At 42.1% G+C, this 72,089-nt stretch overlaps 1 protein-coding gene across 1 annotated transcript; it reads left to right on the top strand.

The window, feature by feature from the left end:
- The first annotated feature begins 27,081 nt into the window (after positions 1–27,081).
- TRHR (thyrotropin releasing hormone receptor) lies at positions 27,082–57,464 on the top strand. The gene is made up of 4 exons (XM_060242939.1): positions 27,082–27,286; positions 28,009–28,844; positions 56,025–56,411; positions 57,201–57,464. The coding sequence occupies exons 2-4, from the start codon at positions 28,068–28,070 to the stop codon at positions 57,207–57,209; spliced, it is 1,173 nt and encodes a 390-aa protein (XP_060098922.1). The 5' UTR covers positions 27,082–27,286; positions 28,009–28,067; the 3' UTR covers positions 57,210–57,464.
- The last annotated feature ends 14,625 nt before the right edge of the window (positions 57,465–72,089 follow it).

Genomic DNA, 72,089 nt, shown 5'->3' with positions numbered 1-72,089 from the left:
GCTTCCAGGATCTGACAAGATCAGGCTATACCATTAGGATTGCCAATCCCCAGTTGCGGGCAGGGGATCCCCCGGTTTGGAAGTCCTCCCCCTGCTTCAGGGTCATCAGAAAGTGTGTGGTGGAGAGAAATGTCTGCTGGGCACTCCATTATTCCCTATGGAGACCAATTCTCATAGGGGATAATGGAGAATTGATTCACGGTTAACTGGGGCTCTGGGGGGATTTTTTCTAGGTAGAATCACCACATTTGCAACATAGCATCCAGTGCCTTTCCTCAAAATACCCTCCAAGTTTCAAAAGGATTAGACCAGTAGGTCCAATTTTATGTGCCCCCAAAGAAGGTGCCCCTATCCTTCATTATTTCTAATTGAGCGAAAGCATTTAAAAGGTGTGGGGTCCCTATAAATGTGATGGCCAGAACTCCCTTTGGAGTTCAGTGATGCTTGTCACTACCTTGCTCCTGGCTCCACCCCAAAGTCTCCTGGCTCCACCCCAAAAGTCCCCAGATATTTCTTGAATTAGACTTGGCAACCCTATATATCATACCAGCTTCCCTCCAACATCCTAACTTGAAGACTATAGTTGGTATTGTAGAACATCTGATGCAGAGTTCATGTTACAGCCATATTAACTACAACTCCGCATGCAGGTGTATTGGTAATTACCCCCATATAGACAATAAATAATAATAATAATAATAATAATAATAATAATAATAATAATAATAATAATAATAATAATAATAATAATAATAAATTTTATTTGTATCCCGCCCTCCCCGCCTAGGCAGGCTCAGGGCGGCTAACAACATTTCGTACATATACAATAATAAATAAAACATTATATTTAACAGTAAAAACTTTAAACATTATTTAAAAACCAGTTAATGTATTTAAAAATTGATACTTTGAATTGATCTGGCAGTAATGGTGGCATTCTGACGCTAGTTCCTGCCAGTTTAAACAAATTCCATGATGACATAGGTCCTTAAACCAGGACCGTGTTGGCGGGTCCTTAGTTGACAACAATTCAGCAGTCAATGTATGCTCGTTTAAAGAGGGCAGTCTTGCAGGCCCTGTGGAACTGGTCAAGGTTCTGCAGGGCCCGCACCTCCTCAGGGAGCTGATTCCATAGGGCAGGGGCCGCAGCAGATGGCAGATACTTCCAGGGTGAAGAACCCAGTGGTGGGGCTGGGGTTTCCAGATCCCTACAATTGCCTAAAAATTAAAATGCATTGATCCCCCCCCAAGAACACAATACCCTAAGGTAACAATTTACTATCATTCTTTCACAGTTTTTCATTTAAGTGCTGCAATTATGCAGTGAGATAGAGACAAAAACGTTCTAAAATATTTTCACTCCCAGCGGTTGTTCTTCCTATGGCTTTGAGAATGGCGCTTCCAGCTGAGTTTAGGATGTAACGAACTAATCACCATTTGCTTGGGATGAGAAGGAGCCAGAAGTCTTTAGGATCTGCACATCTCTTGCCTACCAACAGGGATTCTAAACAGTGCAATCCAAAGAACCCTGTTGAATGGACCACAGTGCAATTCTCATCACTGTTTCAGAATTGTTAGGCCACAGGCTGTGTGCCTTCCAACTGATCTGTGTCTGATGAACTGTGCTGTCCTAAGCAGTGTTACTCTTGTCAAAAACTGTTGAAGCTAATACTCATTTGAGCATGTATCTCTGCTTAGGGTTACACTGTGATTGTAGAGATGTCTGGCTGTCCTCGACAAGGGCCAGGGCCTATTCAGTCCTGGCTCAGGGCGTGCAGGATCTTAGGCAATTCCACAGGGCTTGTAAGACAGAGATGTTCTGCTAGGCTTTTGGTTGAAGACAGCAACCATTTTCTACTGTGGCTGGCACCCTCCCTCCTTTCCCTCCCCCTAATTTCTGATTTTGTGTTCCCTCTCCCCCACCCAGAAAGTGGCCAGGTAGTCCAGAATCGGGATAGAAAACTTTCAGGGATGCCATCTTGGATATCTTTTAGAGACCCAGTTTGGTGTAGTGGTTAAGTGTGTGGACTCTTATCTGGGAGAACTGGGATTGATTCTCTACTCCCCCACTTGCAGCTGCTGAAATGGCTTTGGGTCAGCCATAGCTCTCACAAGAGTCGTCTGTGAGAACTCTCTCAGCCCCACCTACCTCACAGGGTGTCTGTGGGGGGGGGGAGGTAAAGAAGATTATAAGCTGCTCTGAAACGCTGATTCAGAGAGAAGGGCGGGATATAAATCTACAGTCATCTTAATCTGATCTTCAGTTTTTTATTACGTTTGTTATACTGAATTTTGACATTTCATATTTGTTTCATGGTATCATGCATTTTTTTGGACATTGCCCAGAGCCCAGCACAAGCTGGGACAGGGCAAATAATAATAATAATAATGTCTTACAAAATACATCTCAAATATTGGTGGTTTGAGTTTCACACTTTGCTTTAATTTTAGAAGATCTATAATTACCCATCAACTGTTGAGCAGATTGCCTGATCTTTGTTGTCAAGGAGACATCTGTCCCTATAATAAAGCAACTTTGTTTATGTTTGTTATTGATAATTTTATCCTGGCTTTCCTCCAAGGAGCCCAGAGTCCTTTTGTCCTAACAACAACCCTGGGTGATAGGCAAGGCTCATCATTGGAACTAGGCCACTCAGTTTGTTTCATGTCACAGTTATGGTGTAGACGGCTTTATGGTTTTGGCCAAGAGAGACTGACATGGCTTTTATTCTAGAACTTGATCTATTGTTACTGCTAAGACTATTTCTAGGAGGGCAACCAGCATGGTATTGCCCAATTGTCCGAACTTGGAAGCTAAGCAGGATCAGTACTTCAGTCAGTCAAAAAATTATTGTGTATAGCCATTGGTCATTACAAAACAAGACAGAACCTGGACAACAAAATTTCCAATTAACACCTAAAGTTCCCCAGAATGGCCAACTGCAAGAAGTTACAGCATTTGATATTACTCTTGCTCTTATCTTCTTAGCTGCAAACAAAGAGACTCTGTGGGACACATGAGCATCATTGTCAGATAAGAGAAATATAACCTTTTCAGTTACTGAATTCTGCTGAAGACCTAACGCTTAGTACCATGTTGATATTGCTATTGTTAATTTTAATAATTGTAAATTGTTTTAACTGTGATTTTATAAGTAAACTGATGTATAATGTATTTTATGTTGTAAGCCGCCCTGAGCCTGCCCCGGCGGGGAGGGCGGGATAGAAATAAAAAGTTATTATTATTATTATTAGTTTCTGAACGCGCTTTTAAGGAGGTTAGTACTCCAGACAGAAATTTAATTCTGGGGGCATTGTAGAGTGGACAGGATAGAATATAATGGGGGAGGTCCTCTATCATAGGTGAACCACAAATGCAAAAACATTGTTCTGTTGGGATGTGGGAATATCGACCAGTTAACAGAGTTCTTTGCATAGTCAGAAAAAGGAGCGCTGTGAAGGATGTTCTGATGTTAAATCTGGAGATATTAACCAGGTATGGGGATCTCAGATGATTAGTCTGAATCAGTACTTGGATGGGAGACCACCAAGGAAGGCTCTGCAGAGAAATGCAATGGCAAACCATTTCTGTTTCCCACTTGCCCTGAAAGGCCCTTGCTGGGGTCACCATAAGTTGGTCATGACTTGGCAGCACATGTGTACATGTTCTTAGGCTGGAAGTTATCTATTTGGTACTTTAATTACTGTCTTTTCCTGGGAAGACTTGGCTTGACTCCTGAGTCATGAATGGCAAAGATAATGGCTCTTCAGTGGGTATAAAGCCAGACGGCAGAGGTACAATCTCCCCCTCCAGCCTTTTAAATGAACTAGAGGCTTTATGATTAGGGCACCCTTGAACTGGGTGCATTATCATTCCTCTTCCGGAATAAATATGTTGCATGACTTTGTCTTGTCCCTTAAAAATGTCCTCCATATCTTAACTGTTTGCAGTGTTTGAACTGCCTCCAAAATCTCCCCTTCTTTCTCTGTTTATGGCTTTGAAGGTGTGGAAGCTCCCTCTTTCTATATCTTCTCATTCGTGCTTCCCCTACCCCACTTCCAGGCCAAATGATTCCCCTGCAGAAATTTCCCACCCTCCTAGCCCATCGCAATTGTCTGATGATCAATGGTTTTTTTCTGTACCCCATTCCCAGGGTCGCCATTTTGACATTATCAATTTCATCATCACTATGCCAGGATCTCATCACATCTTGGAAGCTAAGCAGGGTCAGCTCCGGTTAGTACTTGGATGGGAGACCACTGAGGATGCTCATGATTTCCATGCAGAGGCAGGCAATGGGAAACCACCTCTGAACATCTCTTGTCTTGAAAACCCTACAGAGCTGCCATAAGTCAACTGCAACTTGATAGCATTCTCCACCAGCATGCTGTCACAATACTGGACCAGGTGACAATCCATTGTGTCTGCAAGGACTTCTGGGATGCTGTCTTATTCTGGTGGGAGAAGTGTTGGGATGAGTGGCGGTTATCTCATTCTTTTGCTCTCTGTTTAGGCCTGCTGGAACCATGAGGGATAAAATGGAATGTAAGGAAATCAGGCACTACTCTGTCCATCCTAACTACAAATGGAAAGGAGAGTGTTGAGACTGTAAGAGCTATCTTCATTCAGCCATTGCTGAAGGGTCCATAGAAGCCTGCAGGTGACCAAGGACATTTATAGAACAAAATCCCAAACCAGCTAAAGGCTCCTTTTAAGTGGAAAGAACATGTAAGGATGAGCCTTATTTCCCTTTCCAGGTACTGAGAAGTCCTTGCTGTTTGTTTTCTATTTGATATCACCATCAAATAGAGTCTGCTGGTTGCCTTTTATCGTAGTTCCATTGAGAGCATTTTATCTTATTGCCTCTGCGCGTGGTTTGGGAGCTGCACGGAAGCAGAGAGAAGGGTGCTCCAAAGAGTGACGAGAAGAGCACAAAAGATTTGTGGATGTTCTCTCCCCTCATTGGTGGATCTGTATAATATGGCATGTAAAAGGAAGATACAAATGATCCTAAGGGACCATACACATCTGGGCCATTTGCTTTTTGAGATCTTACCGTCAGGTAGACGATATAGAGTGTTGAAGGCTAGGACAAACAGATTTAAGGACAGTTTCTATCCAAGTGCTGTGGTTAGGTTAAATGCAGGGTTATGAAGGATTATCTGTTTTAGATGTATTTAATGGTTTAAATGGTTTTAATGGTTTTATGAATGTTTAATGGTTTTATGAATGTTTATTTAATGGTTTAAATAGTTTTAATGGTTTTATGAATGTTTATCCGTTTTAGATGTATTTAAATGGTTTTAATGGTTTAAATGGTTTAATGGTTTCAGATGTATTTAAATGGTTTATGAATATGTGTGTTTGATGTGTTGGTATGTTTGTGGAAGAGCACCTCATTTCGTTGCTCTCTTTTTGTTGAGAACAATGACAATAAATTCATCTATCTATCTATCTATCTATCTATCTATCTATCTATCTATCTATCTATCTATCTATCTATCTATCTATCTATCTATCTATCTACCATCTTTAGATTGTTGAACCTCACTCAAAAGCTTGTGCCCTTAAGAATGTGCAAAACTTATGGAACTCTTTTACTTCTCTCAAAGTTTCTTGGAGACTGGAATGCCCTTCAACATTTGCTTCAGACTTTGCTTTGGACTAAGTTGGATGACAACCTAGCAGATTAAGAAAACCCTCTTGAGAATGTCCCCAGCCTTTAGGCTTCCTTCAAAATCCCTTGGATGTTTTGCGTCAAAGTCTTACAATTCCCACTTGAATTTGCCTGGAGGCCAAACTCGGTAGCCACATTAGCAAAACACCCTGCCTTGTCTTCCTGACACACATCTCTGGCACATAGACCTCCAGCAAAAGGGCGAGGCACGTGTCTGCTTGGGAAAGGAGTGTGGGTAAAAAATAATCTCCCCTTGGTAATATCGTTAGACAGGAGAACAGCGCTGAGGTGAGAGTTGCTCAGAATTTTGAAAGCTCAGAGAGCTGCAGAGCTGCAGGAAGTTGAGGCCAGGAATTCAAAACTACCTTTTAAGAATGCCAGAGAAAGCCTCTTGCTGTTGGGCTCTGATGAGAGGATCAGCAAGCACAGCGGGGGTGATTTAGCCATTGGAAAAACCTGCTCAATGCACTGAGCTGCTGACCGGCTTTAAAACATTTCCTTGGCTTCCCACTCCTCCCTGTCAAATAGAGGGGTATAAGCCATTCTTAACATCCTGTTGACAGCCTTTCATATCATTAGCTGCACAGAAAACATATCTGAGCACAATCGATAACCAAAGTAGGTTATATATTGTCAGCTTGATGTAGTAGCTAGAATATCAGATTAAGATCCAGAAAACCAAGGTTCCTCAACCTGTCCTAGAGTTGCCAATCCCCAGGTGGGGGCAGGGGATCCCCCGGTTTGGAGGCCCTCCCCCCGCTTCAGGGTCATCAGAAAGTGGGGGAAGGGGAGGGAAATGTCTGCTGGGAACTCTATTATTCCCTATGGAGATTTATTCCCATAGAAAATCATGGAGAATTGATCTGCGGGTAACTGGGGCTCTAGGGGGGGCTGTTTTTTGGGGTAGAGGCACCAAATTTTCAGTATAGCATCTAGTGTCTCTCCCCAAAATAACCACCAAGTTTTAAAAAGATTGGACTAGGGAGTCCAATTCTATGAGCCCCAAAAGAAGGTGCCCCTATCCTTAATTATTTCCTATGGAAGGAAGGCATTTAAAAGGTGTGCCATCCCTTTAAATGTGATGGCCAGAACTCCCTTTGGAGTTCAATTATGCTTGTCACAGCCTTGATCTTGGCTCCACCCCTAATGTCTCCTGGCTCCACCCCCAAAGTCCCCAGATATTTCTTGAATTGGATTTGGCAACCCTAACCTGTCCTGGAAGCTTACTGAGAGGCCTTGGGCCAATAACACAGATCCTCAGCGCAATCCACCTCACAGGGTTGTTGGTAGGATAAAATAGAAGAGAGGAGAATGATGGAAGCCATTTTGGGATGCTATTTGGGAGATGGTAGATTTGCCAGTCTCCAGGTGGTGCCTGGAGATTTGCCATCATTGCAATTGGTCTCCAGATGAAGGGATCTGTTTCCCTGGATAAAATGGCTGCTTTGGAAGGTAGAGTCTATGGCATTATACCCCTCTTAGGTCCCCCCCCTTGCCAAACCTCACCCTCCCCAGGCTCTACCCCCAAAATCTCCAGGTATTCACAACTCTGATCTGGCAATCCTAGGAGAAAGACAGAGTATAAATGAAGTACACCGTGCTTAAATGGTTCTGTACTTGAACTGAGAAAGACATAATGACTTAAATGTTATCAGAACACACCTGAATTAACATCAGCAGTTCTAGCTAGTCCAAATATGGCCTGATTCTATGTATGTTTACTCAGAAGCAAGTTCCATGGAGTTCGATGGGCCTTATATGTTGCATAGGAGCCCATAATACCCTGTCATGGAAATAGCATCACAATAATGATCTCCTAGTTGGAAACATACGTTGCACAAAGTTTTTTTTTTTAAAGAAACCTGTTTGGGTATCGACAAAAAAAATACAGAGTATGAATGCAAAAAATACGCATCATGCAAGTATATGCATATCGAATAGCAGAAATTTGCTGCAGACAGAGAGTTAGGATGGGCTATATAAACATGTGCACTTGTCACATCTGGGATTAGCTGCAAAGAGAAAGTTGTGATTTGGCTACATACATGTGCACTTGGAACTGGTTACAGACAAACAGTGGGGAATGACTGCAGAGAGGGCTACTCATCAGACAGCTGGAACTGACTGCAGCGCTTTTTCAAATAAACAATCAACGATAAACCCAGATTCTGTGGATGTGCAATGTGTGAAACATTCCCTCTGAGCTCTAAATCAGTGACAGCGGTTTCTCTGTGATGCGGAACACCTTCCCCTGAGATATTCGCTGGTGCTTACCCTTTTGTCTTTTCGATAACATTAAAAGTACTGTTCCCACAAGGCTCAGAAGGGCGATTACGATCTGCTTTTTCTCCACTCGGCTAGTTTTAGTTGAGCATCTGTGTGTTTTTTTAAAAATCTGTTTTACATTTTATTTCATTTGCATTTTAATTGATATGTAAGCAACAGCCCTGTAATAGAAAAGTAAAGAATAAATAAATAAATAAATAAATAAATGAGAATGATAATGAGTCAGCAGATCTATGGAAAATGGAGGAGTTAATAAACTTCTTTTAAAAAAAAAGAAATGGAGGAGTTTGTTATCATCTGGCAGAAACAGAGCAGCATTCTAGATATTCAGCATCTACTGATGGTTACACAAAAGCAAAAATGGCATGACTTAGACTGCAAGATGCTGCCCTTCAGCACCAGGATCCGTGACATGGTGACTTGGACTCAGTTGCCTGGTAAAATATCCACTGTTATCTTGCTGGTTCTTATTTCACCACTGCTGTGCTTTAAGAAGGCTGCAGCTGAGCCACGGGCAGCCCACTACGTGTCTCGGACTTTTTGTAAAGAAAGATGAGGGGGAAAGAAAACCTCCAGCCGAGATGACGGTGTGTTCGTTCAGCTTGATGAAGTAGAAACTTCTTGCATCCTGTTTCCGTGAGGTCTTCTGGCTAGAAATATCAATGCTGAAGTCTTTTGTCCGGAGTTGCCCTGAGTTTTGCTATCAACCAACCAGTCATTCAACGTGCAAGAGGGAGTAAAGCTGGTTTGAAAATACAATATGACCCCTGGAGGGGTAAAACTATCTAGTCCAGCATTGCTGCCAACCCAGGGACCACTGCCTCTAATGCCTCATCATTACAGCAACTTGTATTCAGTGGCATGTTGACTTTGAAACTGCAGTTTCCATTATGCTATGAGCATCGCTCCCTTGTAGAACACCTGCTTTGCATTCACAAAGTCCCAGGTTCAAGCTCTGGCTATAAGGGTCAGGTATTAGGTGACATTTAAAAACTCTCTTTGGGACCCTAGAGAGTCATAGTAGACAAGACTGACCTAGATAGACCAGTGATCTCAGGTTGCCAGTCCAGCACTGGAAAGCCCTGGGAGACAGCCGGAGACGGAGTCCTGATGAATGCCTTGACATCGCTTCTGGGTTTGTACCAGAAGTGACATCATGGCATGGGCTCAATGCTTATTCCCCCACCCTTTGCTCTTACTGCTCCTCCAAGCAGCAATGGGAGCCAGGAGAACAGGGGTGAGAGGTTTCTCACCCAAGCCAAAGATCTGGTATACCTACAATAGTCTATCACAGGATAAGGCAAATTGGTGTGTTCTTTCTTAGGGGAAGCACTATGGTTCAGTGGTGAAGCATGCCAAAAGTCCCAAGTTCATTCCCCATCATTTTCAGTTGAGAGGATCAAGTAGTAGGTGATGTAAGAGCAGGGCTTTTTTAAACAACAACAACAAAAAAGCAAGAATGCACAGGAATACAGTTCCAGCTGGCTTGGTGTCAGGGGTGTGGCTTAATATGCAAATGAGGTCCTGCTGGGCTTTTTCTACAAAAAAAGCCCTGTGTGGGAGACCTCCACCGGTCAGCAGCTACCTGTTAGAATAGACAGTACTGATTGTGATAGGCTGAAGGATTGGTTCAGCTTCACATATGTATTCTAGCTGATAATAATGGCACATTCTACTTTATAGAAAATGAGCTCATTCTGACCTATGAAGACCGTTTTAAACACATGGGTTACCAAAATCTGCTTTTTATTGTTGGATTTTCTAACAACATCGCTTACAACAACCATAGAAAACCAGCCTAATATTTAAAATCTCAATAAATGCAGGGAATATAAAATAAGATGTAGGAGGCATACAAAAGGAGAAAAAAAGCACAGGCAAGGCAATGTGCACACAATGGATGTGGCATACACTAGCAGGCCTGGAGATGATAGGAGGCCTTACTATTGGCCACAGAAAACAAAAATTCTGAAGCAAACAAGTCAGTTTTCTAATGTCAATATTTCTGAGCTTCTTGCAGATGAATAAGCAGCTATCAAGATATAAAAGTTGTTAATCTGAACATATCTGCAAAGCAGACCCCTGGCTTGCTTTTTTAAACCTGTTCTTGATTACTGCTTTTGTACATTTACCCGAATAGCAGTTGGACAGCAGCAATTCTCCTCTGAAATAGGCGAAAGGGGTTTAAAGATGATTGGAGACGGAAGAAAAGGATAGATATATTTTTGAAACCATTATATTTACAGAGAGAAATTATGGCTTTTGAGCTTTCAAACTGACAAAGGAAAAAAACAAAACATGGCAGCCCCAGAGACTGCAGACCTGTAAGGCTTGGCATTTGACCATTTGAGCTGGGCAGTGAGAAAAACACATTCCAAAGATTTTGTCTCATGGCTATCAAAGAAGGTAGGCTTGCCTGGTGAATATGTTCAGTACTAAGTTGTGAGCCAACATTGTGAACCAAGCTGAACCTGGCAATCAACCGGTAGGAGGGTTGGGGGTCAGGACATGTTGAGGGGTTGCAGCGTGCACACCACATCACTTCTGGGTGAAATCAGGAGCTGATGGCCATAATTCTAGGAGCAGCTGGAAACTCTATGATGAAACCATAGCATTTCTGGCGATTCCTAGAACTGCTATGGTTACCAAGTCTGTGTTGGAAAATATCTGGAGACTTTGGGGGCGAAGCTGGGAAAGGGCAAGATTTGGGGAGGGAGGGGCCTCAGCATGGTTCAATGCCACTGAGTCTACCCTTCAAAGCAGCCATTTTTCTCCAGGTGAGCTGATCTCTGCCAGCTGGAGATCAGTTGTAAAAGCAGGAGCTCTCCAGGCCCCACCTGCTGCCATCACTCCTAGCTTTTCCCCAGAAATCATGTCATCACACTTGTGATGCCAGTGCTGTTTTCTTTTACTTTCCCCCAAAACCACTTGGAGTGGGGGCAGGCAATAGGAGCATTGGGTGGGGAATCCTCTGCCCCATCTGGGGACTTGGTGTTGGAAGGGTACTGGTTTTGGTGGTCCAGATCCTTCTTTAGTTTAGTTCACTTGGCTTTAATGCAACAGAGCTTCCTGGACCTAACATGCACTTGCAACACTACACACATAGAGCCATGTTTCAGGTTAAAACAAAATAACCCAAGACTCCTAAATCCTAATCCAGCCTTACAAACTCTAGACCAGAGCCATGTTTCAGGTTAAAACAAAATAACCCAAGACTCCTAGATCCTAATCCAGCCTTACAAATTCTAGACCACCTGCTCTTGTAGCAGGAAAAGTCCTGTGTTGTCCAATTAATAGTAAATCATACTCACAAACGAGGTCTGAGGCAAGGTCAGGAAAACAGCTTCTTTATTTAACGTGCATAAGCGCTCTATACACGGGCTCCAGACCTGAGGGTCTGAGCAATGATCACAGTTACCTGCCATCCCTTATAGGGGGCCTCCACCCACGCACTACCTTAAAACACTCATGTTCTCCTTCTTGCGGTAAGGAGCCTTCGTCATATCTTCACCACAATTCAGGTTGTTTTTCAACGCTTTGGGTTTTTCTTAGGACCCTTCTTAGGGCTTCTGTAAATCCTAGTTCCTCTTTCTCTAGAAACATTCCACCCATACCCCCACGATTTCTGGCTCCATCTCCGGCACCTGTTTTGCTTCCCCTTAGGTCCTGTTCTACCGTTTTCAGCTTGTGGTTTTGACAAGGTCAATGACCTGGCATAGTTCCCTTTTTGCAAGCTAACACGCCTTTGTTTCAAGCTGCCATAGAAGATTATTTCTCAAAAGCACTCTTACATATTTCTAACATTGCTATATTGATTAGGTATTGGTATTGTTTTTGGATCGATGCTACATTTCCCCTCTTTCAAACGGAGTTTGATTATTTATCATGACATCCACAAACCATCACACATACTAAAATCAATCTATCAAAACCAAGCATCAAAATCATAGGGGAGTCGTCTCCTGATGCCTGTGGAATCCTGCCATTTCCGGTAAGCCAGGATCCAGAGGGCGTTGCCTGTGGAACCTCACTGTTGCCGGTGAGTGAGGTCCAGAGGTCGGGCTTCAAGCAATCAGGTCTGGGAGCAAGGCTGCACCTAGAAAACCTATCTAGGAAAACCTCAATCAAATTGCATAGCCAAAACAAGATCAGGTTCAATACAAGCCTATCCTATCATCATAACATTTCAACAATTCAAAAAAAACAATTCAACATAACATTTCTTTCTAGGGCTGGGTTTCCTTATCTTAACAATCTCCCAAAGGGCCTTTCATGAATAAAATCACAAAGAACTGAATCTTCTCTCTTACTTAAGCATCACAATAGATGGCCAAGGCACTGAGCAATGTGTCAAGCTAAAACTAGCTTGGGCACATTTTGACTACTTACCCCTAGGGATCGTCTTATTTTCTTCTCTTCTTCTGGGGCAAAACAAGTCTTCTGCATAGAGCTGTTGCTATCAAAGGAAAGTGGCTTCAAAACATTAAAAAAAATCAAAATAATCCAAAAATTACTCAAAAAGGAACAAAAAGAGTCCCCTCTTTGTAGCTTCATACAGAAACTTAGCAAGTTGGACTTTCTTCCGGACTTTCTTCTGGGCCCTCTCCCTTCTGGAGAGGCTCTTGCAGGCTCACACCTCGTTCTGGGACTGGGACAGCTGCTTCTTCCGTGCTTCTACCATTTCCTGGCCATCTCCCTCTGGTGCAATCCGGCTACAGCCTTCAGGCGTGAAACTTTCTTGATGCCAGTCAGTTCCCCTTTGTGGATCCGCTCGATTCTGCTTCGCTGCTGGGCAGCGTTCTCTCTGCCAGCTGCTTGGCCCCTCTGCAGCCACCCAAGAGCTCAAGCGTCGCAGACATCGGGACCTTCAAATGACCCTTGGTTTCCTTATCTGGATCGGCCCTTCTGCTAGGGTTTTCTCTCTTATCTTTCGTAGCAATTGCACAGGAAAAAGCTATTGAACCCACGGCTTCCTCTGTGGCCTTTTACTTCTTGGACCAGTTGTTTGGCTTGATGCCCATAGCCTTGCATCTTACTGGCTGAACATCAATCTTCTAACCTCCTTCAGGCTGGACTCAGCTTCCTGCTGCCTTCGCCTGATATCTGGAGCCGACTGTAACTTCGTGGTTGGTGGACAAAATAAATCTGGTGGGCCTCACACAGGCATCTGGCTTCTGGAGGATCTCTGCTGCCTCACACGTCTTAATGGGTTTGTGCCTGCCGGTAGAGCTTGTTGGCATTGGCTTACTAGGCAGATGGGAGCCTCCCTGTTGGCATCTCACTCGAGGGCAGTTGTTTCTTCACTTCCGCAATCTTGGAGGATTATTTCAGGGGCACTCAGCAAGCACTTTAAAAGTCTCTTCTCCCTTGTGCCCAATGAATACTGTAGCCTGTCATGGGCCAGGAGCTTGGGAGCCCTGGATCTGCTGGACATCACACGGCTGACGGGGATTTCCTCTGAGAAGGTAAGCTGACCAGAGGCAGGGGACTTGCTTCTGGAGAACTTCTCTCGGGGAGAGCCCATAGATCTGGAACTCTTCAGCTCTTAATCAATAAAGGGGGCGAGGGTGAGGTCTAAGTGGCAAAAGAGGAAGAAGCTGGGAGCTTTGCGTTGGGCTTAAAATCAGCTCCCCATAAGGGGCAGCAGAAACACTGCTCTATATCTTGGCATCTAATTCCCAGGGGCTCCTTAACTAGAAGTGCCTTGTCCTGAGACTGAGACGCCTGTCTAGGAACAGTATATCTCACAACCATATACTACTTAAAACTACACATTAATACGCTTAAGTAAAAGGGGAAGCATATCAAAACACAAATGTGACATGATTAATGTTTTTAGGTGCTCTTTCACATGGTCTCACACGGCAGTATTATTGTAATCATAAAACAAAATAAAGCACAGTTTTCCTGGTTAATAGATAGCATCTTTGGGGTCTCCAGGAATCTATCCTGGGGCAAAACACATACATTTTGCAAGTTGCTAGGTAACTTATTCACACTCGCACTTCCCGTTTTCTGAGCGAGGGTTATGCAATACTGCAGAAATATTTCACATCACCACAACCAGCCTTTACACTGCCCTGCTGCTTCTAGTAATGTGAACCATTTACTACTCTGGTCTTAATTTCTTCCTTTACTTGCAGCGCAGGCATCCGCCTGGCTACAGAGGAAGTTTTCTCCAGGGAACACCCGGTACTATTCACCCCAATATCATCTAAATAAGCACATGCATTATCTCCTCGCACAAGAAACTGATCAGCAAACTCTGGGCCACTTTGCCATTTCCATATTAGACCTGTCCGTTTGGAGAGGCCAATCCAGTGGTATACAGGGCGAGTCAGGTTCATGAAAAAACTCAAATCCCACTGTGAATCAATCAATGCCAAAGTGGCACCAAATGTAGAGCATTTAATCTCACTGCTATCCCAATCTCTTTCATTTTCAGATTTATAATAGCATTTCCCATGGTACCCAATCCAGTGTTGTGGGCAGGCAGTGGTGCCAAGAAAGGGGCATGGTGAGCAAGGCTGTGTCTTTTGGACAGCCATTACAATGATAATTATAAGCAGAACCACACCAACAAGGGGAGCCGCTAAAATTTCTTCTTGTCTATATCACAGTCCCTTTTATAATCTACTTCCAGTTCAAACTATCTCGGCCAAGGGCGGCTCATCAAATCCTCAGTGGCGGCCCAAGGCAGGGTGGCAACTCAACCTCTAGGCTACCAGGGGTGGCAGTTCGACCTCTGATCTTCCAAAACAGCAGGGGCGTCCCCCAGATTATAAATTACTGATGGTTAACCAGACAGACAAAACATTGTAGACATATTGGACCCACGATTTCCCCTAAACATTAAACACAAAACATTAAACATTAAACACAAAACTTTTCCCCCCAAATGGTATACTTCTTTACTTATAAACCTACGGGAGGCAGAAGGGTCGAAAACGTCCCTTCCCCTCTTCGAATGCAGCCCGTAGCCTAAGGCAGCGGCTGCATGCGGAGCCGACTAAGGCCCGCCGGCAGAAGGGGCTAAAACCTTCCCTTCTCCGTCGATCAGACACTGTTAGGAGGCCGCTGTGCGGGATCCTGCGAGCGCTGCTCAGCGAGGTGTTCCTACCCGCCCCTCACCGGAGGTGGAAGTGGGCTGTCAGGTGACCCTTTGGGTCACCTACCCGACCATCTCGGAGAGGTTCGTTACTGCAGTCAAACTATTACGTAAAGGAAAGGTGCGTTGAGCACAAGGTTCGAAAAAAGTTGCCACGCCCTTGTGTTCAAGGTTCTATAACGTTGAGGGCAGGGGGCTATAATTGGCAGCACCCTGTACCCAATATCTAGGTTGGGGTTCTATACTCACGCTCCGGAGTCTTCTAACAGAGCTGATTCCCGTTGCCTCCTCGTTGGTCCGAGATTAGGCCATCGGTCAAAGGTCAACTGAAGACAGGGCGGGCAGATGACGGTCAGCCAAAAAAAAGGCTGGGAGCTCCTTACCGTGAATCTGGCCCTCCCCGCCAACAGCAGCACTCGGCCGGGCTAATCATCAGGGGCTAAAGGCCCCCGTGTCCCATCTGGGTCGCCAAATTTATGTAGCAGGAAAAGTCCTGTGTTGTCCAATTAATAGTAAATCATACTCACAAACGAGGTCTGAGGCAAGGTCAGGAAAACAGCTTCTTTATTTAACGTGCATAAGCGCTCTATACACGGGCTCCAGACCTGAGGGTCTGAGCAATGATCACAGTTACCTGCCATCCCTTATAGGGGGCCTCCACCCACGCACTACCTTAAAACACTCATGTTCTCCTTCTTGCGGTAAGGAGCCTTCGTCATATCTTCACCACAATTCAGGTTGTTTTTCAACGCTTTGGGTTTTTCTTAGGACCCTTCTTAGGGCTTCTGTAAATCCTAGTTCCTCTTTCTCTAGAAACATTCCACCCATACCCCCACGATTTCTGGCTCCATCTCCGGCACCTGTTTTGCTTCCCCTTAGGTCCTGTCCTACCGTTTTCAGCTTGTGGTTTTGACAAGGTCAATGACCTGGCATAGTTCCCTTTTTGCAAGCTAACACGCCTTTGTTTCAAGCTGCCATAGAAGATTATTTCTCAAAAGCACTCTTACATATTTCTAACATTGCTATATTGATTAGGTATTGGTATTGTTTTTGGATCGATGCTACACTCTCACTAATTTCAGTGGCAGAGTTATGCTTATATGTAACTCTGTCCCACTGGAATTGAAAGGAGTTCAACATTTAGATGGATCGTGCCTTAGATGAGCACTTGACCCTAATGCATAATTGTCGTTAAAAGCCCTCATTATCTAAACCATAAATTTTGGTATTCATAGAGAATATGACATTTTGATACAGGAAAAAAAGAGATGTTTCTGCCACCATTATCTCCACCCCTCTCGCTGTTCTGTAAGGTAGAAAAGTTCCCCCCTCCCATCAACATATTTTTAAACAACCAAGAAAAGCTGATTGAAGTTTGCTCAGATACACAGTTCTGCTTTCACAAAAAGATATGATTGAACTCTGTCCACAACAATTACAGACAATTGCTAATTGTTTGGAGGTGGAGGCAGATAATTTCTTTATCTATTTAACTGATGCTTTGTGAGGGTGGGGGATGAATACATGGATAGGGCTGCTAATGACATTGTGTGCATTTGCAGAACAAAGGAGAGAATGGATTGTTCAGTGAACCGAAATGGGGATGGGCCCATGCTCTGGTACAGCAGTGCTCTTCTTGTGTTACTTGAAAAAAAAAATTAGCCAAGTTGATGGAAGGTGTATCTATCAATGGCAATTATCAAAGTGTGCAGATTTCACAGTACAGTTCTAAGCATATATACTCCAGAAGTAAGTCACACTGAGTTCAACAGAACTTTATTCCAATAAGTGTTAGAACTGCAGCCTCTTTATCAGAGAGTTGGGACTGATATCATGGTAGGGATGTTGCATCCATATCTGTGGACTTCTATGCCAGAGACAGAAAGAAGATAGAAATTACCATTTGGGTCAAACAAATGTAATGAATGTATTACGCAGACTGCCCTCCGCAGTTAAGATGGGAAATTTAGCTGTGATGTAGAACTGGCAGAAGGGTAGACAGGCAAGATCTTGTATGCCAGAATTTACATGGTGCGTTTCAAGAGGGTTAATGTTATGTATTTGCTGTGTTCACCATTAGTAGGCTTGAGCTTGAAGCATCCTTCCATTACTTTCCAGGATCCTGATGACTACATTCCGATTGGCCGTTCTCTTAAAAGCAGCCAAGTGGAACATGAGGCATTTTGAAGCATAGTAGCAGAATGCAGACCACTGTGTTTGTAGAATTCCCCCCTCCCCCCATTCAACCAGCATTATTATTTTTTGAGTGAAGTTTAATATTTGCTGTTTTATAATTGCAAGAGTCCAGGAGTTTATATGTCACACCTACTGAAAGCTAAATACTTCATTTCCGACTACTTTGTTAACCATCTGATCTGATATGGAAAGTGCAAGAAAGAGACTGACTCGGGCCCAAAACAACAACCCTGAAGAACTAAATGAGGCATAAAGGGGGAAGACCGACCTTGCAAGTCTGTAGGGTTCCAGGTTTTGGATTCTCTCCCAGGGATACTCGGCTCTAAAGTCCACACTCAAGTCCAGCAAATCAGGCAAAGTTTCTTGATTATTAATGAGAAGGCGAGGTGACCTTGAATAACCATAATTAAGCAGGCAAAAAAAGATTAGACATCTTCCAGAGGTCACCAAGCTACAACACAATGAATAAAATTAGTCAAAACTTACTCAAACCTCAAAGGCAGGGGAATATCCTGACCAAAAGATGCATGATAGAAACTCCCCCTTCAACTTGACTTTATCTTCTGTTATCACACTGCCTCTCCCTTTATCATTCCAGCTGTTAATTAAGATGGCTCAGCTATGCAACTTTAGCAACATGAAAACCGGACAGTTCCTTCAATGACTTGCAAGGTTGATCCTCCCCCTTTATGCCTCATTAAGTTCTCCAGGGTTGCTGCTTTGGGCCAAGTTGGTCTCTTCCTTACAGAAGGTATCAGCTTTGACCACAGCAAATGAAAACTTTGCAACAGAAGGAAATACTGTGCCATCCAGCTCAGTCAGGAGGAAGGAGCTGGATTTTAAACTGATGGCTGAATCTCTCAACTTTCTACCCATTATTAGGCAACATGCTTGCATTGTTTTGTTAAACTCTGAACACCCTGCAGGTTTCATAAATTTGTCTGAGCTCTAAACTGTGCAATTCCCCACTGAATCTACTATTTGGAAAGTTTGCTGGGACAATCACAGGCTGTTTTATGGGAGGATGATTGTATCTTCCGGGGTTCTGCATTTATGAAATTCTCCAACTGGAGAGTCAGCAAGAGCTTCTCAATTCTGAAAAGAAAAATTCTAATCAAGCATACTTTTTCTCCTTTAATTATTAGACAAACAAACTAATTTATTTTCTGAGCCACCTGGGTAGCCCCTCTGCCTGAAGAAAAGGTGCTATGCGTCATTTTGCACACCACATAAGCACATGGCTGGCCTGATGCAAGATGGGATTTTACCAATGCAATACCTCCAGTTCAGTTCAATTAACACTTGCAGGAGGGACCATGGCTCAGTGGTAGAGCATTTGCTTAGCATGCTGAAGGTCCCAGGTTCAATCCCTCCCATCTCCAGTTAAAGCATCAGGTTGTAGGTGATGTGAAAGACCTCAGCCTGAGACTCTGGAGAGCCACTGCCAGCTTGAGTAGACAGTGCTGGCATTGATGTACCAGTGACCTGATCAGTATAAGGCAGCTCCCTGCTGCCATGATCACCAGAACCCAAATTTAGGTTCCCCAGTAAATGTAGTAAGAGGTATGGTGACTGGAAAGTTCCAGAAAGGTTAGGCTGTGTCCATTAATAAAGAGGGATGGGGAGGGATGGTTGCTCAGTAGTAGAGCATCTGCTTGGTGAGCAGAAGGTCCCAGGTTCAATCTCCAGCATCTCCAACTTAAAAGGGTCCAGGCAAATAGGTGTGAAAAACCTCAGCTTGAGACCCTGGAGAGCCACTGCCAGTCTGACTTTGATGGACTGAGGGTCTGATTCAGTATAAGGCAGCTTCATATGTTCAAAGAATGAATGAACCACCCATTGTCTCCATTATAATTACACGCATCCTTTAAAAAGACAACCAATGCAGTAAATACCATAATTCATCATAACTGTGGCCATTAATTAAACTACTATTCCTGTCCATAGCGATATTACTCTATAGTGATATTAGGCATGTGCTTGGCTGCTTATGGGGAAAAGAGAAAGACGACTCCTTTGGATTCAGTGGTGCCCGGCTGGGGCCCAGACAGACCTTTTCACTGATCCCCATTAAGTCCTATGCAGAGAACAAAGAAACGGGAGCTGTTATCTCACTGTCTATACAGCTCTTGCAAAAGAATTAATGAGTGAACATCGTTTTTACAAGAAATGAAGATGTTCCATTAATTTGTATTTTGGGATAAGTGAAGATTAATGACATCCAGAGTTTATTGTGTAATTTTACCTGAAATAGAAAATGGTTAGGACCGGAGGGAAGATCAGCATGGTATTGAATTCCTAATGGGCACTCTGAGTAAAGATGAACAGTTGAGAAAGTACCAGGCAACTGATTGTTATCCGATACATGCCAAAGTAAAAAAAAAATGATTTATGTCCTACTACTTTCAAGCTGATATGAAGCAACGAAGTTACTAATCAGCATCGAACTGGTTGACAACAAAAAGCTTGCCTAGAATATATGATATGAAAGGGTCCAATTGCAACAAACACATTTTTATTCTGCATTTCTTGTGCTCTAAAACAAGAACTGATTCACTCATTATCAAGAGCTGTATTTATCCTAGTGGGCAATTCATTGGGGGGGGGGGGCTGTAGTTCAAGTCAAGTTACGTTCTTGTCAATTCATCCATGGCGGATAATCCCAAGCATGGTCCCAGTGGAAAATGGGGTGCCCAGCATTGTGTTTCCTGGTGCTTTTTTGAATCTTCAACGCAACAACTCTTCCGGAATGCAAAGAGACAGTCCTGGCATTCTTCTGTCTCACTGAAGCAGGAGATACTTCAGAAGAACCCAGAAAGAATCACCCTTGTGTTCACCTGGAGCACACATTCAGAAACAGCTATCTCCATCACAGTTGGAGGCTTGTTTTTATAATTATCCCGAGTTAGTGATTTGCTTCAACTGCCATTTTGTCACTTCCCCCTCCATGGCAGCAATTTTGTGGTGGTACCCACTCCTTAATATACCAAAAACGTGTGGACAAGCTCAACAAAATTGGGGGACCCTCATCTACTAGTTCTCAAGTTGATAGGAGGCAGTGAAGAGAATCAAACCTGGGTCCCCAGTCCTGTGCAATCAGTCACTACAAGAAGCCTACAAAGATTCAGTATATTTATATGCACTGTACATGCATATTTATGGGAATTGCAAATAATTACTGAAATTACATGATGACGATAAAAGGATTATTTATTAATTTGTTAAATTTCTATTCTGTCCTTCCTGCAAGTAGGCTCAGGGCAGATTACAACATAAAACTATAACAATAAAAGGTAGCAACCAGAATTGACACTATGGTCAGTCTTGTGCTGTGAATAGTAGCCCATGCAAAACGTGCCCCCGAGGGTCACCTAGTTCACCTAAATCCAAGACTTGTCTGTAACGAATGATTTAATTATCTAAAATTAATTATCACTGCTACTTAATTGCCTGCTTCTCTCTTTCTACAGCAAGGATACAACATTTAAACTGGCTAAATTGTCAGTGAGTTTAGCTTCAGCAAAAGTAATGAGGAAGCAGACGCTTTAATGCTATGAGCCATCTATGAAAATGTTCTTTAATTTTTCTTGTACATCCACAAGAAATCAGAGAGAGAGGGTGCTTTTGAACTCTTCCTCCTACGTGACCTGTTTGCAGAAATATTCTTCTGCACAGAAATCCCCTTTCTCCATCTCGAATTGTGGGGTTTTAAAAAATAGCTGTGAGTGTCAGTGCGTGACTGCTGGACCACTGCACCATCATTAGTGTTGTTTTGCCAAATGCTGTTATCGGTCTTGAGGGTGGCAAGGTCAACCACTAGGGATGTTGCTGCCATACTGGGTCTTTTACATAGGTTGTTATCATAACTCATTGGCAGCTGTATCTGGAGAAGGGAGCGTTGACTCTCAAAAGCTCATACTCCAAAAATCTGATTGGTTTCCAGGTGCTACTGGACTTGTTCTACTGCCGACCAACACAGCTGCCCTCTGAAACTCATGTTGGCAGAGAACATGACAGAAAAAGATTGATGCTTGATGGCTCACATGAACACATGAAGCTGCCTTATACTCACGACTTTTTTTTTTTGTAGCAGGAATTCCCTTGCATATTAGGCCACACACCCCTGATGTAGCCAATCCTCCTGGAGCTTACAGTAGGCCCTGTACTAAGAGCCCTGTAAGCTCTTGGAGGATTGGCTACAGCAGGAGTGTGTGGCCTAATATGCAAAGGAGTTCTTGTTACAAAAATAGCCCTGGAATTTATTCTGAATCAGACCCTTGGTCTGTCAAAGTCAGTATTGTCTACTTAGACTGGCAGCCTCTCTCCATGGTCTCAGGAAGAGGTCTTTCACATCACCTGCTGTCTAATCCTTCCCAAGAGAGTGAACCTTCTGCATGCCAAGCAGATGCTCAGCCAACCCATTGGCAAGTGCTGAAACCTTTGAAAAGAACTTACGAGAAATCAATCTGCTGACATTAGGGAGCAAAGTGTGCACTTTAACCATAGTAATTCATATCAGTACCGCCGCACAACCCGCCACCCCATGTTCATAAAACAATGTGCATGAGTCTACATATATATGAAAATATGAAACTGCCTTTTACTGTATCAGTCCATGAAGATCAGTATCATTTACTCTGACTGGGAGTTTCTGCAGGATCTCCAGCAGAGGTCTTTCACATCACTTGTTACTAGGATTGCCAGGTCTGTGTTGGAAAATACATGGACACTTTGGGGGTGGATCTGGGAGAGGGTGGGGTTTGGGAAGGGGAGGGGCCTCAGCATGGTTCAATGCCACAGAGTCCACCCTTCAAAGCAGCCATTTGCTCCAGGTGAACTGATCTCTGCCAGCTGGAAATCAGCTTAGGGTTGCCAGGTCTGTGTTGGAAAATACCTGGAGACTTTGGGAGGGATCTGGGAGACCAGGGTTTGGGGAGGGGAGGGGCCTCAGCATGGGACAATGCCATAGAGTCCACCCTTCCAAGCAGCCATTTTCTCCAGGAGAGCTGATCTCTGCCAGCTGGAGATCAGTTGTAAAAGTAGGATATCTCCAGGCCTCACCTGGAGGCTATATGAAAAAAGCCTATGGCTGTTGCATACACTAATTACTAAGAACCACATTACAATTTTAAAGTACTCTGCATTGAACTAACATATATGCTCTGATAATGTTAATATATATCACTGTAATACACTCTACCACCATATATGTCAACACAATTCAAAATGATTACAAAAGGAAATAAAGTCCTAATTAATATAATAGTCCACAATGTCCTGCAGCAATACTCTTGAAAATGCGACATTTCTCTTTAAACAGGAAAAGCTTCATGCTTCAGATTCCTCAGCCTTCAACCACGTAAGTCACCTTTTGGAACTGAAATGGCTCCATATTATATATTCTAAAGCCTCCAAATGGAATACTCTTTCTTTTCCAAGGGTGAAGTTTCACCAACACACAGCGATGACAGGGAGAAGACGGAGTAATGACTCAGCCCCAGCCAACAAACTCATTGACCTGTAGTCCATTTCCATATGCTTTATCCAGGACAGGACTAATGCTGAAGCCGTTAAGTCACTCAAAACATCAGCTCCGCTCACTCACATAATTGGTCAACCCTTTTGCTAGTTGTAGATGGGTGAGATGGTCATTTCTTGAGCTTCAAAATGAAGAACAGAAGCCCTCCCAAGTGCCTGCTCAGAACACGAGTGGCAGAATGGATTTTCTTTGCCGTCATATCACAGCTGACTTAGGTTTTTTTTGTTTTTTTAATGTATATATTTCATTTCAATTTACAAATGTGCAAACATAAAATACAAACGATACTCATTTATACTCAAAATTGTACATTTAGCTACGTTATATAGAACTTGCTCATAATGTGGTTAGTTTAAACCCTACAGATTAAAGCTTAAAAAGGAGATTTCATTTAGTAGGGTGGAGGTGGAAAGTGCCTTCAATTCACAGCCAACTTGTGGCAACCCTGTGTAGGGTTTTCAAGGCAAGAGATATTCAGAGGTGGTTTGCCACGGCCTGCCTCCATGGTGGCCCTGCTTGGCTTCTGGGATCTGATGGGATCAGGTTATTCTGGGGCTATCCAAGTAAAGGCTAGGGTGAGGGTAATGTGACTGGCCCAAGGTCTCTCAGCAAGCTTCCATGGCATGAGCGGGGATTCAAACCTGGATTTCCCAAATCCTAGCTGAACACTTTAAGCACTACGCAACAAACATAAACATTTAAGCACTACACCATGCTGGCTCTCACGATGGAATAGTGTGTTGGAATTTAAATCTTTTTAACTGGTATAATTATTTATTCAAAGTTAAATGTAATCATTTTTTCCCAGTCTCCATTTCTTTTCCGGCCATTGACTACAAAGTTTGGGTTCAGTGGCACCTTTAAGAGCAGCTTCGTTTTGCTGGTTCAGACCAACCCGGCTACCCACCTGAATCTGTTTTCTGGCCATTATTATTACTCATTTTATTTCATGATTATTAATGAAAGTAATTTTGTCATATAAAGGAGGAGCTCTGGCCTGGATAGCTCCAACCTGCCTTCAGGTCTCAGAAGTTAAGGGAGGCCAATATGGAGGCAGGCAATGGCAAACCACCTCCCGACATCTCTTGTCTTGAAAACTCTATGAGGTCTCCATTTGTCAGCTGTGACTTCACACACACACACACACACACACACACACACACACACACACAGAGGAGTTGTTCTGCCCTGGACATCAAATAGGCTACATATACCACTGCTGCACATAGATTATATCATGAATCCTTACAAGAAGTTCATAAGGTAGGCTAGTATTTCTATTCTACGTATCACAGATGGGCCGTGGGTTTCAGTCCTAGCAATATACATAAGGCCCCCTAGTGCATTTTCATGCCTTAGCAGAGGTGTGAACCATAGTTATGTTGTTCCCTACTGTGATAACTTCAGCTGTCTATTGACTCAAAGTTTAGTCAAGTTTAATGTAAATCAGTAAAAGCACGCCTTAGTGGGTGGACTGAAAGCCAAAGGCCTGTTATTTTAGTCCTGGTCTCATTGCAGAGATGTCAGCCTCCAGATGGGACCTGGGGATCCCCCAGAATTACAGCTTATTTCCAGATAACAGAGATCAGTTCCCATGGAGAAAATAGCTGCTTTGGAGAGTGGACTCTATGGGACTGTACCCCACCGAGGTCCCTGTCTTCTCCAAGATCCATTCCCAAATATCCAGTTTTCCAACCTGGATCTGGCAACTCTATCTCATTGTCATAGAAAGTTAAAAAGAAAATAGTCAAGGTGGCCTTTCTTTCTAATAACATACTTGCTGTATACATTGGCTGTTGATATCATCATAAGTGACCACACTTTCCCTTCCATTTCTCAAAAAGGTTCTAGATTTTGGTAATGTGCACACTTCTTCCAATTTAATTGATTAATGAGCTAGATGGAAGTCAGATAAGCAAGTAACTGCAGTCAAGAGCTGGTCCTAAAAAGGCTATATTAAGATTGCAGCATTTATCTGTGAGATTTTATTTACAAGATTTATATACTGCTTTTCTGCTCAGTTAGGACCACCAGTATTTCATTGGCGTTCCATAATCCAGTTGATAGAAATAGCACTGTGCCTAATGGCATGACTCTAGCTATCCTGCTACCTTACTCTCCCACATATGAAGGGAGATGTACATAGGGTATGCTGTCACTGAACACCTGCTCAACACAATTAAGAATGTAAGAAGAGCCCTGCTTGTCCATTTAGTTCAGCATCCTGTCTCACACAGTGGTCACTCAGTTCCTCTGGAGAGCCAACAAAAGTGCATAGAGGCCAAGGCCTCCCCCTTCTGTTTATTGTGGTGCTGGGCTTCAGAAGTTAATGCTTCTGAATGTGGAGGTTTCCCTCAGTCACCATGGTTAGTAGTACACCTATCCTCCATGAATCTATCTAATCCCCCTTTAAAGCTGTCTATTCCTGTGGCCACTGCTACATCCTCTGGCAGAAAACTCCATATTTTAGTCTTTCTGTATAGAGAAATATTTCCTTTTGTCCATCCTGACTCTACTACCCATAACGTCCATTGAATGCCCTCAATTTCTAGTATTTTGGGACAGAGAAAAATTGTATTGTCTTACACTGCTATACTGGTACAAGCATCTTCTTACCCCATCCTGCAAGGATGATACATATGGAGACTCCATTGCTACATTAGAAACCATACAGATCACCTGAGTGCCAAAGAGCATCTTCATGCGCATCTGCCATGTAAGATGCATCTAGAAGAAAGGCATCAAATATAGCCTACAACTTCATTACCTGGGATAGATGTAGACTCAAATTTCCATCCATGTTGCAGGCATATTGTTGCACATGACTAGGGGTTGGATCCACCCAACTTTCCCACTCAATCCTGCCCAATTCATCTCCATACTGCAGCTTCTATCCCCTGCCCCCACCTGGGGATTGGCAACCCTAGGTCCAACTCAGGAAATATCTGTGGGCTTTGGGAGTGGAGCCAGGGGACTTTGGGTGTGGAGCCAGGAGACTTTGGGTGTGGAGCCAGGAACAAGGGTGTAACAAGCATGACTGAATTCCGAAGGGAGTTCTGGTCATCACATTTAAACGGACCATGCTTCCCTTCACTGGAAATAATGGAAGATGGGGGTACCTTCTTTTGAGCTCATAGAACTGGACTCCCTGGTCCAATCTTTTTGAAACTTGGGGGGGGGGGAGTGGTTTGAGGAGAGGCACCAAATGCTATGCTATGCTGAAAATTTAGTGCCTCTAACTCAGAAAACAGGCCCCCCCCCAGAGCCCCAGATACCCATGGCTCAATTCTTCATTATGTCTCAATATTGCATTTTTGGTTACTTGTTTATATAATCTATATGAAGCAGTGTGTACCTAGCATTTTTCAGTAGCTGAAAATCTGGCTGGATCCAACCCTCTATCTGAATTGTGTTTTGTGTAGCTGTGCACATGTGTAGCATCCATGTTTCACACTGCAATGATGCCAGAACCCTTGGACCTGGACCTGCTATTGTGTCTGATCTGGTCCTCCCCCCCCCTGCTTATGGCAGACTTCAAAATCCACCCAATAGCACTGTTGGTTGTTACCCTAATATTATGGTTCCTATCATCAACCAACTTTTTTAAAGCTCATGTTCAACTGAAATCTTTTTCCCGCCCCAAATTGCTTTCTTTCATCTTTTTTCAAACCAAAGCCTCTTCAAACCCCCAAACCTGTTATGAAATCCAATTTCCTTCCCTTGCCTTCACACAACCTGCTATTTCTGAAATGGCTGCAATTGACAGGAAAGAGATGCCCTGCACATTTAAAAAGAAAGAAAATCGGATTTCTAATCTGATGTCATCTTTAACACTGAAACTGTGAAAATAAAAAGGAACCGAAAGAACAGATAGAAACAGGCTATGGCTGTTTAATACAAGACTGTAAAAAATACTTGGAGGTTATTCCTTCCCCCCACCCCATCTCTGTGAAATGTGAAAATTCATAGCAGGTTAGTGGAGGAGGAGGAGGAAGAGAGTGTGAGAGAGTTACCAGACACGCATTCCAGATACAGTTTCATAGGGAAGCATCAGCAGTACATCACTGTTCGGGTTTTCCACATGCACGCTTGAGGGAACTGATGTCTCTCTGTGTGTTTTCCCCCATCCTGCTTTTCCTTATCTTTTCTTAAATGCCATCCTAAGTTTAAATAGGGTTACCCAAAGAGATCTGCATTTTCTCTCTCTGAAGGAAAGGACAAGCTGGGAATCGGTGACAACTCGGTGGGGTTCTCATTATTAGGGCATCTGTGATTTGACAGATTCAGAGCTCTGAGGTGATCAGTCAAGTCCGCTCAAAGGACTGAGGGGATGCTGGCACGGTGAAGCTCAAACCAGGAGCAGTGCGGAATGGTCGAGGAGCAAAGTGTCAGGTGCGGGGCTTCCTGTGGACTCACAAAGTTGTGACAGAGTGCACTCTGTCGGCTCTGGTCAGACTCCTGGTCCCTTCAGAGCCAAAGGTAAGTTCTTTACAGCATCTTTTATACAGGGACAGGGGAGGGAATGAAACAGTGCTAAGGTCTGCATTGTGCTGATCCATGCATGCTTCCAGGGAGATCGTACAATGCTGCATGAGAAGGCTGTGACTCTAATGCTCTTGACAGACAGACATTCCTTTCTTTGCACTCTTTTGTAGCCGGCTCAGCAAGACTCTTTGGGTTGCCTCCTGGGAAGAGAGAATGATCGGTCCTGTTAGGCTGCAAACAAATGATAGTTTTAGAGTTGTAGCAGGAGTGACAGAAACATGCATATCCATGCAGTTCTTTTTTTATCCCTTTTTGGATTTTGCTTAGTGAAGTGCTGTGGATTTTTGGAACACTTCAGTGCCCCTATGGTCCTATGTTCACTCCTCCTTCTCCACTCTGTCTTGTTTCCTGCCTCCAAATGCCCTGTAGTGAAAAAGAGAGAGCCCAAACTTTCCATTTATCTTTTTGAGGCACCCTATTCCGCACTCTCAGAAAAACTCTCTCCCACAGCAGTCTGCCATAGCAAAATGGGCTCAAAAGCAGAAGGAGCCCACAACATAGACTGAGAGATGGACTTTCTTGTGTGGGTAGTCAAAGCTGAGCATGTGCCAGGGAGGGAGATCCTAAACACTATGAAACGAAGGGAGGGAAGGTGTACAAAGACATACAAGAGAGCAACCTCTCACACCCTGTTCACTGTGGACAACTTTTCTTAGGGAGGCGAGGAGAAAATGTGCTGACCGGGTGGTTGAAGGGCAGACACAGCGGGTTGAAGATGGAGAACAGCACAGGTGATGGCCAGAACCAAACAGGATTCCTGCCGAGCCGAGAGATAGTCACCGTTGAGTACCAAGTCGTCACCATCTTTTTGGTCCTCCTCATCTGCGGGTTAGGCATTGTCGGCAACATCATGGTGGTGCTGGTGGTGCTCAGGACGAAGCACATGAGGACCCCCACAAATTGCTACCTGGTGAGCCTGGCGGTGGCTGACCTCATGGTCCTTGTGGCTGCAGGACTCCCGAACATCACAGAGAGCATCTACGGATCCTGGGTCTATGGCTATATTGGATGCCTCTGCATCACTTACCTCCAGTACCTTGGCATCAATGCTTCTTCTTGCTCAATAACTGCCTTCACAGTTGAGAGGTACATAGCCATTTGTCACCCAATCAAAGCCCAGTTTTTGTGCACTTTCTCTAGAGCCAAAAAGATCATTATTTTTGTCTGGGCATTCACCTCCATTTACTGCCTGCTCTGGTTTTTCTTGCTGGATCTCAACATGATAGCCTACAAGGATGCCACGGTGGTGTCCTGTGGGTATAAGGTGCCTAGGAGTTACTATTCCCCCATTTACATGATGGACTTTGGAATATTTTATGTCATGCCAATGGTACTTGCTACCGTCCTGTATGGCTTGATCGCCAGGATCTTGTTCCTGAATCCCATTCCTTCAGACCCCAAAGAAAAGACATGGAAGAATGACTTGGGTCCCCCAAGCAAGACCAAAGGGACCAACAAGGGTATCAATAGCGCAGTGGCTTCTAGAAGGCAGGTAGGAAAATTATTTCTCAAACTTTCTTTGGAAATTAACTTTGTATTTCGCTAAGGCTTTCCTGTTGGATTGATTAAATTGGAATCTCCATATTCAAAGGCAGTTTACCTTTGGGTGCTTGGCACAAGCAACTGGGCATGTTGGAATGCATGTCCTAGTTGTGAGTTTCCTTGTGATGTGTGGCTGCTCGCTATTGGAATGCTGAACCAGATCATTATGCACAGGGGTCGTTTCATAGAAAAAGAAGTGCCAGAGCTCATTAGCACAACTTATTTGCATAACTCATTTGCATATGCCACACACCTGTGACATCAGCAGAAGGTATACTAAGTTATATCAGCTCAGCATATACCTTAAAAAGCTTCTTGAATTACAGTTGTCATAATAAAACCTTACTCCCATCATACTTTTTAAATTGCTTTCTCCTATGTGGCACAGAGTGGTAAAGTTGCAGTATTGCAGTCCCAGCTCTCTGCTCACGGCCTGAGCTCAGGTAGCCAGCTCCAGGTTGACTCAGCCTTCCATCCTTCCGAGGTCGGTAAGATGAGTACCAGGTTGCTGTGGGGAAAGTATAGATGACTGAGGAAGGCAATGGCAAACCATCACATAAAAAGTCTGCTGTGAAAACATCATGATGCGACGTCACCCCAGAGTCGGAAATGACTGGCGCTTGCACAAGGGACTACCTTTATGTGGCTACAGTGGCATGATGAAGATTTCCATCTGCCTGCTTTATATGTTTTGGTTGTTTTCCCATTTTTTGTGTCAAATTTTGTGTCGAATGTTAGAGTTCAGCAAAATTCTCCCAGGGGGTTTGAACAATGGAGCCCAGAAGAGCACAATAACATTTAGAGGTTTTTGAGCTCCGCTCCTGTGAACTCCTGCCCCAAATGAGGCCTGATTATGCAGTCCAAAGTATCTTCTTTGTACAATGAGAACCAGTTTGGGCATTAAGTTTTCAAGATGTACCACAAAACTGCCTGGTTTGATGTGTGCTGCATACCTGTCACCTATATTTGTTTGCAAGTGCAGCCAGGGGTAGGCAGGGGGTATCCATGCAAGAGGGGGAAGCCGAGAGCAGCATTTGGGGAGGTTTCTCCTCTCTGTGTAGTTTTCACTCAAACTATTTGTTGCTAAAGGGGATTTTCAAATAGCTTGCGTAAGGGAGGCAGCTGAAAAGCAGCAACTTGTGAATAGTGCAATTCAATCTGTAGTGATCCCAAGCTTGCACTGCACAAGGGGACTGACTGTGCACCTTTTAGGGGGCAACTAAGAAAAGGGTCTCTCAAATGTTTCTTTTGGAAACCACTGGAAAAAAGAACTGTGTATGGTGTTCTCTGAGGTCCAGTGCCCCCTGGAACCATGCTGCCTTGCTTAAATGCCCCATTGGGCAGGCTTACAGTTGCCTATCCCTCCCCTGGGGTTGAGAAGCATCTCCCTCTTGGCTAAGGAGTGGTGAGAGCGATTCCTCCTAGATTGTGAGAAATGGAACCTCCACATTCAGAAGTCATTTACTTCTCAGTGCCAGGCAGTAGGGACCAACAAAAGCAGAACCACTCTGTTAAGAGGCAGATAAGCTGACATTTAAAAGAAAGTCAAAAGACATGAAAAGTGATTTTTTTTTTGTTGTACAGTAAACTGCATAACTCCTCTCAGCTTGAATGAATGGGATTTAAGTAGCCTGGGTCTAGAATTGCAGCCTTTGTGTTTATCTGACTACAAAACTTGGAAAGAATCTGAGCATCACCCAGAATAAACCCTGAAGGTCAAGAACGAAAGGTACCAGTGCATCAGAGACAAGGGTGAATGCTCTGGTGTGGCCTGAGTCTGCTGCAATCCACAGAGCTGCATGGCCGTGCAGGCCTGAAGCTTCTTTTGCTGCAGAACACGAAATCTGCACATTTGTAGCATGTACTAAAGAGGCAGTGCCAAAGGATACTGCTAGCTCTGTGTGACATTCTTGGGCTGTTCATTGAGGGAAGTTCAGCCCCCAGGGGTTTGTACAGAGTCAAGAGCTTGCTACTGCAGTGGCAAACAGCAAGGACATCTCTCCCATCTACAAGGGTACTGACTGTGGACATTTTTAGCCAGAAAATCTTGCATCATCCAACCCTTCCCTTGTGCAAGCACCAGTATACCAGCATTTAACTGCGACAGGAAATCTGCAGCCTATTATATATATCCTCTTTGAGCACATTTCTTTAGATTTGTAGACCTCACTTTTCCTCCCAGGGAAGCCCCAAAGTGGTTTATAACATCATTCTCTCCTCTTCCATTATATTCACAAAACAATAACCCTGTGATGTAGGCTAGACTGAGGGAGAGAGCGTGACTAGCCCAGGGTTATCCAAACAAGCTTCATTGCAGAGTAGGGATTTGAACTTGGGTCTCTCAGGTTTTAGCATGAAATTCTATACACTATGCCATGTTAGCTCTTATTATGCATTACAATTTTGGGGGTGCATGTTCCTGTTTGTTTTTTTTTAAGTGTAAATCAAGTGCCATGGAATCCAAAGGAGCATTTGGAAATGTTTGTATAGTGCAAGCTAGCTGTTCAGAGAGCCAGGAAACTTTGGAGGTGGAACCAGGAGACATTGGGGATGGAGCCTGGAGCAAGATTTTGACAAACATGATTGAACTCCAAAGGGAGTTCTGGCCGTCTTGTTTAAAGGAACCACACACCTTTTAAATGCCTCCCGTCCACTGGAAATAAAGGATAGAGGCAACTTATTTGGGGGCTCATAGTATTGGTCCACCTGATCCAATCTTTTTGAAACTTGGTTGGTGTTTTTGGGAGAGGCACTAGATGTTATGCTGAAAATTTGGTGCCTCTACCTCAAAAAAACAGCCCTCCTAGAGCCCCAGATACTTGTGGATAAAGTCTCCATTATACCCTATGGGAATCGGTCTCCATAGGGAATAATGGAGTACCCAGCAGACATTTCCCTCCCCTCCCCCCCTTTCTGATAACCCTGAAGTGGGGGGATGGCTCCAAACCAGGGGATCCCCTGTCCCATTGGGGGTGTGTGCGTAAAAGTGGTATAAATAAAGAAATCCTGGTTGCTGATGTTATGTCTGAAACAGGTCTTATGAAGCCAACCTCAGCAAAAATCAAATTTGAATGAAAGTAAAGAAAAACAAAATGCTTTCTTTATGCCAGGTTTTTTTTTTGTTTATTTTTATATGAAACCATAATGCTTATGATAGGTCACGTGGATTCAGCATTCTGTGGTCAGATAGCGGGACAAGCACAGTTTATAAGAAAGGCAAGTTGGTGACAGCAGTTCCTTCCTTTTTGCCTCTAGAATTTGATAATCTGAGATTGACTGCTTCAGAACCTGGAGGCTCTGTTCCCAGCTTTCATAGTGAATGCTGAAAATCATTTCTGGCATCCCTAGGGAGAGACCCAACCTGAAACTCATCAATATTTCTATCATCCATACATCCCATAGTAACCTAAACCCAGAACTATACAATAGTCAAATCAACACTTCTGTGCCAACGGGCTCAGTCAAGTTACAGCACAAAAGCTAAAGAAGGGAGATTCTGAAGGGGAAAATAAATCACTTTGCCAAGAACTGAGAAACAAGCAAGCAAAAAACCTATAAAAGACACAAGCAGGGATTGAGCTCAGCTGGATACTATGCAATTTGCAACAATGACTTGTAGTGTAAAATGAACATGTATATATATTGATGCTCATTCAGATAGCATATTTTTAATGTGCAGGCATATATTTGTACACCATATCAGGACAGGTATCAGCATACCCTGGTGCAGGGCAGCTGCTGGAGCCCAGGGTTTGTGGTAGGGCCCACTGTCACAGACCTCCACCTCACCTGTTCACCTCCCCTGACACCTGTCAAGGTGCTGACCCATTTGCTTTCAAGCTTCCATCATGCTCCCAGCTTCCCAGCATTGATAGGAAGCGCATGCACAGTGGCAGAACTTCTGGTGGCCACAGAGCTGATTGCACCAGCAGAGTGTGGGAAGCCGAGTCAAGAGTCCAGTCCAAGAGCTAAGAAAGTTATTACCAAGGAGTTGTCTGAGAGGCATAGTTGAGAGAGCTGAGAGTCACACACAAGCAGGAATCATGCAGAGCCAATCAGGAACCAGCCCAGGAGTCACACAAGCAAGGCAGAGTTCAATGCAGTGGTTGCCAAGTAGAGTGACTTCTTATTTCCACACTTAACAGATTCCCTTTGCTGTTTTTTATACCTGTGTGCTAAAGAGCCATGTTTACAGCCAGCTGCTCAGGTAGTTCTAAAACTACTCAAGCTGTTGGCATGGGGCCAGGAGGTGTGTATTTTGTTGTCTCTCCTGTAGCTCTGCTCTTAGTCTCTGTCTATGGTGCTCCAAAGGTGTAGGTGATACTGGATGGCTGGGAATGATCAACTGGGTTTCACCTGTTACCTCAGGGCTGGAAGACATTAGTGGCTTTGCCCTAGTTCTTGGTTGTGAACCCTGACAAGCTTGCGGCTCATCTTCCTGTTTGCCAGCTTCTGCTGATTCAGAGTTGATTATATAAGGCTCATCTTCTCCTGAGGAATCTTCGCTATTGCTGAGCCCTGGCTTACCCACAACAAAGGGCACGGCTGTTGTGAAAGTGGAAGGAACCTCTGCGCGTGGTTTGGGAGCTGCACGGAAGCAGAGAGAAGGGTGCTCCAAAGAGTGACGAGAAGAGCACAAAAGATTTGCGGATGTTCTCTCCCCTCATTGGTGGATCTGTATAATATGGGATGTAAAAGGAAGATACAAATGATCCTAAGGGACCCTTCACATCTGGGCCATTTGCTATTTGAGATCTTACCGTCAGGTAGACGATATAGAGTGTTGAAGGCTAGGACAAAAAGATTTAAGGACAGTTTCTATCCAAGTGCTGTGGTTAGGTTAAATGCAGGGTTATGAAGGATTATCTGTTTTAGATGTATTTAAATGGTTTAAATGGTTTAAATGGTTTTATGAATGTTTATCTGTTTTAGATGTATTTAAATGGTTTAAATGGTTTTAATGGTTTAAATGGTTTTAGATGTATTTAAATGGTATGAATATGAATATGTGTGTTTGATGGGTTGGTATATCTTCGTTCGCGAAGCCAAGCCGAGAGAGAGAGAGAGATTTGTGGAAGAGCACCTCATTTCGTTGCTCTCTTTTTGTGGAGAACAATGACAATAAATCTATCTATCTATCTATCTATCTATCTATCTATCTATCTATCTATCTATCTATCTATCTATCTATCTATCTATCTATCTATCTATCTCTCCATCCTCCATCCCTCCATCCTCCATCCTCCATCCTCCATCCTCCATCCTCCATCCTCCATCCTCCATCCTCCATCCTCCATCCTCCATCCTCCATCAATCTATCTATTCAGTCAGGTGGGAATGTACACAAGTGGATGAGTGGAAAGGGAGGCATGGGGGCAGTCTGGTGATGGACTGAAGGGCCCCCCTGGGCTGTACTGATGTACTGATTCAAACCACAGTTTAGGAGAGTAACACCAGTCCATTACCATTCCTGAATGTTTATGTTCACACCAACACAGGACAGACAAGGCAGCAGTCCACTATGCTAAACATAGCCCAGACGGATGTTGCAGCTTGATAGACAACTCCTTTGCTTTTGATACAAAAGCTGACGCAAAACTAGTATGATTTATTAATTGCCATATGTGGGTTGTGGGCTGCATTCAGCTCAATAGGTCAAAGGCATATGTGTGTTTGGCAGATATTTAGGCTGGTTCTACACATGCAACTGAATTAGGTGGAAGGATGTTAGAGTAGTAGAATGAAGTGTACAGCCTTAGACTGCATACCATTGGGCATACCAAAAGTGGGGCATACCACTTTTTGAATGTTTCCCCCATGAGGTAGGGCCATTGCTTAATGACAGAGCACTTGTTTTGCATGCAAGAAGATCTCAGAGTCAATCCCTGACACCTTCAGTTAATAGGACTAGATAGTAGGAGACATGAAAAACCTCTATCTGAGGTTCTTTGCATGGTGTAGTGGTTAAGAGCAACATACTCTAATCTGGAGAACCAAGTTTGATTCCTTCCGCCTCCTCATGAAACCAGCTACATGACCTTGGATCAGTCACAGTTCTGTCACAGCCCCATCTACTTCACAGGACATCTGTTTTGGGGAGACAAAGGGAAGATGATTTTAAGCTGCTTTGAGACTCCTTTGGGTAGAAAAAAGCAGTGTGTAAAACCCAACTTCTCCTCCTCCTTTTTGAATTGCTCCTGGCCTAAGTAGACAAAATTGACCTTGTTAGGTTACCAACCATAAAGTGTGCTTCAGAGTTCTCCTGGAATTACATCTCCAAACTCCATAGATCAGTTCCCTGGCAGCCATGAAGGACATACTCTTTACTCTATGTTATACTGTAGTTAGGGTTGCCAAGCCCCCAGTCCGGGCAGGGGTTCCCTCGCCCCGGAGGTTCCCAACCCGCCAGCCCACATTGGGCCAGTGGGGGGAACCTCCCCTGACGTTGTCGGCATGGTGATGTCACCCGGAAGTGATGTCATCATGCTGGCAATGTCACACAGCTGCCACTCTAGATATTTCTGGGGAAATTCTATGGTTTTCTTGGACACTCTAGCCATTTGGGAGGAAAAACTCTATGGTACATCGTGCCCTCCCAAATGGCTAGAGCATCTGGGAAAACCATATAGTTTTCCCGGAAACACCTAGAGCGGCATGCAAATTGCGTTGTGCGTGCAAAGTGCACACGCAACCCTAACTGTAGTAGCAGATATGGATTTCCTAGAGTAACATCAGATCTCTGCTGACCTCCCTCCATCCCCAAACTTTGTTCTCCCCAAGTACTGTCTTCAGATCTCCAGAAATTTCTCAATCTGGAGTTGGTAACCCTAGCCTTGAAAGACAACTCCTTTGCTTTTGATACAAAAGCTGACACAAAACTAGTATGATTTATTAATTGCCAAGTAACTAAGTATAAGGCAGCTTCAAGTATCTTAAATATAGAACTTTATCACAGAGGGAAGGAGCATTTAGGGTAGTATTTTGTATGCTGCACTAATTTTTTTATTTGCAGTGAATTATTCATGTATGGGAGATTTGAAGGCCATGGTAGCCTATCCACAACCTCAAGTGGTTCACTGTATTTACTCATTTCGGCCTGCTTTTAAATATAAACCAGGCCTCAGAGGTTTCAAAATGATCAGCAGAAGATCAGCCTTGCTCCATCCATAAAACATAAATTGTTGAGTGATTCACCCAAAGTCTTTTATCTCAAGGTGGAGTTGTTATCCAAGAGGCAGTCTCCTATTTAATTGGGGGAATTAGTTTAAGAAGACAGTGTGAGAGGTAGGTAACTGGGATCTCCACCAATGTATCCCAGGATTTTTCCCCTTTAAGAGACCTCTCACATAAGCCAGGTAGATATTCAGCCAGAAAGGCTTTTTATTAAAAGGTAAACAAATGGGAAAAACACAAACACACTTAAAACACATACTAGCTAAGAAGAAATCAGGGAGAAGTGGGAATAGTTGAGGGGAAAGGGGCTATAATTACCAGATGTTGTAGGAATCCACAGATGCAGCAGCAAAATGGCCAGTGTTTCACAGGGGGAAGAAATGCATAAAGTGATGGTGCATGCTGTTGGTACCAGAAACACATTTATTAAGCACAGTGTCATAATTTATGGGGCAAATTGCTCCCTGGGGCAAGCTGATGTATTCTCCTCCAAAACAATAACTTGATGGGCCTTTCTGAGTTGGAATATTGGTGTAAAAAACTTGATGACCCTGATAATATTGGATGGGAAAAGCTACCGGGTTTGCTGAATAGTGTTAAGCAGGGCTTTTTTTTTTTTGAGCAGGAACACACAGGAACGCAGTTCCAGCTGGTTTTGTGTCTGGGGGTGTGGCCTAATATGCAAATGAGTTCCTGCTGGGCTTTTTCTACCAAAAAGCCCTGGGGTTGTGTTGCTTAATAAGGGTAAAGAGGTCAAGGGAAGTGAGACTGGAAGGCTGATGAAATTAATTCAGGTGAGACAATATGTTTCTTGGGAAACCCTTTGTCCTGAAGTATGTATCTCCTTAAGGTGGGAAAGAGCTTGTTAGCAGGTCAGCTGCTCTTGACTCACACTTTCTAAGTAATATGTCCTTGCCTGGCATCCACTTTCTAGCATTCATTTTGTGTCATTTTGGGCCAGCTACTGTATTGCATTTATTACATTTGAAATTATATTGGGAAGGTTGTTATACATTTTACCCGTCGAGGTGTTCATAACAATCAGCAAACCTGGTTTCTCTTTGCCTAACTAGGAAAGAATTATGGGCTTTAGTCTTTTGATCTTCATTTGGTTTTTCTACTCGAAACTAGGCTCCCTGTTTACTATGATGATTTTTAAAATACATGTTTTTAAAGGATGGTTCTTTTCTCTTTTAAAATTATAACTTTATTGTCCATGAGCCAGGGGAAGCTGGGTTCATTCTTGTGCTCAGCTATGAAAGGAAATTCGGCAAAGATCCCCTTCTGAACACCACTTACCTCATAAGAGTGATGACAGGTTCCCTGATCTCTTGAATGAAAGGCAGAATTCACAGGGAAGGAGAAACATTTTGCTATGTATTCCATGCTCTTACATTATGAACAAAAAATTATGCAGTAGCCATGAAGTACTTCCAGCTTTCCGAGTTATGAGGCCCTCTTATGTTTGCTCTTTGTATTTGCCAAGTCTCTCTGTTAAGCATTCTATTCAGTTATTCAAACATAAGCACTTCACTCCTCCCACATGAATGTTTTATAAAACATTATTCCCAGATGCTTCCCCAACTCTGGGCCTATGCCAGCATGAAAAGCTATGCGAACAAGTGCTAGAGATCATCTTTTCATTACTGCCTTTTGAAATCAGCATCCTTTTCAAAACCTGGAGTGTTTGGCTGCTTGATATGAAACATAACTGAAATCTCAAAATCACAGAGCTAATTCCCCCCACCCCCAAGCTCTTAAGGATATAAGAATAATGTTGGATCAGATCTGTGATCTATCTGTAACAGTATCGTGTTTCTCACAGTTCCCTCTCTATGATTGCCAAACCCTCCTGTTAAAGCAGGAGATTCTGTGCCACCCAGGTTCTATTGCCCACCAAACCCTCCAAAACTGTATGTATTAAAGGTGTTTCTCACTTTAACCCCCAGAGGTTGGAGTTAAAGGATGGAGCTCAGTTTGAAAAGGTTAAAGATTTTGCTATTAAGCAAGATAAATCAAAATGGACACTTGTTCTTTTTCTGATTCATATTTATGGCTTGGCCTCCTTTCCAGGTTGCTTATAGACTGGAAGAAGACCACAGTGAGAGCAATCAGAAGACCTGAGCAAGTGTTGCAGGATTACAGCTAGCTATGTGGTATAGTACTATTGCCTTACAGACTAGGGTTGCCAGGTCCAATTCAGAAAATACCTGGGGACTTCGGGGGTGTAGCCTGGAGATTTTAGGAGGTGTATAAAAATACAGCAGCACAGTCCCTATGAAAACAGTCTTCATTTCCTCATCCCCTAGCAGGTGCACTTCCACTAAATGAAAGTGAACACACACATACACACACAGCACACATACACAATGCAGCCCAAAAAAACAGTTTAAAAGTCCACACTTTTGTGATCTCACTAGGGCAATAGCTTTACTCATGGGAGTCGCTGAATGTAAGAATTTGCTGTATTTCCACCAACCACTAACAGGAAAATGAGAGTATAGGGGAGAGAGGTCTACTTTAGGGGGTGGAGTTCCAGTTCCAGTTAACAACAGTGTGATGTGGTGGCTAAAAAGGCAAATGCAATTTTGGGTTGTATCAACAGAAGTATAGTGTCCAGATCACGTGATGCGATGGTATCACTTTACTCTGCTCTGGTAAGACCTCACCTGGAGTATTGTGTTCAGTTTTGGGCACCACATTTTAAGAAGGATATAGACAAGCTGGAATGGGTCCAGAGGAGGGCGACGAAGATGGTGAGGGGTCTGGAGACCAAGTCCTATGAGGAAAGTTTGAAGTAGCTGGGCATGTTTAGCCTGGAGAGGAGGCGGCTGAGCGGTAATATGATCACCATCTTCAAGTACGTGAAGGGCTGTCATATAGAGGATAGTGTGAAATTGTTTTCTGTGGCCCCGGAAGGTAGGACCAGAACCAATGGGTTGAAATTAAATCAAAAGAGTTTCCGGCTCAACATTAGGAAGAATTTCCTGACAGTTAGAATGATTCCTCAGTGGAACAGGCTTCCTCGGGAGGTGGTGGGCTCTCCTTCCTTGGAGGTTTTTAAACAGAGGCTAGATGGCCATCTGACAGCGATGAAGATCCTGTGAATTTGGGATAGGTATTTGTGGGTTTTCTGCATTGTTCAGAGGGTTGGACTAGATGACCCTGGTGGTCCCTTCCAACTCTATATCAATTTAATTATACAAAACTCTTCTGAAATGAATGCAAGTATTATGCTCTCTTCCTCCCTCATACACTCACTGGGAAGAGCCACATGGCTCTGCTGCTTGTTCATCCTGATGCAGTTTTGGGTCTTGCTGAGATTCCATATGCATTCCAAAGCACAAAGAGTTTGCAGAGGTCTACTTCTTCTAAACCTGCTGAAATCTAAAGCCACAATCTGACTGTTGGGGCGGGGTCTGAAACCTGGAGCCTGGACACTGGAGGATCCCCTGCTGGGACCTGGAGGCTGGCAAGCCTATTGACAACTTCCAGAGTTTCTCTAGAAAAGAGAGACTCAGGTCAGGTCTTGTGACCATAATTAGAAGAGGAATTAGAGTTACTGAGGCCTAGTTGTGGCCTATTCAGCTAGTTCACTGTTGCACTCCAATAAGCACAGTCCTTATGACCACTACTGCCTCCAGCACTGATTCTTTCCCTCCCTAAAGACATAACAAGTAATGGGGTTTCACTAAAGCATTAAGTCAAATATGCAGAAAGCTGTTATCTTTACAGAGCTCTTTAACAGAGGTTATACAACTTCCTGTGAACCACTCTAGGGCTTCCATACGTGGGAAATTTAAAAAGGGAAATTTGATTTTCATAATCATTCAGTCATAAAGCCAAACAGAACAGAAAACATGGTAAATGAGATGCAATAACAAGTTTACTAAGAAGTAGGTCATCAGAGTTCCATGAGACTTGCTGTCTACTAAGTGTGCACAGAATTGCAGTCTTGAATGTTTGCTAGTCTACTAACCATTTTCACAGGTTCAGTGTAGAAACTATCTTTGTGTACACCTGTGGACCCATACGCTGACACCTTATAACCATTCGCTGTCATTCTTATAACCATTCATTCCACACACTAACTCCAAGTTGGGAAATACCTGGAGATTTTTGGAATGGTGCCTGAGGAGGGCAGGGTTTGGGGAGAGGAGGGACTTCAGTGGGATAGAATGCCATAGAGACTACCTTCCAAAGCAGCTATTTTCTCCAGCTGAATTGATCTCTATTGTCTTGAGATCAGTTGCAATCCCAGGAGATCTCCAGCCACCACCTGGAGGATGGCAACCATATTCAGTACATATAATCTGGACCTTAAATGCTTCCATTCCACTTACTGCTCCCCAGATACAAAATCAGAATTGCAGTCAAGACATTCATACCTCTCTCTCGGCTTGGCTTCACGAACGAAGATTTAAGAAGGGTGCAATAGTCCACGTCTGCTGCAGGCTCGCTGGTGGCTGACAAGACCAATGCGGGACAGGCAGGTCCGGCCACAGTGGCTGCAGCGAAAAGTCTGATTTAGGGTTGGTGCTGTAGCAGTGCGATTCTTCCTCAATCTCCTTTTGTCCTCAAGACCAGCTATGCGTGCGTTCTCAAAAGAAGAGACAGCCTGGTGGATGGTGTGCCTCCATGCTTTGCGATCTGAGGCTAGGTCAGACCACTGGTGATGGTTGATGCGACAGGTGCCAAGGGATTTCTTCAAGGAGTCCTTGTACCTCTTCTTTGGTGCCCCTCTATTTCGATGACCGGTGGAGAGTTTGCCATACAGGGCAATCTTGGGAAGGCGGTGGTTTTCCATCCTAGAAATATGCCCTGCCCAGCGCAGCTGCGTCTTCAACAGCAGTGCCTCGATGCTGGTAACCTCCGCCCGCTTGAGAACTTCAGTGTTGGTCACAAAGTCACTCCAGTGGATGTTGAGGATGGTGCGAAGGCAGCGCTGATGAAAGCGCTCAAGGAGTCGCAGGTGATGACGGTATAAAACCCACGATTCGGAGCCGTAGATTCATTCATACCAGTTGCTGAACATTTGTACATCAATAGGAGAGGGTTGGATAGAGAAAACTGACTTTTCCAGGGACAAGAAATGGTACTTTACAGCTGGCGCTGAAAGGAGAAGACTGAAGGGAACTTTTAGTGGATTAATTCACACTGTGTGAAGAATAAGAAGGAAAAGTGACAAGAAATATCACTAGGGCAGAAGAGCAATGTTGGGTACTAGCAGGGCTTTTTTGGTAGAAAAAGCCCAGCAGGAATTCATTTGCATATTAGGCCATGCCCCCTGACATCAGCATTGTTTCACACAGGGGGTTTTGTAGAAAAAGCCCAGCAGAAACTCATTTGCATATTAGGCCACACACACCAACACCAAGCCAGCCAGAACTGCGTTCCTGTGTGATCCTGCTTAGAAAAAGCTCTGGGTACCAGCGTGTCTCAGAAACAGAAGTTTATGAGTGATGCCTAAATATTGTAGCCTATGAGCTACTGATGTGGCCTTGCAAACAGCTGGAACTTTTGGCTTGAATTCTGTAGTACCACCAGTTGGCTAGAAGGTGTGTTGAGTTTATCAGTCCAACAGGTGCCAGATCCTTAGCAAGGTGATGTCCAGCAGATGCTAGTGGTGCAATCCCCATTGAGTAGACCTGAGCAGGATTTTGAGTAGGCCTGCTTAGGACTGCACTGTAAGCTGTGCAAAGACAGCCTGGAGCAGAGCTGGCTTTCTTCCTAATAGATCAGCAGTCATGATGGCTAATAAGGTGTTGAAGGTTTCAAGGGACTGTGAGTTGGTGCAGAAATTTAGGGAGGAGGGTATTGTGCCTGCCTGCAGAAATGTTTTTGGAAAAGGCACTTTGAAGAGGGCAAGAATGACATGAGGACAGGTCTTGTGTCCATTTTGCTAACTCCAGATCTATCACAAATGCATGAATGGCATCCCAAAATTAACCACAGACCATTACAACATCTTAGAGGCACAAATAACCACGAAAGAGGTAAGCGAAGCTATTGGTCAGCTAAAAATAACTCAGCTCCAGGGATTGACGGATTTAAAATGTTTAAATATGACTTAGTGGAGCATTTCAAAGATTTATGCAATCATATTATAGAGGTTGGAATAATGCCTACTTCATGGTCAGAAGCCAATATTATAGTTATTCCGAAACCAAATATGAACCACTTAGAGACATCAGCATACAGGCCAATATCATTAATAAATACAGATGCCAAAATATTTGCTAAGATCTTAGCCAATAGATTAAAACAAATTTTGCCATACTATATTAACAAAAACCAAACCGACTTTGTGGTACACCACAATATGACAGACAGTATGAGAAGACTGCTAAATATAATTATACATTGTCAAACTCAAAAAGCAGAAGCTACAATAATTTCGCTTGAAGCTGAAAAGGCATTTGACAATATAGAAATTAGTTACCTCAAATTACTTTTAGAAAGAATGGGATTTGGACTAAAATTCCAATCAGCAATAAATGCTATACACAAAAACCCAACAGCAAAAATAAAAATTAATAATATTATTGCCAACCCTATTAATCTGCAAAAAAGGGACTAGACAGGGAAGCCCTTTGTCACCGCTTTTATTTATTTTAGCATAGGACATACAAAAAAATACCAAAATAACAGGCATACCAATTGGAAATCGAGAAATGAAAATTGGCCTGTATGCCAATGACATAATGCTTTCCTTGACTGACCCTATAGAATCTAGTAAAGTTTTGCAAACAACAATAGATAATTTTAGCAAGGTTTCTGGACTTAATTTTAATCCGAGCAAATCAAAAATATACCCAATTAATATTACAGATAACAATAAAAGACAAATAAATAAGGTGATTAACTTTTCTTGGATTATAAAAACAATGTGATAATTGGGAATCCAAATTCCATTAAATTTAAACCAATTATTTTATCATAATTTTTTCAAATTACATCAAGAAGTCACTAAACAGTTAAAAGACTGGAACAGATTTACCTTAATCTGTCCGGACAGGTTTCACTTAGTTTTATACTCACAAGATACCTTTTTTTCTTTCACTCACTTCCAATCAGGATTGCTTCAAAAGATCTTAGAAAATGGCAACAAGGTGTGAATGGGCATATGAAAAACCTAGGATAAGACACAATACTTTAAGATGCTTACCAGCAAGAGGAGGGATGGACTACACAGACTTAGCCTTATATTATGAGGCAGCCAATTTGACACCAATAATTAGAGCAATTAACGAAAATACAGATTTAGACTGGGAATTTATAGAAAATAGAACATTACAACCTAATAAAATCTCAGAGGTATTATGGAACCAACAGCTAATAAATAAAAACTAAACACTTTTTTTATAAATTTGGTACAAAAGAAAACCCAAATTAGCTCCAAACATCTCTATATTATCATCATTCCTTAATAAAAAATGGTTCCCCCCAGGACAGTTAACACAAGACTTCACAGCATGGAGCAAGGCAGGCATATTTAGAATCACTGACATCACAGCTAAAGGCAAAATACTCACGAAACAGGCATTGGAACGCAAAATAGGACAAAAAATAATGTGATACAAATACCTCCAACTAAAACATTTAGTGGAATCAGCACAAATAAAACAGATAATGCTAAGATCATTAACTGAATTTGAGCTCTATATTAAGAAATCATCAGTGTATTCAAAAGCAATATTATTTAGTATTTACAAAATACTAAATAAAGCAACAGAAGAAAAAATACTTACCTATCAAAAGCAATGGCGCATAGATTGCAAAACGGAGCTCACAAATGAAGAATGGGAAGAAATATGGTCTTCAGCAAGCTTGTCTTCTAGCATATTCAGTGTACGTTACCAAGCTATTAAAGTATTAATGAGGTACCTTCCCCCCCCCCAAACAATGCATAAAATAAATAAAAAATTTAACCCATTATGTTGAAAAAATTGTAGATCTCTAGCAGATTATATACATTCATGGTGGGCTTGCAATAAAATCCAAACTTTTTGGCATAAAGTACACCAACAAATTATTTTAATCTCAGGCTGCAATTTTGATTGCACAATAGAAAATATGTTATTAAACAGAGGTGTAAGCAAAGGTAATAAAGCACAAGCTGAACTAATAACAATTCTACTGTCTATGGCAGGGGTGGGGAACCTTTTTTCTGCCAAGGACCATATGGATATTTATAACATCATTTGTGGGCCATAAAAATATCAACTTAAAAAACAGTGCTCTGCCTAGGGAGAATGATTCAGGCCAGAAAAATTAATGCAAATAATTGTTTTTCTATTTGAAGTCATGCGGGGAAAGCCTAATCTGGCACGCACACACACACATGGCCTGCTGCCCTAGGCAAATGCATAGGTCCAGGGCTTTTTTGTAGAAAAAGCCCAGCAGGAACTCAGTAGCATATTAGAACACATCCCTATATTATGTCACACATTCATTAGCATATTAGGCCACACCATCTAGGATAATCATGTGCAAACTGAACTGTGACAGTAACTTTTCCAGGCCCTGCAGCAATTCTGGCCAGCCAGCCAGGCCCCAGGGAGGCTGCCACACAGTACATCTGGGCCCTGTGATCCCTGTCTGACCCTGGGGAGGCTGCTGCACAACCCCAAGATCCTCACTGGCCGGCCAGGCCCCGGGCAGGCTGCCACATGGCTTGGTTTGGTTCAGCAATCCCCAAGGGCCACACCAAGTGCCCTCGAGGACCATATACGCCCCTTGGGACAGATGTTCACCACCCATGGTCTATGGCAAGACTCACCTTAACAACCAAATGGGTTGACCATTCCCCACCAACCATACAATTATGGCATGAAAAAAATTGGGAATGCTTTATAATGCACAAATTAACATATACTTTATCAAGCTCAACAGAAACACAATACCAAAACAAAGTAGTAGCAGTGTGGTATCCATTTATTACATAAATGGCAGAACATGAGCTAATTCTGAAGAATCATTATTATAATAGTTTAATTTATTTTTGATTTATGTATATACAGGCTTGGTTCTGAAAAAAGTGATAGTAAAGATTGACCATTAAGAATAGCCACAAATATTGATATGAATATAATGAGTTTAGATGTCAGTGTGCTTATAGAAAATAGCTTATGCAGTATTTTCTGTGTATTATTTCAACATAAATGTATGACGTTGGCATATATTATTTTACTTCCTAATATTATGTCTGTAATATTGATAAATTCATAATAAAAGTTATTTATTTTATTTATTTATTTTGATTTATATATCGCCTTCCCCGCCGAAGCAGGTTCAGGGCGGCTCACAACATAAAATCCCACAAACAATTAAATTAATAAGTATTAAAACTACACATTCAGTTATAAAATAGATATGCAATGTTTAAAACAGTTAAAACAGAATATTGAGTTGGTGCTATTCTGGTGGCGACGGCCTTCTTCCACTTCTCTTAAATACCGGTGCCGAGTCAATTGAATGCCAGCCGGAAGAGGACAGTCTTGCAGGCCCTGCAGAACTGCACAAGGTTCCGCAAGGCTCTCACTTCATCTGGCAGTTGGTTCCACCAGCAGAGGGCTACAATTGAGAAGGCCCTGTCTCTGGTTGATTTCAATCGGGCCTCCTTCAGCCCGGGGATTACTAATAGATTTTGTGATCCCGATCTAAGTACTCTCTGGGTAACATGTGGGGAGAGACAGTCCCTAAGATAGGCAGGTCCTAGGCCATATAGGGCTTTAAAGGTAATAACCAGCACCTTTTAACAAATCCGGTATACTATTGGCAGCCAGTGCAGTTCCTGCAGTCCCGGCTGAATGTGCTCCCACCTGGGGAGCCCCAATAACAGCCAGGTGACCTCATTCTGCACTAGCTGCAGCTTCCAGGTTTGGCACAAGGGCAGCCGCATGTAGAGGGCATTACAGTAGTCCAGCCTCGAGGTGACCGTTGTATGGATCACTGTTGCCAGGTCGCTGCACTCCAGGAAGGCGACCAACTGCCTTATCCGCCTAAGATGGAAAAACGTGGATTTAGCAGTAGCTGCTATCTGGGTTTCCATTGTCAAGGCAGGCTCCAGTAGCACCCCCAAGCTCTTGACCTTGTGCACCATTGCCAGTGGTGCACCATCAAATGCCATTAGGGGAATTTCCCTTCCCACACTGCCACGACTCAAACAAAGGACCTCTGTCTTCGCTGGATTGAGCTTCAATCTACTTAGCCTAAGCCATCCAGCCACGGCTTGTAGTGCCAGGTCCAAATTTTCTGGAACACAGTCAGGCCGGCTGTCCATCTGTAGATAGAGCTGGATGTCATCAGTGTACTGGTGACAACCCAACCCATACCTCCGGGCAATCTGGGCAAGGGGACGCATGTAGATGTTGAACAGAATCAGGGAGAGCGCCGGTCATCCCCTGCTAGTCTCCGCCACAGCCTCAGACCAGCTGTGAATAGGCCCAGCTCATCACCCTACTCCGGGTGCTAAACAACAAGCTAGCTCCCCAACCCTCTCCTCTCTCGCCAATCAATCAGTTTCCTAATTTAATCTAACAGCTAATTTAATCTAAAACCCCAACCCCACAATCTCCCCTTTAATTAATTAGCTAAAATTGAATAATAATTGAATTAATGCTGATGGCTCCTTAATTGCAAAGACCCTCCCAGCCAGTTACTCTCCCCCAATTAATTTGCCAGAAATATAAACTTAATCGGATTGAAATTAAAAAAAAATTGTATGAATGAATGGACATAATCTCTTATGCTTCATTGCACCCTTCTGATTAGGGTAGTCATTCCGTTCTCATTATTTGGTTCAATTAGGCCAATTGGATGAGGCTGCACTTAAGAAAGAATGTAAAATTTGAGATGGTAACATCGGCTAGGATCAAGATCAATGAGATTATAATATAGCACGCTGGGAAGAACATCTTTTGAAGAATGCCGGGTCAAGGTCTCATTTTTCTAATTCAGAACAGGAGAGATGTTGAATGCAAATACTGTGTTGGAGCATATTTCACTATTTTGTGATCCTTTGGTGAGAAAATTAGATGAGATGGCCACATCTTTATTCTTGTCATTTTGCTTCTCAGGGTTTTTAAAATGCAATATTATAGATGTGATCTTGTATTGTGTAAAATGAACAGATGCACAACTGTTTAGCCCTTTGTGTAAAGGTGCTTGTTTAATGACCTTTGGTGGTCAATCACCGTTCCTAAAAGCTGGCATGCTAGTCATATCCTCCTCCTAGGATGGAAACTAAAAAAAAAAAAAAACATAGAAACAAACTAGTAAGACCTATATCCAAGTTACAGGAAAAGGCAGCTATTTTAACTCAGGAGTGTGGAGAATATTTTGGGTCAAAAGCTTGAGGTAAATTTGTTGAGTAGAAAAAAAATCATAATTGGTCACCACCAAACAGTATTTTTTAAAAGGTGCTTTTGTTGTATAACTTGAGGTATTGGGTGGGGGGACAGTGAATTCATTTTTTAGCCAACCCAAAGCATCCATTAGGACTAAGTACGGTACTTCCAAAATTATGACGTTTGAGTTCAGTGGCACCTGACAATGCACACAAAAACATATACCCAGAATTAAACTTCGTTGGTCTTAAAGGTACCACAGGACTCAAATTTTGTTCTATTGCTTCAGACCAACACGGGTACCTACCGGAATCTACTTCCAAAATTGTCTGCTTTGAGTATTTGCATGTTATTGTAAATCTTTTTTCACTGAAGTGTTTGTGTAGCACGTGGTATTGACAGGGCTTTTTTTTTGGAGCAGGAACGCACAGGAACGCAGTTGCAGCTGGCTTGGCATTAGGGGGTGTGGCCTAATATGCAAATGATTCTTGCTGGGCTTTTTTAAAAAAAAGGCTAGGTATTGAGATCACTGAAAAATATTATTGTCATCATGAAAGTCCTCTGATTCCATGCATCCATCTAAGTGTATATCATTATTGGGTGGCACAGAATGCTGTACAATCAGTGCTTTAGTTTGAGGAAGCATCATTTCCCAATGATTTATTTCACTGGGAAAATTTCTACACTGCTTCTCCAGAGACTCACTTGAGGTGATCTATAATTAAAATATTAAAACAAAACATTTTTTTAATAGCCACTAAAAACAAAAAAAAGCCATCTGAAACAAACAGAGCTATTAAAACAGACCATTAAAAAGGAGACAGGCTGTTAAAAAAGTACAGCCTACACATTGATCAACCTAACGGTATGGATAAAACAGTCTGCAAGCCGTAAATAAAAGATCTACAGACCATTCATTAAGAGCATTATCTTGGTGCCTAAAGGAAAGTAGCATAGATGCCAGGCAAACCTCATGGGGTGGAGTGCATTCCAAAGGTAAAGTGCCACCACTGAAAAATCTATGTCTCTGTTCATCACCCACATCGTATCTCTGGATGGGGAGCACAGAAAACTGGGCTTTTGAGGAAGAAGTTAGCTAGAAGACTGGATAATATGAGAAGAGGCAGTCCTTCAAGTATTGGCAAAATCAAAATGATGGGCGAATGCACTATTCATTGATGTGACTCAAAGAAGTTCAAAAATGTTCCTCAAGTCCTATGAAGAAAGATTGAAGGAGCTGGACATGTTTAGCCTGGAGAGGAGGTGGCTGAGAGGTAATATAATCACCATCTTCAAATACTTGAAGGGCTGTCATATAGAGGATGTTGCAGAATTGTTTTCTGTGGCCCCAAAAGGAAGGACCAGAACCAATGGGTTGAAATTAAATTTCCAGCTCAACATTAGGAAGAATTTCCTGACAGTTAGAGTGGTTCCTCATTGGATCAGGCTTCCTCAGGAGGTGATGGGTTCTCCTTCTTTTGAGGTTTTTACACAGAGGCTGGATGGCCATCTGACAGCAATGCAGATTCTGTGAATTTAGTGGGGGGGGAGGGCTTATTTGTGAATTTCCTGTATTGTGCAGGGGGTTGAACTAGATGACACTGGAGGTTCCTTCCAACTCTATGGTTCTAAGAATGTTCATTCCATTTGCCTATGTATTATTTTTTCAATGCCTAATAACCCTGTGCAATATTTTTAAAATATGTGCACAAGGAGTTTCAGGTGTGCACTGAGTGGGACATTTTTTAAAAAATTACTACAAATTTCTTATTAATTGTCCCCCATATTGAGGGGAGACATCAGATTAAGTTCTCTTAGTTGTAGCTTGCATGGACAAAGGCATGCCATTATTCAGGAAAAAAGAAGTCTGAACTACTTATGTTCCTCTGATTTGTAGTTAATGCCTGTTCCAAGGTGCTGAGCACACTGCTGGATCTTTGCATCCACCTAACATCTACCTAACATCTACCTAAATAGTCTCTTCAACAGAGAACCAATTATAGTGTAGTACAAACACTATGTCAGCAACAGTGCCCCATGAAAGAACAGGGGGGATCAAATGAGCAATTCACTTGGACTTTTAGGAAATCCATTTAATGTGAGAAACGCAGCCTGAATTTCCAAGGCCATGTATGACTCTGGTAGACAATGGCCATGACCCTAATCCAGCATCAATATCCCCGCTGGCTGCTGTGTATCACATATCATGGATACGTGCAGTTATGCTTGTATCAGATGTGCCACTCCGCTTTTATGGGATGTGCCTTTTGGAGAGAGGACAGGTGTCCTAAACTTCACCCGAAGCTGCCACAATTACATTTCCCTACAAAATGAAAAAAAAAAAAGAAACTCAGATCCCTGCTGGCCAGAGAAACAGTTGTTCAAACGCCCTCCCTCCAATACATTATTGATTGTATGGCAATCTCAATGGATATGATGTTTAAAAGGACACATAGACTTGAGAGATGTCAGCCCCCAAAAACTAATTAAAGAAAAACACACTATAAATTCATTTCTGAAAATACTCTAATATAGCTCCATATAATGAATCGGTACAAAAGACAGATGCTGATTCCTCGCTAGCAGTTGCTCCACCCCTGGGCTTTTGTTTTCCTTGGAGCAAGTGACCGATTCCCCACTAGTCACTGCACAGCCACATTTTTACTTGAGGCTCCCTCCAATTTCCCCTGTGGCAACTTGGTCTTGTTTTTTTTTGAGATCCTGAAGCTGTGAGGGAAATTGGAGGGAACAGCAAGTCAAAATGCAGCTGCTCAGTGACTAGTAGGAAATCGGTCGCTTGCTCCAAGTAAAGCAGAATCTCGGGGGTAAAGCAATTGCTAGTAAGGAATAAATATCAGCTTATACCAGGGATGTCAAACATGTGGCCCGGGGTCTGAATCAGGCCCCCGGAAGGCTACTATCAGGTCCGCAAGCAACTCACTATCATCTGCTTCCTTCTCCCTCTCTTGCTTCCTTCTGCATAACCACTTGCTTTTTCAGGCTTGCTCAATCACACAAGAGCTACAGAGCAAAGCTCCTCCCTTGGGGAGGAAGTAGGAGAAGGAGAGCAAGCTTTGCCAGGCTCTCTCAATTGCACAGCAGAGCTAGAGAGCCAAGCCTCTCTTCCTTCTGTTGGTTGCTACAGCAAGCCAGTGAGGTAGATTGGGTTGCATGTGTGTGTTTGTCTGTGTCTTTATAAAGTTTATATCCCCATGATCTGGCATTAAATGATACCCATTGCCCAACCCAACAAGGTCAAGATCCAGCCTTTATAGCAAATGAATTTGACACCTATGGCTTATACATACAATTCACCAGAAGGTAAGTTCATATACACAAATGTGGAAAAAGTCTAAGTAATGCACCAGAATGCTTTCAAATAAAGTCTTTTTTGATATACGGGATTTCTGAAGATAAGTAGACTTTGAACCTTTTATTATTACCTATGATGGTAATAATAACCAGGAACCTACTGTTTAAGCAACACAGGGGGAAGTGGGAAGCCCATTCTCCCTTGAGGTTGCCAAGCATCAGGCAAGACCTAGAGTTCTCCTGGAATTACAATGGATCTCCAGGTGACAGAGATCAATTCCCTTTGTAATGCCGCCTTTGGCTGTGGGTTCCCAGATTAGAGTACTCACTCAGGCACCTATCCTGAGGTCCATTCAGCAGAGACAAATTGGCTCAAGACATCAACCCTTTATTTGCACGGGGAGAACTCTCACAATCAACAACTACAGTTAACATGAAAAACTGGAAACTGAAACAAGCGCTGACACTATGTATTATAAGTCCTTAATGACAGATCCAACTGAAAAGGTAGCAAAACTAATTGATATCACTATAACTGAATTGGGTTACATCACAGATAAAATTGCTAGCTCTTTAAGAAAACCGTATCCAAGAGCACCAGTATTTTATATACTTCCAAAGATTCATAAAAAGGAATTTTCACTGCCTGGGCACCCTATCCTATCAGCCTTGGCATCGCTATTAGAACCATTAAGTCAGTATGTGGACTATTTCTTGAAACCTCATGTTGTTAACATTAAAACTTACATAAAGGACACTTCAGATTTTGTGACTCAAGTAGAAGTGTTAGAGGTTCCTGGGGACTCGGTTTTGATTTCTATGGATGTCACCTCCCTTTATACTAACATACCCCTTGAGGAAGCCAAATTACTACTACATAATATTTTGGACACTAGGCAGAAACAGGAACCTCCAACATATTTCCTGTTGGATTTAATTGACTTGATTTTTGAGCACAATTTTTTTTAGATTTGACCAGCAATTCTACTTACAAGTAAAGGGGGATTCCATGGGAATCCCCTTTTCTCCTAGCCTGGCGTGCCTATTTTTGGTGGACCTTGAAAACAGATATTTTTGTAATCCTCAAATTAATCCAGTTTTTTCCCCCATCGTTTGGTTTAAAAGATATATTGATGACATCATGGTTGTGGTGACACATGAGTCGATGGTTGCCCCTTTAATGGAGTGGATGAATGGATGGAGTACACCATTCAATTAAGTTCTCTTATGTGGCAGATAAGCAGGTTATTGCTTTCCTGGATACTTGTGTTTACAAAATCAAAGATAATACTTTGGTTGTTAAAATTTATAGGAAGCCAATGGACAGGAGTGCTCTTCTGCATTTCCAATCTTATCATCAGAGGCATTTGAGAGCTAGTTTACCTTATAGCCAGATGATAAGGGCTAACCGCAATTCTACTACGCAACAGGACTTTGAAAAGGAATAAGACAATATCTGCCAACAATTTAGATCCTGAGGGGATCCCAACAATATTTTGCAGGAGGTGGTTACCAGGATTAACTGGGTTCAGAGGCAAACTTTACTTTAAAAACCTCAACAGGAACAGAGTGATAGTGGACGCAAGAGGATTACTTGCGCCATGCAGTATTCTCCATTAACACAGTCCAATTACAATATAATTTTAAAAATTTGGTTTGTTGTTCTATTTGAAGTCATGTAGGGAAAGCCTAATCCCCACATGACTTCAAATAGAAAAACAATTATTTGCATTAATTTTGCTGGCCTGAATCATTCTCCCTCGGCAGAGCACTGTTTTTTAAGTTGATAATTTTTTATGGCCCGCGAATGATGTTATAAATATCCATATGGCCCTTGGCAGAAAAAAGGTTTCCCACCCCTGTTGTAAAGAATTTGCCAGGATGCCAGGAAATTCCTAGGATGGGGTTTAGAAGATCTAGAAATATCAGTGAACTTCTGATTAAATCAGATTTTGCAGTTCAACAGGAAATGCCAAAAAATACAGGCGGGCACTTTAAATGCGATGTCTGTTCCACTTGTGGTCTGTCTATACAAACTAAGGAATTAATTCATTCGACTTCTGGTTTTAGAGTATCCTTAAGAGAAACAACAACATGTACAATGAAAAAATGTATTTATATAATTCTCTGTCTGTGCAATAAAATTTATTTGGGTTCTACAACACGAGCAGTGTGCACACACGTGTTGGAGCACAAATCACGGGTGAAGAATCACGTGATAGGTGCTCCACTTGTAGAACATTTTACAGCCGTGAATCATCAACCAGAATCGATGCACTTTTGTGTTATTCTCAAGTTTCCTTCTAGATTGCAGGATAAGTTGGATTGCCATAGATGGCTTTTACAACAGGAAATGAGCATGATTTTAAAATTAAATACTTCTCATGGGCTAAAAAAATGAATGGAACCTTACTTGTTTTTATAACTGTATAACGGAGTACGATATTTTGCATTGGATTCATGTAAAAACTGTCCTTGCTTTATATATAGAAGATTGTAATTAGGAATGTTTTTCTACCATGGAAGATGTATCTTTAAGGAACACTAAGAGGTTGCACTTGTGTGTATATATTGGGTTTAATTGATATGTATAAGTAATGCCTTCAGGGTCATTCACTGACGAAAGTATTTGGCTTTCTTACCCAGTGAATAAAAATCTTTATTGGAAGGTATGTATTTGGAGAATTCACTGATGTGTACACACATGATATATTTTTTAATAATTTTATGAAATCCTAACAAAATTTTTCCTCATGCAGCGTGAAAAAGCTCTATGCGAAACAGGGGCACTAGTACAGACCTGTTGCCTTTGGATTGCTTGCTGCATTTTTCATGAATGTGAATTGATTGAACACTGATCAATTTCATCAGAACTCTCCTGAAGAACTCTGACATTAATTTGCTGAAGAATAATGGGACTGGTGTTCTGATGCTTGAGTTCCTTGGACTATATATAAAACTGAATGATTACATTGATGTTATCTGAATATATTATACATTTGTATTTAATTCGTTATTCATTTTGTAATTACTTGGAGGCTGGGGTTCACGGCAGCATTGCTTTCTATTCCTCTGCCACCTGGAGGCTGGCAACCCTAAATACCATGTAAATTTTAGTAGCATTACAATAATAATACTGGAACGTCTATAATGGTTTCAAGCTACTATAAGGTCATTAACATTTTTAACATATTGTCTAATGTTTAAGGGGGCCCACTTGCCATCAGGCAAGCTGACACTCTGACCAGTCCGCTGCTGGCTGCCCTGAGCCCTTGATACAGGGTAAGATGGGATAAAAATCTAACTCACTAATAAAGACTCTAGTGAGGTGGTAGAGATCTAGTTTTTATTCTCAAAAATGCACTCAAGTGAGGAGATTTATACTCTTTCATCATCCCACACCATCCCAAGCTGCCCTGTTCCTACCAGCAAAGGAAACAGGGGCCATGCCAAACACTGAAAGAGGGGCCAAAGGCAAAGCCCAAAAGAGTATAGCTAAACATTGAAAAGAAAGCCATCTTTTATTCCAGTCAAAAGTACGTTTAAAATTTTGAGGCCTTTCAAAACCTTCTCCGGGGGAATCTATGCGTGTTAAATGCTGTCAAGTCACTTCTGACATGACAGCCCTATGAACCAATGGCCTCAAAAACATCTTACTGCTAATAGCCTTTCTCAGGTCTTGCAAACTGAAGGCCTTGGCTTCCTTGACTGAGCCAATCCATCTCATGTTGGGTCTTCCTCTTTTCCTGATGCCTTCAACTTTTCCTAGCACTATTGTATTTTCTAGTGAGTCTTGACTTCTCATAATATGACCAAAGTACATTAGTTGTAGATTTTCTGGGCTGTATGGCCATGGTCCTCAAGCTGGTCTTGAGGACAAAAGGAGATTGAGGAAGAATCGTACTGCTACAGCACCAACCCCAAATCAGACTTTTCCCTGCAGCCACTGTGGCCGGACCTGCCTGTCCCACATTGGTCTTGTCAGCCACCAGCGAGCCTGTAGCAGACGTGGACTACTGCACCTTTCTTAAATCTTCGTACGCGAAGTCAAGCCAAGAGATGGCCATGGTCTTGGCATTGTGAGACCTGATGTTTCACTAGCAACTGTGACTGGCATTCTCAGAGGTCTAAACCCAGAAAACTGGAGTTCTCTCTGGGTCAAAGTGAGAAGATGGTTAGTAGGCACGCAGGGCTTTTTTTGGCTTGGTGTCAGGGGGTGTGGCCTAATATGCAACTGATCTCCTGCTCTGTGTGAAACAATTGTGATGTCAGGGTGTGCGTGGCCTAATATACAAATTAGTTTCTGCTGGGCTTTTTCTACAAAAAAAGCCTTGTAAGCAGGTAATTTATATCTACTCAGGAAGGTGGGGTAGGGCTGAGTCATTATCTTGTAGGAGTTTCCCAGGCTGTGACGTGCTAATAGAGAAGCTTTCCTACCCCCACCTTCCTGAGTAGATATAAATTACCTGCCTACCATCTTCTTCTCACTTTGACCCAGTTTTCTGGGTTATACCTCTGATGACAGAATGAAGGCGAGAACTCTGCCAGTCACAGCTGTTGGTAAAACGTTACATCTCACAATGCCAAGACTAGAGCCAAGTTGCCAAGTTGTAGAGAAAATCTACAACTAATGAACTCTGGCCGTGAAAGCCTTCGACAGCATAAAGGACTAAATTTAGTCTTTTTAGCTTTTAGGGAGAGTCTTGTTGAGCTTGTGGGCATTTTCAGAATTTTAAGTCAGTGCAACACAAAATGGCTGACATTGGGGCTGAAGTCAATCATAAAATGTTGGAATATTGCAGGCGAAGTCTAGCAAACTCTTGTGACACAGGCAGCTGTTTCAGATTGGGTGCTTCCTGAAGACACAATGGTGATGCCTTCTAATCTTCTGAAGCACCTCATTTTCAGTTGCTAGCTCTGAATTGGGAAATTCCTGATTTGGGGATGGCACCTGAGGAGGACAGGGTTTAGGGAAGGAAGGGACCCATGTGTGGTATAATGCCATATATCCAAGGCAGTCATTTTCAGTTGCAATTGTGGGAGATTGTCAGGTCCTACCTGCAGGTTAACAACCCAATGGTCCAGTGGGGTGGAGGAAATTCAGGACTGACCATTCACTTTCAGGAACAGACTCTTTGGATAAAAAGCAAATCTCTGACAGGAAATCTATCAGCAGGTACCCTTTTGCTCATGGGTGCTACTTTGGGAATCACTGCATTAATGGTTTACCATACTGCCTTCATGCTTTGTTCATTTCTATTGCTGACAGGTTATACCTTTCCATTTTTCCCAAGGTCACCAAGATGCTGGCTGTGGTTGTCATTCTGTTTGCATTACTGTGGATGCCTTACCGGACCCTGGTGGTCATCAACTCTTTCCTATCTAACCCTTTCCAAGAAAATTGGTTCCTGCTGTTCTGCCGAATCTGCATTTACCTAAACAGTGCCATCAACCCTGTGATTTACAACCTCATGTCCCAGAAGTTCCGAGCAGCCTTCAGGAAACTCTGCAAATGCCAACAGAAACAATCCGAAAAGCCCACCAACTACAGTGTGGCCCTCAACTATAGTGTCATCAAGGAGTCCGATCACTTCAACACTGAACTGGATGATATCACCATCACAGATGCTTACCTGTCAACTTCAAAAATGTCTTTTGATGATACCTGTGTGTCTTCTGAGGTAAAGGCCTGTTGCTATTAATCCAAGTAGCGGTTATCTGTATTTTTCTACAGCCAGGCAGAGATTTTTAAGGATAATAGGATGTGACCTTTTCTTCATGGTCCAAATTACACAAGCTTTAAAATCTTACTGGATGGGTCTTCACAAGATGAGAACTCGTGGACATTCTATGAAATTGCTGAGCAGTCGGATTAGAACTGATAAAAGGAAGTACTTCTTTACCCAAAGGGTGATTAACACATGGAATTAACTGCCACAGGAGGTGGTGGTGACTACAAGCACAGACAGCTTCAAGAGGGGATTGGATCAGCATATGGAGCAGAGGTCCATCAGTGGATATTAGCCACAGCTTATCATTGGAACTCTCTGCCTGGGGCAGTGATGCTCTATATTCTTGGTGCTTGCGGGGGGGGGGGGGCACAGTGGGAGGGCTTCTAGTGTCCTGACTCACTGATGAACCTCCTGACGGCACTTGGGTTTTTTGGCCACTATGTGACACAGAGTGTTGGACTGGATGGGCCATTGGCCTGATCCAATATGGCTTCTCTTACATTCTCTTTGACAAATGGTGTTTTGGTTCCCATTCAGCATGGGAGTGATCTTCTGAAACATTCAAACTTTCATCATTCACCATCACAGATCAATACCTGTTATTTTCCTGAAATGGTTGAAAGCAGTGATCTATATCATCTGCTATGTGGGAACTGATGATCAATAGCTTTTGACTTGTGTGAGATACTTTAAGCTTGCTTAACTCTGATATTTAAAGATTTCCATTTCTCATTTCAGGTCATGTAAAGATGGAGAACAGTTGTGTGCCCTTCAGCGTGGCTGCTGCTTCTACCTTATTTGAGATCACAGAGTTATCCCGTTCTGAACCATTCTGGTGTTTGTTTTTTTAATGTGATCAAAGAAGATTCCAAAGGCTGAATCTTTTCATACCATCTGGCATCAGACAATGCTTGCTTTACTGAGCTAAGAGGCCAAACAATGTACGCCGTTATTCATGTGGCATTTGTGCATATATTTCTAAATCTTCTACTGTATATAGAGCTGCCCCACTGAAGCCTATAAAATGAAATGGTTGTAGCCCTAGTTTTTAGGATTGATTTCAATGGACTTTGAAGGATGTGATTCTGCTTAGGAGGGCTCGGTTAATGTTACATATTCAGAATGGCATTGCCCTTCATGAGAAGCAGAGATCAGTTGATGTCAGACTCGTGTGCAATCTTTGTGTGTGTGTGTGTGTGTGTGCTTTCAGCCACTTATATATCTCCCTTTTAGCAAGGTGTGCCAGTTCTACATGTATTAGACATTTTTTTTCCATCAAGTCACACCAGACTTTTGGCAATCCTGTAGGGTTTTCAAAGGCAAGAGGAGTTCAGAGGTAGTTTGCAATTGCTTGTCTCTGCATAGCAACCCTGGACTTCTATGATGGTCTCCCATTCAAATACTGGCTAGTGCTGGCCCTGTTTAACTTCCAAGATCTGATGAGATTGGGCTAGCCTGGGCTATCTAGGTCACTGCATTAGACATTTAGGCCCTATTAATTTGTTACTTGCGACTTTTCAAAAGTTTTATTAGTTTCAGAAAAGATTGAGGAATGGGGATAGGGAAAAAGAAAAATGAAAGCACAATACATCCTGGCCTTGTTTTACATAAAATACTTTCCAAAAACAGAAGGATAATTCTACAGTGTTTTCTTTACTTAAATTGTCCCATATTATTTTATCTAAGCTATATATGAACCATTTTAAAATTTAATAGTATAAGTCTTTTGTTATTATCTAATAATTTGACAATTCCATTAAAGATAAATTTGATAATTCCAGTAAAGGTAAATGTTATAATATAAAATACAGGAAAACAGAAAAACAAAATCAGTTCACACCAGAGAATCTTAAGAGTCTTGAGTGTCCAACCAGGCATGCAGTTTCATCCAATTTTTCCTTGCTTCTTCTTTAGATTTCCCAGCCATCAACTGGGATAAAAAGTCCAGCTCCGCTGTCTCTAAAATTTTTCCCACCAAGTCCATTTTTGTGGGAATTTCCTGAGATTTCCATCTCTGCGCCAAAAGGATCCTAGCTGCTGTATGAAAATGTGCCAACAGGTGTCTCATCTCTTTAGAATAGTTCTCTGGAAATATATTTAATTTAAAAAGTTCTGGTTTGAAATGTATCTGAGTCTTCATAACCTTCTGTAACATTTCATGTACCATTTTCCAGTAGTTTTTCACCATCTCACATGTCCACCACATATGGTAAAAAGTACCAATCTGTTTAGTGCACTTCCAACATTTGTTAGACATATTGGTATAAATCTTACACAATTTCTGTGGGGTCAAGTACTATCTATAAAACATCTTGTAAAGGTTTTCTTTAAAGGTTACTGATCTGGTTAATTTAACATTTAACCTCCACGGTCTTTCCCATTGTTCTAATGTAATATTATAACCAAATTTTTTTGCCCATTGAACCATGCAGTCCTTTACAACTTCATCTTGTGTCTTCATTTGAAGTAGATATGCATACAATTTGGAGATTAGCTTTTCTTGTGGTCCCAAAAGAATTTTATCAAATAAGTATTGTTCAGTAATGAAGCCTATTGCCTTGTCTTTAGCATATCTAGATTCAACTTGCATTCTCAACCACCAATTCATTTTAATGTCCGTATTTTCCAATTCTTCTTTAGTTTTCAGTTGATTATCTTTCCCCAACAAATCATCATACCTGTAACTCTGGTTTAATTTTAAAAGATTTGGGTGAGTAAATGCTTCTACTGGTGAAACCCATCTTGGAATTTTTTGATAAATTTTAGGCTTTATCCATGACCAGGTATGATATAATGATTTCCGAAACCAATGATTCTTAAAATAAGAGTGGCCTTCACGAATAGATACCACAAATAAGCATGCCATCCCATAGTCAAATCATGTCCTTCTAAAAACAATTGTATCTTGTCTTTCAACAATATCCAATCTCTTATCCACAGAAGTGCAGATGCTCTGTAATACAATTGCCAGTCTGGCAGGCCCATACCTGCTCTTAATTTAGAGTCTTGCAGTGTCTTTAATTTGATTCTAGATTTTTTACCTTGCCACACATATTTAACAACCATCTTGTATAGTTCTTGAAAAAATCCACTATTTAAAATATTGGGATAGTTTGAAACAAAAATAGTAACCTTGGTAAAATATTCATCTTTATTAAGGCTATCCTTCCCATTAAAGATAAGTTCAAATCATGCCATTTTTCCAAATCTTTTTTAATTTCTTTAAGTAGTTTGTTATAATTATCTGCTTTTAAACTGCTACATCTGTTTGAATTAATCACACCTAAATACTTGATTCTTTTTTCATACAAAAATCCTGATTTTTGCTGGAAGGCCTGAATTTGTTCCACCGTCATATTCTTTGTCAAAAATTTTGTTACTTGTGATGGCACAGGGCACACTGGAGACTTAACTGTACATTACACTATTTAGGTTTCCTCCCCATGTTCTCCCTTATGTTGAACTAGACATACACAGGGAATTCAGTGCTGAAACATAATTTCCAGGAATGGCTGAGGGTGTGTAGGTGGGGTCTTTCAGATTAGGGCCATGGCATGGAAGGAGGGTTTAAGCCTTCCCACCTGCATTGCTTTCCTGAATGCTTGGGGAGCTACTACTTGCCTCATGGAGAAAAATTACATGTAGCCCATCAGATAATGCATAGGCCACCAGTGCACATAAGCTTCCCAAAACAGCAGCTAGCCAGGGCCATTTCAGGAGATGCTTGGAAGGGAATTGGGATAGGAATCACATTGATGTGCCTGCTTGTGTTGGCATGCATCACAATGAATTCCATGTTGCTCCATGAAACATGATGATGATAATGATGATATTGGATTTATATCCCACCCTCCACTCCAAATCTCAGAGTCTCAGAGCGGCTCACAATCTCCTTTATCTTCTTCCCCCACAACAGACACCCTATGAGGTGGGTGGGGCTGAGAAGACTCTCACAGCAGCTGCCCTTTCAAGGACAACCTTTGCCAGAGCTATGGCTGACCCAAGGCTATTCCAGCAGGTGAAGTGGAGGAGTGGGGAATCAAACCCGGATCTTCCAGATAAGAGTCCACACACTTAACCACTACACCAAACTGGCTCTCCTCCCCAACTGGCTCTCCCAAACATGTTCTGGGCCTTCCATATTTTGCCACTGTTAGTAACAAACTGCCCTGAAAATTCAGAAATTAAAATGGAAATCACTCACACATCTCCTTTCTTCTGTTTATCTTAATAAAGTGGCTTGCTACAGAGGTTCAGATTTTGCATACTGTGATTCTAAAAGGAATCTATAGGGTTGGTCTTGCCATCTGAAGAGTTTCAGGATTGGATTTTTGACTGCTGCATCAATAGGGATACCTTAATGTCAGATCATGAACAGTCATGCTAAAGTCCAAGCTGAAAAGAAAGAAAAATACCTGTGATGATTGACAGAAAATATGATCTCATCTCTGTGACATTTCAAATTAAGAATGGATTCAAACCATGGATTTTCTAGTGGACCCCTAGCTGACTGACCCGAAGTAATCTATTGCCTCACATGTATCGACAGTGCAATTGTAAGCAACATTTCACCATTCTCAGTTCATTGAAGTCAATGGATTGCACTGTCAGGCAGACATTCAGGCTCCAGCAGCAATTTCTGCTCGATTAACACAGTGTGCAAATTCAGCATTACTGCATTTATAAAATGATTAAAGTGCAATGCCTTTTAGGAGGATATTGGTATACTTTGCTCTTTACTGGACCTTTGAACTCAAGGGTATATTGAAAAGAACTCTGTGTGGTGGATCTATTCACTTCCTTTTAGTTTTAAAAGCAGGCATGAAGAGTGCAAGCAGAATGAGAACCTATGCTTAGTGCTATAACTACCCACTACCTATTACCTACTTCCAGAATGGCACAGATGTCATGATATGTTTTCAAACCATGTTAATGAATGGGTTTTGGAAAGTGAAGGACATGAGATCTGTGTGTTTCCTTGCTTTATGAGAGGCTTACGCAACTAGCTTATAATGTATTTAAACACAAGTAAAGCTACAGGCTATAAAGCAAAGCAGATTTTAAAATCCCATTTCTTGTCTTTTCTGCTCAGCTTTCAGCCACTCATTCTGCTTCCTGGGCTCCTTCTCCCTCAGACCTCCTACTTCTGGTATCTCCTCCATTTTGTAAACCTTCAGAGGCAAACCAAATAGGGCAGGACAGGCTGATCCTCCACTTGATTATGAATAGGAAAGATGTATAAAGAAACAACTCTGACTGCCACCATTATATCCAGAATTGCTTCTGCTTTTGCCAGCAGAAATTATTTTTAATGTATTTTTTTTATTTTTGAAAATGAATGATACAAAATAAAATAAGGTAATAGGGCATTGAAACAAAAACAATTATGTAGTAACATGTACATTAATCAAAGACATTCATGTTATATATAGTGCATTTTACACAAATAAAATATGTTCCAAACCTACTGAGCAACTGTAGAAACTATTGAACTGTAGATTTTTTCATTTAGAGATCACACAGAAAGAGGCTTTAGCACATTGTGACCACACTTTCTAGTTGTGCAAACCAATGATGTATTAAATCCAGACAAAGTCCTATGGGTTTCTATGGGTCTGACTGAACGAATAGACTTAGGATCATAGTAGGGCTGCCAAGCCCCTGGGCCGGGTGGGGATTCACCAGCCCTGGGGGTTCCCAACCTGCTGGCCCACATTGGGCCGGTGGGGGAACCTCCCCCGACATCGCCGGTGCAATGATGTCACCAGGAAGTGACATCATTGTGCTGGTGATGCCAGGCGCCAGTGTGATGATGTCACTTCTGGGTAACATCATTGGATTGCGCACACATTGCACATGAGAAAAAAAGTCCCCCACCAGAGGCTGCGGGGGACTTGGCAACCCTTGGATCACAGTCTGTGGTTTCTCCAGACAGCAGGTTCTTTCTTGACAACTTTGCAGATTTCCTCTTGTTCCTAGATTCTACTTCATGTTTCCTTTCCTTTTATCCCCTTAGAAACTCATTGATTACTAAATCCTGAGCAGCAGAAGATGGATTCCTCATTTTTTGGATGCAAGGTCTAAAAGGACTGAAATGAACTTTGCTATTGTTAAAGTGATCTTAGAATCCTTATCACTAAGCAAAGGAGACAGAGTTTCCAGGGTGTAAGGGGACAACTGATCAATTAGTGGTGTCATATAATGATCCCTCATATTCTCAAGAAACCTGCATTCAAGTAAAACATGAAAGGATGAATCAATCCTATTAAGGCCACAAGGGCAAATTTGATCAGAATAAGGCCTATTCAGAAACCTCCCCTGTAGAATCATTGAGGGAATAATATTCAATCTTGCAAATAAGAAAGTTCTGCAAGTATCATGGGATACTAAGGTAGTACATATAGGGTAAAAGTTTTGAAATGAAAGACCAAAAGACAGGTGATCAAACACAGCAGGTCTTAAGATCAAACTTCTGTGATCAGTTTCTACAACATGCTTTTTGATCAAAGAAAATATCTTGGATTTGTCCATATCACAAATATGATTAGATAACATCTCAATTAACAGTAATTTCTCATCTATAGCTTTCAACCAAATCTATTTATGGGTATCCCAGTTCAGAGTAGCTAGCAAGCCATCTTCAGCACAGAACAATTTTAGTCTCAGTTTGAAGGCATGGATTAATATCTCTTGTTTTCAGAGATACTAGTCCAAAACTTCATGTTTCCTTCCCAGATATCTTTGCCAAACCCCACGTCCCTCAATTTGTTTTTATGCTGAAAATCCTTAAACCCCATAAATTAGAATTTTTATCATTATTCCACGATATCACAGCTGACCACATAGTGACCAAGAGGAGAATTTGCAGAGATAATAGTCATTTTTAGCATATATCTGTTTTTCTCCATTTTCCCCCATGAGGCTGTAGACATGAATAATTTACTCTGCCTGCCTATCTCATGTATTTGCTCTCTCTGGGTCTATAGGGAAGGTATTTTCAATTAGGGAATGAGTATTCCAAAGAAGGTTTAACCCCATCTCTTCCCTAGCACCACATCATTGATCCACATTAGCCACTCACACAGCTGTTTTTTGCAACGGAACTTCTAATCAAAGGCCCTTGATGTCATGTTTTGGTTGACCTGTATGCAAACCACCTATATGCAGGTGAAAAAAAAATCAGTGAATAATAGAGAGATTGAGAAGTCCAGAATCAGAGCTGTGAGTTTATTCAGAAACTATTTGCTGAGACCAGATTGTTATTCATATCATTATTCCATGAGTCTCAAAGTTCTTTGCAGAACCAAATATAATTTAAGTTACAGCGGGGCAAGTAATTGGACAAGAAGAATAGAGCTTCCACCTCAAAGGCAGATCAATAGCTGGCTTTTAAAATGTATGGATCAATAGCTGGCTTTTAAAATGTGAAATGAAATATTATGAGTCTCTTGATATCTGATGAAAGTTAAAATTAATAAACACTTTTCTTTTTCTGCAAATATGGATGAATTATATTAACTGTGTGCCTTTAGCTGGATTCAGTCAGCTTGTTCATTCGATCCTGCCCAGTTCCCCTCCTTGTCACAGTCCCTGTCCCGCATGACTTTTGTTCATGCAGGTCCCATGATCCCTTGTGTAGTATTTTTGGTGATCAAAGGGAACTTCTTGCACCTTTTTCATTACCTGAAAATTGTCTTAGATCCAATTCCTTGTTAGTAATTCAGAATTAGTAATATAGGGTGTAGGTACAGCCTACAGAGCCTCTATCCAACAGAAGTTGAATCCAGGCTCCTTAGGCTGGGGAATGCTCCTTTTAGATAGTTGAATCCACACCATTAAGAAAACATTGCGTAAACTGGGTTTGAGGTCAAGTTATGGGATTACTTCTGAAAGGAGTATATTTTATATGAGTTTTTTTAAACCACCTTAGATATACTATTTGATTATGACATCATATAAGGGAGATTCAGAAAGCAAAATGGCAGGAAGTTTTGAATTCACTATATTGTTTATCATAATGGTTTATCATTGGGTGTGCAAAATCATTTCCCAGGTTTGCAAACATGGTTTTCCTTAAATTAAGCATGTATGATGAATTCCATTTTCATATTTCAAGCTTCGCGGCAGCATAAATGGTGAATTCTGCTTGCTCTAGGTATTCTGATTCCTGTGTTGTCTTTCTGTTTATGAACTGATTCATAAGGACTGATTGGATCCATTCCAATGTATATTTTTTATTTATAGTAATATTATTATCTAATGAAGTGAAGTACAGTCAATGTCATTTCCCCAAAGAATGATAATTCTGGTTATTAATTGTTACACTATCCATGTGAAAGAAATTTTTTTGGAATGATAATGGTTCTTGTCTGTATTTTCAGCCATGGAGGCAGCTGCATGATACAAGTTTTCATGGCAACTTGCACAGAAAAACTAAATAAATGTTTTGATGCAGAAATCAATTACTCTGATAATATCTGTAGCACTTTGTGCCAGTGGTAGTAGTAGACATTAAGGCATGGATCTAAATACTCCCTTCAACCAAATGGGATCTGATGGGAAAAAGATGGGGGAAAGTCTACGGTAAAAGCTTCTGGTATTACCATAGAGATCCTGGTGATTCCTAGTGCTACCCAAAATTGACAAAGGTAAAAAAAGGTAAAGGCAATTGACAAAGGTAAAAAAGGTAAAGGCAAGTACCAGTCGTTTTCGACTCTAGGATGATGTCGCATCACAGCTGTATGAATTTTATTTTTATTTTATTTTAAATTCAGAAAGTCTACAATAAAACTAGAATTTATTTTAAATTCAGAAAGTCTATGATAAAACTGGAAATTAACCTTTCTTAGAGCTACCCTTTGTCACTTCTTGGTAGCTTTAGGAATCATAGGGTTGCCAAGTTCCCCGCGGTTTCCGGTACCATAGAATTTCCCTCCCAAATTGCTAGAGCATCTGGGAAAACCATAGTGTTTTCCTGGAAGTTCCTAGAATGGCCAGCATGATGACATCACTTGCAAGTGACATCATCATGCTGGCAATGTTGGGAGGGCATCCCCCTGCTGGCCCAATGTGGGCTGGTGGGTTTGGGACCTCCCAAGAGGGAGAACCTCTGCCCGGCCTGGGAGCTTGGAAGCCTTAAGGAAACACCAAAAACTTCCTTTATGTAGATGAGGCTTTATTTATCTTTTTTAAAATCCCCACTTCCAGCAGCAGACGACAATGGGATACAGTGAATACTCTGCCTCTGCTGGTGGCAACCCTACTCCCTTTCTTTATTTGGAAGTAGTCCCAAGACCCTGAAACACCCTCCACTTTCTGCAAATCAGACAGCATAATTTTTAATTTATCTGGATCACCCTCTGCTTTCTCCAGCCAAAGGGAAAAGGAATGTCTCATTTTTATTTAAGCCCTGAGCCCTACAACTGAAGCCAGAGTCTGTCGAGGAGTATCCTTGTCCTAAGAGCAGAAGATTGATGATTAACATATGCCAGATGCCCCTGCAGCTCTTCCCATGTGGACTACATTTTGGATTATTGGTTGCACAGATGTTTGTCAATGTTGTTTTTGATTACTATAGTTTCTGTGGACCCTCCACAGATAGGTAGCTATAGTCAGCTCTTTCCTGCTCTTGTTGATACATATTGTGCAGTGTGTATGTCAATGTTCAGAATATTGCATCTTAACGCGAGCATTCTGGTACTTTGAGAATGTTACCATGACTTTGATATTATTGTGACTTCTTGAATGGTACCAGTCATTTCCCTCCATAAAACTCTCACTGATCTCCCCATATTCAGGGTCTCAGTCCTTCTTCCAAGTATGCATTAGAGGCCCCATCGCCATGTCAGTACTCATCTGGTTGCCACCTGTGTTGTTCACTGCCTAGCCTGAACTTTAAGGCAAGGAGAGGTATAAAGCCAGCAACTCATCAGAGTGGAGAATCAGCAAAAGGGACATGTTCTTCCTGAAGTTATCCAAAAATTAAGCTGGAACCACACCACAAAGTGGGCTCATTCACAAGGACACACAGTCAAAATAAACCTGTCACTTGATCACATAAGGCAACAATTTTAAAATAGCTAGGGGACTGGATCATGCATTGGTGCCAGTTAGGGATGTTAGCCTCCGGTAGGATCTGGGGATCCCCTGGAATTAAGCTCATTGCCAGATTAGTTCCCCTGGAGAAAATGGATGCTTTGGAAGGTGGACTCTATGGCATTGTACCCCACCAAGGTCCCTGTCCTCCCCAGGCTCCTTCCCCAAATCTCCAGGAGTTTCCCAATCCTACTGCCCAATCTCTGGCTGGTGATCGGGGGATCTGGCAAGGAAGCTCCCCTTCTGTACTACATCATTTTCCAGATATAAACGGAGAGCAGAGCTGCTGGGAGACAGGGGGGGGGGGACGGGAAGGGGAGGGGAGAGACTCTTACCAGCATTAGTTGTGACTGATGTGTGTGTAAGTAAATTAAAAATCTTTGACCCAAAAGTTTCAGCCTTATTTATTTTACTTATTTACTTTACATACTTATTTCATTTATCATCTTCCTTTCTTGTTGAGACTGAAGGCAGATTGCAGAATTATATGAATGATGCAATACAAACCAATAAAGTTTCAAAAAATCATTTTAAAAAGTTACACACATTGTATTTGGGGTGTAATTTCTACCGCAAGCCAAATTCCAATGTGTCTTGGAGTACAAAATGTCCCACAAATCAAATAAGACTTGCAGTGGCAGAAGTCATTGAGTTTGACAATACCCAAACCTTGAGAATACTCAAAGCTTGAAAATACACTTTCTCATGAAACAAAAACGTTCTTTGGAGTCTATGAGAACCTCCCTTCTGCATTCTGAAAATCTTGCACCAGATGTGCTCCTTTTTAATGTTGTAACCCCCCCCTCCAGTTTAAACAAAGAGAACAATGTTTTGAAGCTAAGATAACAGAAACCTAATACAAACTGCCATAAATCTTGAACAAAACACTGGGGTGTTTGTTTACCCCAGCAGTGTATCTTTCTGTGGCAAGAGATCTACAGGCTCTTTGGTTGTGCCAATTTACGGCAATCCTGACTTTTCACTTCATTGCTGCTTTGAGCCCTCCAATCAGATCTCCCACAGATGGCACACCTTTCTTTTTTTTCTTAACCTGCTGCCCTAGAGCAAACAAAACAGCATCTCCTTGTTGATGGAAAAGCTTCTCCAGCTACTTGCGGTGTGGTATATCCAAGACAAGCTACAGATGATCTGATGTTCTTGTGAGTCTGGGCATTTCTTCCATCCTTCAGCATAACTGAAAATCTTTATAGGCTTTCCCTCCAGATTGCCCAGATATGAACCTTTTCTGATTGATCCATTCTTTCAATTAGGAAGGGTCATCACCCACAAAATGGCAACGGCAGGAACCTCCAACATACAATTGTACTCCAAGAACAATACAATTGGTCACCTGTTGGTCTTCTGCTTGTCTATAAAATTAACAAGTGGTGAAGGTTATCCTCTTCTTCTTCTTCTTCTTTCGCATTGTAATGTCTGGTTTCCTTTTCTCTTCCTGGACAACCGGGTCATGGTACATGGTAGAAAAGAGATTTAGTGATTTGCCTTTCTCGGGGACATATGAAACCCATTAATATTCTCAGTCAAAACTAGGGTTGCCAATCCCCAGGTGGGGGCAGGGGATCCCCCGGTTTAGAGTCCCTCCCCCCGCTTCAGGGTCGTCAGAAAGCAGGGGGAGGGGAGGGAAATGTCTGCTAGGAACTCTGTTATTCCCTATGGAGATTTATTCCCATAGAAAATCATGGAGAATTGATCCGCAGGTATCTGGGGCTCTGGGAAGATGTTTTTTGGAGTAGAGGCACCAAATTTGCAGTATAACAGCTAGTGTCTCTCCCCAAAATACCTCCCAAGTTTCAAAAAGATTGGACTAGGGGGTCCAATTCTATGAGCCCCAAAAGAAGGTGCCCCTATCCTTCATTATTTCCTATGGAAGGAAGGCATTGAAAAGGTGATGGCCCTTTCAATGTGATGGCCAGAACTCCCTTTGGAGTTCAATGATGCTTGTCACAGCCTTGATCTTGGCTCCACCCCCAAAGTCCCAAGATATTTCTTAAATTGGACTTGGCAACCCTAGTCAAAACAGAATACCGATAACAAATGTTCTCTAGATGTATGTGGCTGCTTTTTAGGAAGGATATCTGACTTGTTTAATCAAATGGTTCCAACTATATGTCAGGTTTTTTATTAGCAAAGCTTCTGACACTTCTAGACTTGTGAAAAAATTATCTACCACTACATTCCTGCCATTGTGGTTTGAAGGCTCAACTATTGTTATTACTATATGGCACAATAGCTGGGATTCATGAAGGGTTTAAGATTGCCTGCCCAGGTAAACTCTTTTGAAAGGATATGATGTCGCAGCATCACAACACCATATTTTTACTCCATGTTACTCAGGTTTACCTAACACACATTGCTTGAATGGAGAACAACCTCTGAAAATGATCAATTGCTCGTCCATTATAAGATCCATTTCTGGTGTGTATAACTTTCAAAGCTGCTCAATAAACATAGCTCAGATGTCATGGAAGGCAGCTAGTTTATCTATCTATGTTTGATGTCAGATTTAATGGAACTTTTAAATGGTGAGAAATCTTGGGTTGATGGTGAAGTATGAGACCCATAATGATGCATCCCAGTATTTCCTACAGGGGTTCATGACATACATGATACACCTCTGCCATGAGCAGTAGGTCAAGTTTGTCTTCAGCTCCACATTTTCATATTGGGCATTTTCACACTCTCATTTTCCTTGCTTCTATGTTTCTATTGCTTCCGGGGTCCCCCCCCCCCATGTTCCACTTTTGCTCCCTCTAGTGGGCAATTTGATATTACATCGCTTTATGTCTGGCATAAAAACCTGCAATTTTAATCTGGAGGGAGATATGCTGGGCACCACTATGTAACCAACTGCAAATGCTGTGCACAGACACACATGTAATGTGGTAATGGGGATTGCCACACCATGAAGCAACTGGATGGACAACCTACAAAACATGCCATGCTAATTTCTAAAATAAGTCAAACAGTAAGAAGAATCCTACTGGAAAATGTTTTGCAATCAGAAATAGAAATGTTCTCTTCTTGATGAAGACATCACTGTCTTTTCTTGCAAGATCTCTGTGTTTCCAAGACAATTTTCACAAAATGAGACACTGCCTACAAAACGTAATATGTAGTTGGCCTCTCCCTAACAAGATTTACATTTACAGGGACTTTATTTGTGCTCAACAGCAGGAAAACTAGCTCTCAAGGCACTGAAAAATATTTCAGCCCTGAAATATTATTGTGTCAGTCAGTCTAGAGAAACATTTGCTCTCCAAAGTCACGTTAAGATGACTTTCCTGAAGCAGCGTGTCATGAAAAAAAAACCTCATGTTTTTGTTTGTTGGTTGGTTTTTAAGCTCTACAGGAACTGGGGTGGAAAAAAAACCCAACTACCCAATTGGCAAAAAGCATAAATTCGAGGTTGCTATACTTTGGAGACATTGTTTACTACAGTACAAGTAGCAAAGTCCTAAAAAGAAAAATAGTTGTAGAGCCACTATTCTTTTCATTCTGTTTTTTTTTTTAAAAAAGGGAGACAACTGGAGTGTGAAAATGCCCTGAAACATAAACAATGAAAATAAACACAATAGAATACATCCTGCAAACTGGATCATACACTTAGAGAACAATGAAAGAAAAATAGTTACATCTCATGAAAAATGCAATGTGAAGGAAGAAAAGAGAAAGTGTCTAAAAAATCAGACAGTTCAAAACTACCATCCTTTTATTGGTATAGAAAGTGTCTTTCTGCAGGATTCCATTCTGATGGCAGAAAGTGCCTTTACATCCCAGCCCTGAATACTTTTCAAGGCAAGTGCCTCTGGGTAGCAACTCTGGATTTCCTTGGTGGTCTCCCATCCAAGTCCTAGCTAGGGTCAACTCTGCTCAGCTTCTAAGATCAGACCAGATCAGGTTAGCCTGGACCATTCAGGTTAGCGAGAATTTAATTTACCACATCCCTATTCACTTTGTAGGAATTATCCTCCCTGAGTAGATTTTAAAGCAGGAGATCTGATGTCAGTTATATCTCAGAGATATTTTTAAATGTTCAATAAAAGCTCAGAATTTATGGAAATTAAGTAGGAAGAAGGGAAATGAAAGAATCCATTAACCTTGCTTTTCTGCCCTAATCTACAGCATGACACAGAAAACAAAGCCGGTGTATTAAAGTAAATTTATCCTAAGTAAATTGCTGTACAACAGAGTAATAGCCAACGTCTTCAGGAGGAGATTTTGTGAATGGATCACAGGACTTTGTTCTGGCCTGTTTCCCTACATTTTTCATACTACCTGGAACCAGCTATTCATTGGACTTTCTGGCACTTTATTTGAAAACATTTTATTTAACCAACTTCCTATTAGAAAGGAAAGGAAAGGAATGTATATATTTTATGTTAATTCATATGCAACATTTTAGTGTGATGTGTGGATATATAATTACTGAAGCAAAATGCCAATTTAATTGGGAAAAGAAATAGTCATTATTTACTTGTTCATTTTTAGGCATGTCTGCCAGCAAAGAATAAAGGGGGGGGGGGAGAGATTTTGAAAGGAGTTGTGAATCATTAGCATCTGGATGAATCAAAATGAATGTACTGGCTGAAGGAACATCCTACTCCTGTTAGCTACTGTAGAGAGAGAACACATTTACTTATTTATTTCAAAACCCTGGATTTGAAATCCTCCTAACCCTTTTCTATTAGAAAATTTCAAACTGAATTACCAAATATTATATACAAATAATATTTATTTATATCCCATTCTTCTCCCATTGGGAAGCAACAGGGTTGCCATCTCTGGGTTGGGAGATATCTGGAGATTTTGAGGGTGGAGCCTGAGGAGGGGAAGTTTAGGAGGAGAGGGACTTTAGTGAGATATAATGCCATAGAGTCCACCTTCCAAAGTGATCATTTTCTCCAGGTGAACTGATCTCTGTCACCTGGAGATCAATTGTAATCCCAGGGGATCTCCAGCTACCACCTGGAGGCTGGCAACCCTAGCTCAGTAACAGCAATTTGCAGCATGGCTCTCCCTCTTCTATTAGGATTGCCAGATCTATGTTGGAAACTACCTGTAGATTTTGGGGGTGGATCCAGGAGAAGGTGGGGAGGGGGCTCAGCAGGGTACAATGCCATAGAGTCCACCCTTCAAAGCAGCCATTTTCTACAGGGGAACTGATTTCTGCCAGCTGGAGATCAGTTGTAAAAGCAGGAGATCTCCAGGCACCACCCGGAGACTGGCAACCCGATCTTCTATTGCCTTCAAAACAACAACCTTGTGATGTAGATTAGATGGAGAAGGAGAGGGATAGGTGACTGGCCCAAGATCTCCCAGAAAGGATGCAAAAGTGGCCTTCCAGATCCTCATCCACGCTGACCACTATACAGTGTTGGTTCTCCATCAATACATCAATGACAGTCAAAGCAAAATGCTGATACAATTTCAGGAGCAGCACAGCATCATAAAAAGTTAATTACTGTTCAAAACGCAGATTAAAAAAGGACAACCTTAGCTTAGAGAGGATCT

This window comes from Heteronotia binoei, chromosome 7 (genome assembly GCF_032191835.1).
Source record: "Heteronotia binoei isolate CCM8104 ecotype False Entrance Well chromosome 7, APGP_CSIRO_Hbin_v1, whole genome shotgun sequence".
NCBI classification, from domain to species: Eukaryota; Metazoa; Chordata; class Lepidosauria; order Squamata; family Gekkonidae; genus Heteronotia; species Heteronotia binoei.
Note: the sequence above shows the minus strand (reverse complement) of the source record. Positions and strands in the feature narration are given on the sequence as shown.

What these genes read in the sequence shown, in the direction of transcription:
- TRHR (XM_060242939.1), top strand. Translation starts at nt 28,068, where the DNA reads ATGGAGAACAGCACAGGTGATGGCCAGAACCAAACAGGATTCCTGCCG. An exon ending in CAGTGGCTTCTAGAAGGCAG is followed by an intron (nt 28,845 to 56,024) that starts GTAGGAAAATTA and finishes ATTTTTCCCAAG; the next exon opens with GTCACCAAGATGCTGGCTGT.